We start from the raw sequence: 72,089 nt of genomic DNA, 5'->3' as shown, positions 1-72,089 counted from the left end.
AAACCCTAAACCAACTTTTTTTAGTTAATGATCTGTAAGAATGGGGCTTTATTAGTGCTGTTCACTGATTTGAGTAACTTTTTTGACATTTGGGTATAAACTGTTTTAATTTTACAATATATGGTGTAAAAACGTCTGAGTGCTGCCCTCTTCAGGTTGAACGGTGGCTACTGCAGTTGAATTTTCCTATTGGATGTTTGCGGTGGCAGGTGGCGTAAGCGGTGGCACGTGACGTAAGCAGGTTCCAGCTCACCACGCCCTTGGTATGATGAGCTAGCGTAGATTTATCTGCATTTAGTACAGTGGTCAGGAGGGTATGTAGGTGTAGTGTTGCTGGTTGCAACAGCACTGCTGGACCGCATAGCTTTCCAGCAGACTTGGAAATTAGGCGCCAGTGGTTGCATGCACTTGGCCTGGAAGACCGTGAGTGTGAAACCTGCATTTTACGCGGGATTGCTTCTCCAATGCAATAGAGGTGGAAATGGGCTTCTCCACACACCTCGCGCTGAAAAGCGACGCAGTGCAAAACGCTGCTCCTCCTGCATGGACTCCACCACCGCAGCGGCGTCTTGATGTGAGTGATCATATATATTTGAATCACAATTTATGGTTAGGCTAAAGTTAATCCTCTGGGGTCGACAAACGCGCCGGTGCATTTTGCTGGATTTTTTCACATAGCGGCAAAATATGAATATGCCTACAGAGAGCGCGCGCTATTGACATCAACTCGATAAAAATCATCAGATGCATGTACTTTACGTCGTCTTGCGACCCTGTGAGTCACTCTCCATTTTAGAGTCTGACAGCAGCTGTCAATCAGTCTGTCACTGCGGGTCTCAGGTGCATCTCCGCTGGGCTCTGCCCATGCACTTTTCTAGCATTTTTCAAATATTGCCAGTGGGTGGAGTCAGGCTCTGACCAGGGGTTTAGTTACCCTTTAAATGATGTTGAAAATATGTCCACAATGGCCACATTTTAACTAGTTTTAACCTTGTACGAATGTTCGATGAACGTCTATATCAGACGTGCAGACGTTCATTCTTGCTCCTCAGTAGACGTCTTTTCAACGTACGACTTTTGTGACAAAGACGCTGAAAAGACGTCTTTTAGACATCATTTTGCTTAGTGGGGAGGATTAAACAACTCCACAAACAGCATTACCAGCTTCACTTGTTACTTATCAGATTGACTTTATTTTGGACACGCTTCTACAGAAGTTATTGTCAGTGATAATGGCCCACAGTTTTGTGCTGAGGAGTTTTCATTTTTCCTGAAGGCAAATGGGGTGCAACAAGCTAAACGTTTTGTCTAAACACTCAAATACGCTCTAAAAGCCTCCAGAGGGTCAGCTCCAATCCAACAGAGACTTTTGGACAGGAACACTCCACAACACCCCACATGCTTTTCATCAATCGCAAACTAAGAACCCGGCTGGATATTCTAAAACATAGTCTCGCCAAAACCATGAGCCAGTCCCAGGAGGTTTAGCAGTTACAACACCAAGAACACTCTAAGTTTACAGCTTTTCGTGCTGGAGACTCCATCCTTGTTTGTGACTAGAGAAAAATACCGGGAGTGGGAGCAGGACCTGTGTCCTACATCGCCAACTTGGGTGCTACTGGAACCTAGAAACATAATGTAGATCAATTGCTGAAACAAGGGGCTAAATCCTCTAAAACCCAGATGGAACCAAAATTCCTGCTTGTTGTGGTAATTCCACATCCGCTTCAGGAGAACATCGGGGAAAAGACCGGCAATCTTGTGGATGTGATAACTAATAAACCAGGGTCAGGCAACATTGTCAAATCACCCACAGGGACTGTACAAATAATAGAGACTATTAAGCGTTGTCCTGCCTGTCTCATTAGACCACCTGATACAAGCTATGTTAAAGGAAGTAATTAATGCACAGTAGTTTGAAAAAGATGAGCTTGCTAAACTGTGGTTAAAGTTGAATTCAAGAAAATAAATACCCCTTTGTTGTGTATGACCACCTCTGATTTGAGTTTTTTGATGTTTTGATGTATTTAGTGTTAGAAACTGTGTTCTGCAATTGTTGTCTTATGCTTTAGATTGTGCTGTGTGATTGCGTATACCTTGAACATTGGCTAAGTAAAGTTTAAGTTGTAAGTGCACTCAGCCTCCATCGTGTTATTGCTATCTCTCCATAGAATATAATGATATTCTGATAAACACAACAATGTCAGAGGTGTTTGGGGCTCCCAAGAGTGACCTCTAGCATCTCTCATTCGACACAACGATTGACAAAGGAAACGCATTTACAGAACATTGATATTCTCTGTCTCTGTCTGTCTGTCTCTTAGTGGACCATGACATGGGTCTGGATAATGTAGCCAGGATGACGGGTACCTTGAAACCTCGCAAGGGAATGTTGCGCACAGTCGGAAAGCTCCATAAGGAGCAGCTGTCTAAACTCATGGCCATGCTCAGAAAAACCAACCCCAACTTCGTCCGATGCATCATTCCCAACCGCCAGAAAAAGGTATGAACTGTTGCGCATTCAATGGGAGAATGGATGTGCAGATGTAAATTAGAAATGTAGCTATAATCCAGCATGTTGACATTTCGTTTTTTATGCTGATGTTCATTAATGTGCATTGTGCCTATTAAAGGGATAGATCACCTAAAAATGAAAATTATCCCATAATTTACTTACCCTCAAGTGTGACTTTCTTCTTTCAGCTGAACACAATCGGAGTTATATTAAATAATAAAATTGACAAAAGTTTAACCTGTGAGCTGTTTGCCCTGAATTGATCTGAAGCATCTGCATCTCTGTCTATCTCAGCCTGATATGCTGGACCCTCTCCTAGTTCTAGATCAGCTCCGGTGTAACGGTGTGCTGGAGGGCATCCGTATCTGCAAACAGGGATTCCCCAACCGCATTGTCTTCAAAGAGTTCAGACAGAGGTATTGGATGAATGACAGCAATGTTTGGTGCTTCTCATGGTGTATTGGTTTTCAGGGAGTGAATAAATTAGCGAGTTCTTCACAATAAATTATATTAGCATCTGTTAAGATTTGATTGTATGTTTCAATCTGATGGTTTGCGTTTTTGCACAGGTATGAAATCCTCGCTCCCAACGCCATTCCCAAAGGCTTCATGGATGGCAGACAGGCTTGTGTGCTGATTGTAAGCTTAAATAAAGCTTCACAGTGATATCCGTTGTTTCAGCTGGAGTTTGATCATGAGCTCTTCATCTGTGTCTCAGATCAAAGCCCTAGAGCTGGATCCCGAACTGTACCAGATCGGACAGAGCAAGGTGTTTTTCCGTGCTGGAAATATGGCTCACCTTGAGGAACTGCACGATGTGAAGATGACTAAAGTCATCATCCCTTTCCAGGCCAGGTGTCGTGGATACGTCGCCCGCAAGTGAGCATTATGACACGTTACGAATGGTGCCCCTTCGCTCCGGGGTTTTTCAGTGGTTTAAATGATACAGTTTAATGACAGTTAATGAGACGTATAGTGATTTTTTTTTTTTTTACACAATACGTAAAATTGTACATTTAAACTATTCATTGACAAAATGATTTACTAATTGTAATTGCTAGTCAAAGGCAGCTGGTTTCTATGGAGGGATGTAGCTGGTTGCTCTGTACTTAGAGTGGTTGCTAGGGTATTGCTATGTGGGTCAATTTAATTCACATTTATTTCTATAGTATTTCTCACAGTAGGCTACATTTTTCTTTCAAAGCAGCTTTACAGAAAATGCTTGTTTCAGTGACACAATGTTATTTAGCCCTAATAAACAGGGACTTTAGCATTAAAGGGTTATTACTTTATTATCCAAGTGGATGCTGCACACTGGTGGTGGTTGAGGAGAGATCCCCTGATATGATTGTAAAGCGCTTTGGGTGTACAGTAGTAGCCTACATATGAAAGCGCTATATAAATGCCTCATTCTATTCTATTCTATTCTATTCTACTGTTAACTAAAGCTATCAAACTACATTTTTGTTAATGGAGAAAAATAAAAGTTAACTGAAACAAAAAATAAATAAAAAAATAAACAAAAAATTTAGGTAAAACTGATGTGCTGACTAAAACTGAAATAAAACATTAATTAAAAAATAATTAAATAATTAATTAAAACGATGTACTTAGAAATGTAGCTATAATCTGGCAAAAACAATTACTTAAACTTTAACATTGAAATGAAAATAAACAAATAACAACTAATTCAGAATATTAATAAAAACAATATTAGTATTACATTTTCATTTAATCATTTAGCAGACTTTTATCCAAAGCGACTGACAAATAAGGAGAGCAATAAGCAATCAAACCAACAATAGGGCAGCCATATGTAAGTGCTGCGACTAGTCCCAGTTAGTCCAGCACAGTACACGTAGCAAGGTTTTTTATTAAATCGATATATACACTGTTAGACCTTACCAGGCTTTTTTACAGTAACATACTGGCAACACAATGCCAGTAATTTACTGTTAATTGTACAGTCCTTTACTGCAATGTTACAGTATGTTACTGTAAAAATTCCATGCACTGAATTAAAACTCGAGTTATCTCATTTCATTTGCTGAAACTGACTTCCTTAAATGGACAAACTGTCGTTTAATTGTATTAACTAATATTTATAGTGCACTAATAATGTAAGCAAAGTATTACTGTGAACTTATTTCATTTGAGATCACTAAAAAATATTGTAAATAAGGGATTTCCACTGGACCAGCAACAACACAGTCACCGCCTGTTAAATAAAACAACATGCAGCAAATTATCAATGTTTCTAGATCTTCTCCTGGACTGAAACACAGGCTCTACTCTTCAGCACAATGGTGACAAAAAAACTACATTTTACAGTAAACTACTGGCAAAAGTTTTGCCAGTATATAACTGTTTTTTAACTTACTGTTTATTACTGTTAAAATACATTTCGTTGGTGTGTCTTTTTATCTTACACTGTTAACCCTTTCAACCCCACAGGAAAATCCAACCATCCAAGTAACATTGTTGCCGTGAGATAATTAAGTGAATATGTAAGTGATTGTTGAGCATTAGTGATGAACACCTGCTGTTAACAAGCAGATTCACTGAAGGAAAGAGGAAGAAAAACAGAAAATAGAGAAAAACAAGAACTACAACTGACTTCCAGCCATTACACATACAATTATCATTGACCAGTATGACTTTATTTCTGTCATATATCTACAGAATATGTTATTGAGATGTTTTATTGAAAATGTTTAGTTTGAAGTTACCATTATAGAGATCAGTGTTTGCTTTAGTTGGGATTCTGACCCTTGATTTTTTAACAATGGTTTTTCTCTTGCTGCTTTAACTGTGTTTGCAAGCCACACTTATACACACACGGTTTGTGAATGCAGTTTGTTATATTGATGTTGAAGACATTATCATCATATATCCTGTTCAATAACTAATCTCAATCAGAGTTTAATCCTGTATCAAAAGTGTTACATTACCATCACTGTGAAACTATAGCAATTAGTAAAAATGACATATTTTGTCCTGATACCCGGTCAAGATGGAGAGCTGTGATGGGTTTGAGATGGAACAGAACCAACCACTCAAGACATTTCATGACCACTGATGTAAGGGCCACCGGTCTGTAGTCATTTAGGCCCACGGCACTGTTTTTCTTCGGTACTGGAATAATGGTTGATGACTTAAAACAACCCGACGAAACAAACAAACATACAGCACTGAAACGCCGCAGCTGCCCTGCATAGTGGGAAATGCCACCTTGGAAGGATGTGTATTTGTTAGGATAATTTTGATATTTTGACGAGATACAATTATTTGAAAATCTGGAATCAGAAGATGCAAAAAAAATCTAAACATTGAGAAAATAGCCTTTAAAGTTGTCCATTTATGTTTGCGCGATTGTGCAGCATCCACTCACAAAAATAAATGTTTTATATATTTACAGTAGGAAATTTACAAAATATCTTCATGGAACATGATCTTTACTTAATATCCTAATGATTTTTGGCATAATAGAAAAATCGATAATTTTGACTCATACAATGTATTGTTGGCTATTGCCACAAATATACCTGTGCTACTTGTGACTGGTTTTGTGATCCAGGGTCACAAATAATAAAATAATCCAGTCTATGACCCCTTTAATGGTTTAAATTCATATTAAAATGCACACAAAGGAATCAATTAGAGGAATCAATTTTTATTGTATAACAAGTATCTGATTCCTGACCTCATGTATTCAATTCCAGAATTGGAATCGATTTTCGATTCCCAACCCTATTTACTACTCAACTTTAGCCCATGCATGGGCTAAATATATGTATGTCACAGCACAAGCACATTTTTTTTTTTTGTTAGAGCTTTCAAAGGCTTGATTGTTTTAACACAATTTTGTACCATACCATACAAATAAGCGATTTAAAAACAGCAATGTTGAATAGGGGTTGACTGAATAATTATGACACAGCTGAATTACAAAAAAAAAATCATATAACTCAAAAGCATTACATTATATATTGACATTATCACTTTTAATTTGCCACTATTTGCCACTGCCAAGGTGCAATTTAAAAAAAGTTCTGTACGCAGCAAAACCCCCAGTCAGAAAAAAAAGCAGTCAGACAAAAAAAAAGGATGTTTATAAAGTCAGGGGTCAAGAGCCCAACTAAAGCAAACACCGATCACAATATTGATGACTTTTGCAAATTAATGGTTACTTTTTCCTTTAGTGATTCTGCTTAGTAACATCAGGTGTCACCACTAATGGTAAAACATCACTTAATCACTTAATTATCTCATTAACTCTTGCTTCAGAGTTAATTTTAACACTCTTGAGTTTGGACTCCAAATAAACTCTGAGAAGTGTTAATTTAACACTGGGGTTTTTGCTGTATCTTAAGAAAAGCTTGAATTTGTAAATTATTACAGTCTAGGGGGGATGAATAATTTATATATATATATATATATATATATATATATATATATATATATATATATATATATAATTTTATTTTTTAATTTTTTTCCTCAAGGCTGAAGCGTGAAACTAAGGGGACTGAGCTGAAGAAGTCTCTGGAGGAAGAGAAGTCTATGGAGGAAGAGAAGTCTATGGAGGAAGAGAAGTCTATGGAGGAAGCGAAGTCTCTGGAGGAAGCGAAGTCTCTGGAGGAAGATAAGTCTCTGGAGTCTCTGGAGGAAGATAAGTCTCTGGAGTCTCTGGAGGAAGCGAAGTCTATGAAGGAAGCAAAGTCTATGAAGGAAGAGAAGTCTCTGGAGGAAGAGAAGTCTCTGGAGGAAGAGCACCTGGTGGCAGAGATGTTGCAGAAACAAGATCAGGGCTTTAAACAGGTTCTGGAGTCAGAGAGCAACAAACTTCAGTTCGAGCTGCAGACACCCTTGCAGGACAAAGGGGAGTTTAAAAACCACAGGGAAAAGGCTGAGATGCAGCTTCAGGAGCTGCAGGTCAAATATGCCGAGAGCGAGAGACAGCGCATCGAACTGGCTGAGACAGTTGACAAAGTGCAGGTGTGTCAACCACATAGAACAACACTGAATTTATACCCGCAAAACCCGCAAAGATGTTTCCAGATTCGTCATTCACAACATTTTACACAGTCCAACGTTTAGATTTTATTTATGTCAGTTTTTGCATTATGATTACAGTCAAACCTGAACACAGAGAAAGTTACCCGTAATCCAAACATCCGAATTTTTGATCAGAGCTTGATGCATCTGGTACTCCCACTCAAATAACTGACCGGAAACAATTATGATAATTAATTGTTTAATTTTCATTATGAATGTAATGAAGGTGTTTGTGTGATGTTGATGGTTGTTTCCTACTTCAGCTGAAGCTGGATAACATGAACAGTCTTCTGAGTGAAGCCGAAAAGAAGTCGGTCAAAGTGTCGGACTGCTCTGTTCTGGAGTCACAGCTGCAGGATGTGCAGTGCAGTGACTGCTGTGGCATTATGGGATTTCTGCAGGTGTGTTGCAGGAAGAAGGCTGAGATGCAGCTTCAGGAGTTGCAGGTCAAACACGCCGAGAGCGAGAGACAGCGCATCGAACTGGCCGAGACAGTTGCCAAAATTAAGGTGTGTCAACCGCAGAGAACAACACTGAATTTATACCCGCAAAACCCCCGCAGATATTTCGTCATTCGCAACATTTTACACAGTCCTTTGCTTGTTTGTTTATTAAATACTTCATAATAGTGAATACAGTTTTTTTTGCATAATGTTCAGATAAAATCTTTAATCTGCTATAAATTGCTCCTAGTGACAGTAATCTCTATAAAATTACTTTTAGAAGTCCACATCCAGTATCACAAGCAACTGGTAACATCATAGAAATTCAGTGGTCATGGTGTTTGATGACTGACACTAATATTTTTAACACTTTTATGATGTTTAAAACCAAATAAAATGCAGAAAAATCTCTGTTTAGTATCCTGTTTAAACTTACATTATAGTTTAAGAATCATATTTGTATTATTTATGGTCAAAATGTATTATACAATTAGTATTAGTATAATACAATATTCACCTCTAAATTATAAACCTTTTTTTATTTTATATATATTTACCCAATGCACCACGTTAAAAATGAGTAAAATATAATGCATGGGAGGCAATATATAAATTAAATTGCTACTAAATAAAAAAAAACCTTTTTGTCAATGTTTAGATTTTGAATGGAGATGTAATGAAGGTGTTTGTGTGATGTTGATGGTTGTTTCCTACTTCAGCTGGAGCTGGATAACATGAACAGTCTTCTGAGTGAAGCCGAAAAGAAGTCGGTCAAAGCGTCGGACTGCTCTGTTCTGGAGTCACAGCTGCAGGATGTGCAGGTACAGAGCAGCAACTGCATTATGGGATTTCTGCAGGTGTTTGGCTCTCGCTCACTCTCCGAACCCTGATCATATCCTCACAGGAGGTACTTGACGAGGAGACGCGGCAGAAACGGCGCCTGAGGCAGCTGGAGGACGAACAGAACAGCCTGAAGAAGCAGCTGGAAGAGAAAGAGGAGGCAAAGAGGAACCTGGAGATACAACTCAGCACCATGCAAGCACAGGTACACACACAGTAATGAGTATTGAAGAACTGGAAATGTCACGGAAATTAATAGAACCTTAAAAAAACATTGAAAAGTCATGGAAATTTCTATAGTGAGCAGGACTTTTCCTATTTATGTAAAATTTACTTTGCAAGCCATATGTTTTTCATGGAAAATCTGGAAATATCACAGAATTCTGATGTTTTCCAGAACTGGAAATGTCATGGACATTTCTATAGTGGATATACATTTTCTAGTGTTCTTCTGCTATAAAACATTGAATCAACTAAATGTTTCTGAGCTGAGACGTTTAACTTTGCAAGCCATCGTGATATTTGATTTGCGGTGTGATTTTTGTTGTTGTTGTTGTTGAGTCGGTTCTTTTCAATAAATTTGTGAACCTGCACAAAATGGTTTGCAATAATCCTTACCCAGTGAGCAGTGAGAAGAAAAAATGTAAAAGTCCATTCGATTTTCTAAACTCTCAGAAATAATGTCACAATAGCTGTCACTGTGGCGGTAACCTTTCAAAAGGTTCTAATATGTACCATTTAGGTACTAATATGTGCCTGTGTGGTACTAATATGCACTCTTTAGGTACAAATGTGTACCTTTTGAAAGGGCACTGGCCCTGCGACAACTTTTGTAGCTTTTTTTCCTGAGAGACAACATAAAAAGCTTTACAATGTAGATTGTTGTATGACAAATATTGTGCTTTTTTTTATTTGTCTATAACATACTGTTAAGTATATACTGTATAAAGCATGCTATATTATTTTATTTTATATTATTAGTACTAAACATACTACTGCTTATGTTTATCGTACCACAGGATGCAATAATTAAAAAGTAGTACGAGCATGTCATTTTCCATGAAGATGTCTAATGTTTGTCTGTCTCTTCTCCTGTAACTGGTGGACATGAAGAAGATAATGGAGCTGGAGGCCAGTTCTCTGGAGAGATTAGTGGAGATGAGGGAACGTGTTCAGTGTGATCTGGAGTCCGTGACGCAGCGTCTGGATGAGAGGAGCATGGCCTACGACAAGCTGGACAAGACCAAGACGCGCCTGCAGCAGGAGCTGGACGATCAGGTGGACCAGGACCGTCTGAGACAGACTGTCTCCGACCTGGAGAAGAAGCAGAAGAAGTTCGACCAGGTCAGGAATTAACATCTGCACTGCCGCTCTCAACCAGATTTTGAAATAAGACAAAACAAGAATTAAAACAACTCAAAATCAAGACTCTACAACAATAATAGCTGAATGTAGCATTTTTTATCTGTTTTACAGATGCTGGCTGAGGAAAAGGCCATCTCCGCCCGTTACGCAGAGGAGCGCGACCGCGCCGAGACGGAAGCTCGTGAAAAAGAGACCCGCGTGCTAGTGTTAGAGCGCAAACTAAAAACCCTGACAGACCTGAAGGAAGAGCTGGGCCGAAGCAACAAACTGCTCCAGGCTGAGATAGAGGACCTGGTGTCCTCTAAAGATGATGTGGGCAAGAGCGTAAGGCTTCACCGCCTCAGCTCCAATAATTCACTTCAAAGATTATTTATAAATAACTTTAAGATTATAAAATTAAATCATGATTTTTAAAATAAAATTTAAAACCAAAGTTTTAATCTCATGGTTTTCTCAGGTCCACGATCAGGAGAAGTCGAAGCGCTCGATGGAGCAGCAGCTGCAGGAGATGAAGACTCAGCTGAAGGAGCTGGAGGACGAGCTTCAGGCCACTAAAGACGCCAAGCTGCAACTGGAGGTCAACATGCAGGCCATGAAGGCTCAATACGAGGGCCTCGACGAGCCTGCAAAGGAGAGACGGTTGCTCAAACAGCAGGTGAGATTCAGCAATTATGAAAAAAAAAATATAGTAATTAGTTTTTTTGCCATTATTTCATACAATTTAATACACGCATTATACCTTTGGATTCCGTCGTTGTCGAGTATCGAGAGAACAACCAGCGCTGTTTTACAGTTGTTTTCCTCTGTTAACATGCACTCATGGATGTCTGATAATTTTGTTGCTTTTTTGAGTTTTCAGATTTAAAAACATCAATAGATATAGAGGTTACACTCGTTCTGCGGTACCGTTGCACTCACCGAACAGATCGACTATATATATGAAGTACCGTCAGATGAAATCCTGCAGGTGTCAGTGCTTTCTCTGTCCATGCAATACATGCAAATTCTTGAATGAGTGCAGATTTCTAGCGCATTAACTTGAACTTCTTATTCTTTGGTTTAACCCATTTGAGAGGCAGCCAAAATCAGAAATTAAAATGGACTGAATAAAGCTCTCTACGAACTTGATGTGCGATGCTGCGCTGACTGACATGTATGCGCATGAATCACTGTCACATGCACACGCTCAGAGCAATATTGCTAGTTACTGCATAATACATTTTTAACTAGCAGAATAATACAGCATCATGATAATACTCACTTTTAGCTATGTCTTTTAACTATTAAAGTATTTCTAAGGAGAACATATGAACTTTAACTATTGGCTTTATATCCTGAAGTCAGCGGTCACTTTAGCGCGAGGCCCTGTGCGGTCGCACACTTTGCACAGCAAACTCGATCACGTCAAGCTAGGTGGGCGTGTTTTCAACAACCAGGCACCTCAGCTCCACCCACGTCCCGCCTCTTTGCCCATTTTCTGTTATCCAGGAGTGATGTGTGGTGACGAGCCGCCAAGATGGTTACGGTTCCGCCCACTTTAGGCTTCAAAAATGCTCTTCAGAAACCTATGGGTGACTTCACAGACACTAAATCCATATTTTTTTTTACAGTCTATGGTTTTGACAGAGATGGTCTTATATTAGGAGATAAGAGGGTCTGTATCTATTGAAGGCCAAAAGGGCCAAAACGTGTGAGACTGTCAGTTTTTGCCCTTTTGGCCTTCCATATGTATCTCTTACCATTGGAGAAAGCGTAACGGTTAACTTGGATCACGTGACACACCTCATCGTATAATGGCAGTGATGTCAGTGCACGCAGTTCAAAGTTTTATGACCGTCAGTTACAGCTTACGTTAATCAGTTTGATGTGGATTAATAGTGCGTTGGTCTTGTGAATAAATGTTCTATATTTGGTGTATATCGCTAGTAAAGGTACAGTAGCACTGCATTGTTTGTTGAATGTGCTTTACTGCTGAACAAAACGCCAATATGTCTATTAGCTGCAAAGTACTAGTCACTGCAGGGCGCAACAAATAAATAAATTTAAGATTACACTAAAAACTTAATTGTAATTTCTACATATTTAATTCATAAAATTATATGTATTTTAACCATCATTCATTAAAAAGTGTTAAATCATCATTATGCACACAGTAATTGACACAACACTTGTATGTTTTTGTATGACATTTTATATGTTCATATGTTTTATTTTAATCAAATTTTGTCTTTATTCATTAAAGTGCATAATATCAGTGTCATATCATATGCATACATGCAGTTATAATAGTCATTACAATTCAAGTCTTATCATAACTGGTAAAACCTGAAAGCAAAAGAAAGAAAACATTGGTAATATTTACATTCTTTAGACAATATACAATATCACTCAATATTACTATTACTGTAAATTCCTACCTGTTGCGACATTCCCTTCTCTACCCCCTTATTTTATACCCTTTTTATCATAGTAAAACCTACATGTCGTTCCCAACAGATTCCCAAAGTATTGTCTGGCGTAAAACGTGTTGAAGATTAGCATACAGGCTGTCGATTATCAAAGAAAAACTAATATTAAAAAGTCAAGAGTCCTACTAAAGCAAACACTGATCCCCATAATGGTGACTTCAATTGGGAAGTTAATTCAGTTATACTGCAGTAGGCTACTTTCTCGAAAATTACAAATATTAACCTGAGAGCATTTCTTTCTATGGATTAATTCTTCTTTCTTTTGATTAATTTTAGTAAAGTGATAAAGACCTTAAGAAAGTGGCAACGCATAGGCTACTCATAAATACACACTATAAAATAAAAACAATATAAATTGTATGAAAACAATGTCTATAATAGTATCAAAGAAATGTTTAATAGGTTGTAACTTGTGACATTTGATTGTGATGTTATGTTGTATTTATTTGTGCTTTGGTCGGTAATCACTATTTGCTGAGATAGTCAGTGTAACAATATGTGTATTGTGAAGCTGTTGCATGAGACTTTTATTATGCATGTATGGGAGGCACCCGAGTTGTTGTGGGTGTGGTTGCGTGAAAAATCAGAAGTAAAGTTGAGAGTTCATGGAATTACATGCAAGCCTGTTTCTTTCATGATTATAGCACACACATTTTTTATCAAATAATGGGAACCTTGGTGAACAGAAAACATAAACAATCGGAAAAATTACAGACATTTTTGCCGTCAGACTTTTCACATTATGAATTTAAAAAACTAGTAACTAGTAGTATCTAGAAATAATCTTAATTTAAAACTCACTGTATTGGAAGGCTATTCAGATATCTTTAAGAAACAGATTTGTCCCACTAGGTTTAAAAGGGTAACTTCCCAAGTATTAGGAGCCTGATGTCACACAATCAATCAAAAATGCTCCTGAATGACGGTTTTGCTTGTCTTTCATCCCTGAATTTATCACAATCAACATGTCCAAGCTGAGATGCTGGCCTTTTCATGTCTTTTGAGTGTTATTTTGTGTCAATGTTGCGTCAATTTATTTAAATACTACTTTTTATTTAAAGTTTATGCTTTCTTGGGTATTTTTTTTTTTTTTTTTTTACTCCAGAGACCAATAATACCAATAACTTTTGACCTTATATGTCATAGATCCCTGAAGAGAAGATGGCTGCTGATATTAAAGTGCAGCTTCTGGACAAGCTGGATGATCTGGGCAATGACAAACTAAAGAGGTTCACGTGGTTTTTAAAAGAATATGGGAAAGTTTCAGTCTCTCTGCTTAAGAATACGGATAACACTGATATAGTGGATGAGATGGTGAAGAGTTGTGGACCAAACGGAGCTTTAAATCTCACAGCGGACATCCTGAAGAAGATGAATCAAAACCATCTGGCGGAACAGCTAGAGAACAACTAGAAAAAAATAATTTAATGACTAAGTTTTAATGTAATATAGCTGTATAAATCTTTGTATGTGGCACTATAACCAACGCATAGATGTTGTTGAACACAAGCTTTGATTATGCAGATTCTTAGTTTCGAGTTCTCGTCTCTCATTCTCCAGTTAATCCCTGATTACGTTGTGTTATATAGTACTATAATTTGCTCTTTTTTGTTGTATTCCAAGTTGCCGGAGTACATATGAATTATGTTTCCTTTTGAATTATTTCTACTGCAATAAGCAGTTAAATTCTTTTTTTCCCCTTCTGTTAACCCAGCAGGACGAACTGGTGCACTTAAGCGCTCTTTCTTTACATTAGGTCAACGTTACCATTAGGTTTTAATGTAAATTAATGTAATTAAATTTACATCATTAAAATAATCTAAGACTCAAGCTTCATTTTTAGGCCTGTTTTACTCTAAAAAAATCTCATGATGACAGTACTTTCTTAATTTGTGTCAGGAGTTGTGAAAAACCTTTTATATGATATATGAGGCTCACTCACATCCATTGATAAAAAAATAAAATAAAAAATAAAAACAACAATAATAATAAAAAAAAACTCTGTCTGTGGTATATGGTCTTCATGAAAGCGCTCGGCAAAACAACGTCCCTCAGAGATTTTAGTTCAAAAGTACGCACATTTTGAAAAATATTGATGGATTTGTATATGTTTATTATATTTATTTATTATATATTTTTTGTTGTTTATATGTATTGTTTATTATATATATATTTATAATTATATGTGTTTAAAAAAAACAGAGAGAGAGGGAAATCTCATGTATGATGTGTTAGTAGGCTACTACTATGTTGTATTGTAATAATGGAGTGAACACTGTGAGGCGCTATTGCATCACAACTACATATATGCTGAATATTGGATTTTTTTTTTTTTTTGCATTGCATAGAATAAAGTGATACGTGTTAGGAATTTATCAAAATTATTTTTAATGGAAATGATACACTTGGAGACAAATATCAAACACTTCTTGATCTTGCGATCAAATCTAATTAGGCTATTCGGATATGTGTGTAAGTGTCACTTGACAGTAAAAGTTTGGGTGTTTAGGTCATTTCTAGAACTGCCCCTGCGTATTACTTTCTAAAATTACCAATCAGAGAGCGTTAAAGTACCAGACAGCCAATCAGAGGACAGATACAAGTTTCGTTGCCAAGTGAAGGAGGGACGAGGCGGAGAAACAGCAGGCAGTGAATCCGAGTGGCGTCGCGGCATGTTTGTAATGCGGAAAGTTTCCAGCAGAAATCCTCCGATATTTTCAATGACATGACAGTCACAACAGCTTTTAAGGTAAGTATTTTATCACATATTCAAAATGTGCTTCCTTTCGTGAAAGAAACGACCCGTCTATGTATCCGAAAGCCGAATCAGTGCATAAACAAAACATTGTTTCCGGTCAACTCAACAAACCATCAACAACAAACGTATAAAGTGACTCTCACATCTGAAATGTGCTGTTATCCTCCTAAATACTGTACAATTGAACATGGTATGATGGCAATAGTTTTTTTTTTAACATATGCCATAGTACTACAGTGTGATGATGTACTATACTATATTATATATGTACATTCAGTACCATGGTAAATCATATCTCTCAATACCATCTTTAAAGGGCAGATAAACTGGAATAATTTATATTTACTTTAAAAAACACCTAATAGTTATCTGTAATTGCACAGGAAGATGTTACCACCTGCTAGGCATTGCTGCCTGTCGCACCTCCTCCAGTGCCCATGGGTCAGCTGCAGGGTCATCAGCCAAAAACCACCATTCACCAACGTTTCGCTCCTTTAATTCTGGAACGTCTCCTGGTGGCGGAGCAGTGACAGGGACGTCTCCCTGTCACCCCCTGCAGCTGATAGCTGTTCTCCCTGCAGCTGTTGTCTGGGGTTAGATGTTCTTCCCCCAACACCTATCTTTCCTCCTCAGCCAGAGCCAAAAGCTACCTTTCTCTGCCTCCTCTGCCAGATCCTTTGTTGCCCTCCTTAGCCTCCCTCCGGTCACTCCTGCTTCCCTCAAGAGGCGTATGGTTGACAACCCGAGGAAACCTCGGCATCCAACCTCCACTGGGTAGATGGTAGTCTTCCAGCCAGCCTCCCGGCACTCAGCAGCGAGCTCTGAGTACTTCGCCTTCTTCCGTTCGAAGGCGGCCTCAATCCCCTCCTCCAGTGGTACAGTGAGCTCAATGAGGTACACCGATCTTGCCTTGGTTGACCACACCACTATGTCTGGCCGGAGAGATGTAGTGGTTATCTCCGTGGGGAACCGGAGCTGCCTGTCCAAGTCAACCCTCATACTCCACTCCTGGTTGGGGGAGAAGGGCCTTGCTGTTTCTCTTGATCTAGTGCTTCTCCTTACCCCTCCTTCCGACACAAAGATGGTGGGGTCCTCTGCTGCTGGTAGTTGTTTGCTACCCTGTCGACACTCCTCCAGTACTTCGGCTAGCTTTCTCAGGACCTGATCGTGGCGCCATCTGTAGCGTCCCTGTGAGAGAGCGATCTTGCAGCCTGACAAGATGTGCTGGAGACTTGCGTTGGGGGCATTACAGAGTGCACAGGATTCTTCATTCCCAAACCACTGGTGGAGGTTCCGAGGGCAGGGAAGCGTATCGTAGGTTGAACGAATGAGGAAGCTAAGTCTTGCCTGTGGGATCTTCCACACGTCTGACCAACTGATGTTCCGGTTCATGATTCCCTCCCAGGTTGTCCAGCTTCCTTGTCGACCCTGCGACACGGCCTTGATTTTGTAGCGGTCTTCCTCCATCCTCGTCACCTCTGCTACCACCATCTCCTTCCTTTGCTTGTGTTTGGCCTTGGACCAAAAGCGTGGCGTCTCTCCCCATCCTAGCCCTGTTCTTCCTGCCTGAACTCTGCCCATGATCTCCCGGTGTTGTAGCCGACCGACAGCTTGATCGACCTCGGTTTGGGCATTCCACTTGCGGCCAGTAGGAACCTTGGCATTTGCGTTCCTTACTGACTCGTCTGTGGACTCCCTCAACTCGAGAACCAACCTGGTCTTTTCTTGCATGTAGCCCAGCTGTATAGACTGCAGTGGCAGCTGCAGCATGTTTTTTCCAAAGAGACCGGTTTCAGATAGGCACCGTGGCAGCCCCAACCACTTTCGGATGAATGAGTTGGCTTTTCCATCCATCTTACTTACGGTTGATGAGGGAATCTCACTCATTTTCAGGGGCCACATTACCCTCCTATAGAGTGTAAACTGGTAGCACCAGACCTTATACTTCCCAGGGAGTTGGCTTTGGTCGATCCTTTCCAATCCGTCAGAGAGCTGCTTCATGACAGTTTTCCCCATCTGTTTGTCAAATAGATCTGCAGTGTACTGCCTCCCCAGGCTTTTGATGGGTTGCTATGATAGGAGTGGGATTTTTTCCCCTCCAACGACGAAGATGGTATTGTCATTTCTGACTCCTCTCCTGAGGGACAAGCTCCGGGACTTGGAGGGCTTGATCTTCATTCTTGCCCATGACATCAATTCGTCCATCCTCTTCAGCAGTCTTGATGTGCATGCTGCTGTCTGGAGGAGGCTGGTGACATCATCCATGTAACTCCTCAGTGGAGGAAGCCTCTTACCGGTTGGGAGTTTGATCCCCCCAACCATTTGCCTTGCCCCGATGAGAATTATTTCAAAGGCTGCAACAAACAGTATTGGAGAAATAGCACACCCCATCGCGATTCCTACTTCGAGCCGCTGCCATCCGGTGGTGAAATCCTGGAGGGAAAAACACATCTGCAAGTTGCTAAAGTACTGAGCTACCAGGTTCTTGACGCAGGTGGGCATGTGGAAAAATTCCATGGCATAGTTGACCAGCTGATGCGGAACTGATCCGTACGCATTGGCAAGGTCAAGCCAGATGACATGCAGGTCGGTCTTCTCCCGCTTGGCCTTCTGGATCTGGTCCCAGATCATGGTTGAGTGCTCTACACATCCTGGGAAACCTGGAACTCCTGCCTTCTGGCAGTTGGTGTCAACATAGCCGTTCTCGAGCAGATAGTTGGTCATCCTCCTGGCTAGCGCTGAGAAGAAGATCTTTCCTTCTACATTCAGTAGTGCAATGTTTCGGAATTGGCTAATGTCTTTGGAGTTCGTTTCCTTGGGGATGAAGACTGCTACCGCTCTTTGCCACTCAGATGGAATGATTTGCTTTTTCCAGGCAGTTCTCATCAGATACCATAGCAGCTCTAAACACTTATTATCAAAGATCTTTTTGGATGTTTTTTGTTGTTGTTGTTGTTGTTGTTGAGTGATATTAATGTGGCTTAACTTTTGCTTTGTCACATTTGTAGGATTCCTTCAGGCACATGATGTGTGGCACATGTCTCAGTATTTCCCTGAGAAAGTCCTGAACAGAGCTCAGTAAGTTACTTTTGTTCTCTCACTGTCCCACAGCATCACTCGTACCCATAACCCCTCATCCCTCCTCTGATTGGACGGCTGGGATTCAGATTCTCTGGACGTCATGGCAACAGGGTCATGGATGTGAGTGATGGAGGCCGCAGATGATCTGGCGTCCTTCGAGGTGGTCCACCTGTCAAACCCGTTGAACCCGGGCTTGCTGGATCTCAGCGCTGACGTCGACGGACACGTCCTGCAGTCCAAGGAGAAGACCAAACTCAAAACCAAACTCGTTTCTGCCTGGAATAACGTCAGATATGGAGGTGTGTGGAGAAGTGAAGATGTTGTGACCCTGTGCGATGCTGCGCTGACTGACAAGTATGCGCATGAATCACTGTCACATGCACACGCTCAGAGCAATATTGCTAGTTACTGCATAATACATTTTTAACTAGCAAAATAATACAGCATCACGATATACACAGTCTCACTTTTAGCTATGTCTTTTAACTATTAAAGTATTTCTAAGGAAAAAATATATCCTCAAGTCAGCTGTCACTTCAGCGCGAGGCCCTGCGACAGCCCTTGTGATGCTGCTGTGCCAGTAGAAAGCAAACTCGATCACGTCGAGCTAGGTGGGCGTGTTTTCAACAACCAGGCACCTCAGCTCCACCCACGTCCCATCTCTTTGCCCATTTTCTGTTATCCAGGAGTGATGCACGATGACGAGCTGCCAAGATGATTATGGCTCCGCCCACTTTAGGCTTCAAAAATGCTCTTCAGAAACCTATGGGTGACGTCACGGACACTAAATCCATATTTTTTTACAGTCTATGGTTTTGACAGAGATGGTCTTATATAAGGAGATAAGAGGGTCTGTATCTATGGAAGGTCAAAAGGGCCAAAACGTGTGAGACTGTCAGTTTTTGCCCTTTTTGCCTTCCATATGTGTCTCTTACCATTGGAGAAAGCGTAACGGTTAACTTGGATCACGTGACACACCTCATCGTGTAATGGCAGTGACGTCAGTGCACGCAGTTCAAAGTTTTATGACCGTCAGTTACAGCTTACGTTAATCAGTTTTATGTGGATTAATAGTGCGTTGGTCTTGTGAATAAATGTTCTATATTTGGTGTATATCGCTAGTAAAGGTACAGTAGCACTGCATTGTTTGTTGAATGTGCTTTACTGCTGAACAAAACGCCAATATGTCTATTAGCTGCAAAGTACTAGTCACTGCAGGGCGCAAAAAAAAAAAATACATTTAAGATTACATTAAAAACTTAATTGTAATTTACTACATATTTAATTCATAAAATTATATGTATTTTTACCATCATTCATTAAAAAGTGTTAAATCATAATCATTAGGCACATGTTTTTGTATGACATTTTATGTGTTCATATGTTTTATTTTAATAAAATTTTGTCTTTATTCATTAAAGTGCATAATATCAGTGTCATATCATATGCATACATGCAGTTATAATAGTCATTACAATTCAAGTCTTATCATAACTGGTAAAACCTGAAAGCAAAAGAAAGAAAACATTGGTAATATTTACATTCTTTAGACCATATACAATATCACTCAATATTACTATTACTGTAAATTATTCCTACCTGTTGCGACATTCCCTTCTCTACCCCCTTATTTTATACCCTTTTTATCATAGTAAAATCTACATGTCGTTCCCAACAGATTCCCAAAGTATTGTTAATCGTAAAACGTGTTGAAGATTAGCCTACAGGCTGTCGATTACCAAAGAAAAACTAATATTAAAAAGTCAAGAGTCCTACTAAAGCAAACACTGATCCTCATATTGGTGACTTCAATTGGGAAGTTAATTCACAGTTATACTGCAGTAGGCTACTTTCTCGAAATTGACAAATATTACCCTGAGAGCATTTCTTTCTATGGATTAATTCGTCTTTCTTTTAATTGATTTTAATAAAGTGATAAAGACCTTAAGAAAGCAGCAACGCATAGGCTACTCATAAATACACACTGTAAAATAAAAATGATATAAATGATATGAAAAAAAAAGTCTATCATAGTATCAAATAAATGTTTAATAGGTTGTAACTTGTGACATTTGATTGTGACGTTATGTTGTATTTATTTGTGCTTTGGTCGGTAATCACTATTTGCTGAGATAGTCAGTGTAACAATATGTGTATTGTGAACAGTGATGCGCGGGTCAATGTATAAACAACCCGGACCCGACCGACGTTTTCAACTAACCCGCCCGCAACTCGGACCGCAAAAAAAAAGAAAGAAAATATTGTACCCGACCCGCTTCCTGACCCGCATTTTTTAAAAGTAGGCTAGTAAATGCATAGCAAGAAATACACATGACAAAGCCAGCACTTTGGTCATTATCTTTCATTATTTCGGCAACTTTGCTCTTTCTGTTTGTGTATTTGCGGAGCTTCCACTCCCCAGTCTTCACCTTTTCTCTTGCCGCCTCCATCTCTACCTGCAGACTGAGCTCGTGCGTCATCTTCGCGCCAGTTATTCAGCCAATAAAGTGTAGGCCTATGTATTTCATAGAAAATTGCATGTGAGCGGAGTGGAGCGGGAGCAAGCGGGCGGATCTTGGACAGAACGCAGAGCGGCATTTTTAAAAGGATGGAGCGTCGCCCTATTTCCCGCTCCAATTTCGCTCCGCGCACACCAAGATTCTGAAGCATGCTCAGTCAAGCCTGACTCAGTCTACTGTTGATGACTGCAAGATGGATTCTATTTTCAGTCAAAACTCGGCTCAATAATGGAGTTCAAAAAGTAGGCTACTTCAAAAAGGAAAATAAGAAGTCATACAGGTGTAAAACTAACTATTATGTGGTAGAAGAAAACGACATCGTTTCAGTCAGTAGGCCTAAAGATTAATTTTGGAATCTAAAAAGACACATCTCTCGAAAACATGCAGTGTGATATGTGAACACGCTGGGAAGAAAGCAAAAGGTTAGCAAATTGAATACGGTAACTTAAAGTGTAGCCTAAATTAAATACAGCGTAAAATGCAAACAATTGATACAAGCCCATTTAAATTTTAATCCTGCACGCTGCGCACAAGTTCAGTTATAAGAATGTTGTCCTAATAGTTAATTTAGCCTAGGCCTACTTTTAAAACATTTATGTATATTTATTTTATATTTTTGTTTATATAAATTTTATTTATATTATTAGGCCCATTTATTCGTTTTATTTTACAGCAGTTTGTGTGTACAATGGATATAAGCCCATTTAAATTTTAATCGTGCGCGTTGCACAAAAGTTAACTTATCAAAATTCTGGCCTAATAGTAAATTTACTTTTAAAATTTTTATGTAGGCTATATTTTTGTTTATATAATTGTTATTCATATTATTAGGCCCATTTATTCGTTTAATTTTACAGGACTTTGTGTAGGCTATATTCCTTCTTACATAGGCCTAATTTGTCATTTGAAATAAAACATTTCTATTTGAAAAATGTTGTTGTTGCTCGTTAGTTCTTTAGGAGGTAAGGCTGTGGTCTAAGCTACAGTGATATAGGCTACATGTAGATTTTTTTTCCCCTTTTTGGAGCGAGCGGGGGGCGATTTGAGTGGAGCGCGGATCAAACTGCGTTGAGCGCTGATCGAGCGATAATGAGCGGAGCGGCCTGATGAGCGGAGGGGTGGACAGTTCCGTGAGCGATGAGCGAAGATTCTCACCGCTCCACTCCGCTTATGCTCTCTATACTACTATATAAATTACAAAGGTTTAATTGCCATCTTTATTTCAAACGACCCGACCGACCGCGACCCGAATATCATTAAAAATATTTTTGGATGACTCGTAACCGCGGGTAACCGCGGGTGACCGCAGGCACCCGCTCATTTCGGATCAACCCGCGCATCACTGATTGTGAAGCTGTTGCATGAGACTTTTATTATGCATGTATGGGAGGCACCCGAGTTGTTGTGGGTGTGGTTGCGTGAAAAATCAGAAGTAAAGTTGAGAGTTCATGGAATTACATGCAAGCCTGTTTCTTTCATGATTATAGCACACACATTTTTTATCAAATAATGGGAACCTTGGTGAACAGAAAACATAAACAATCGGAAAAATTACAGACATTTTTGCCGTCAGACTTTTCACATTATGAATTTAAAAAACTAGTAACTAGTAGTATCTAGAAATAATCTTAATTTAAAACTCACTGTATTGGAAGGCTATTCAGATATCTTTAAGAAACAGATTTGTCCCACTAGGTTTAAAAGGGTAACTTCCCAAGTATTAGGAGCCTGATGTCACACAATCAATCAAAAATGGTCCTGAATGATGGTTTTGCTTGTCTTTCCTCCCTGAATTTAACACAATCAACATATATGTCCAAGCTGAGATGCTGGCCTTTCATGTCTTTGTGTTATGTTGTGTCAATGTTGCGTCAATTTATTTAAATACTACTTTTTTTTTTCTTTTTTTTTTGTTTAAGCTTTCTTGGTTGTTTTTTGTTTGTTTTTTACTCCAGAGACAAATAATACCAATAACTTTTGACCTTATATGTCATAGATCCCTGCAGAGAAGATAGCTGATATTAAAGTGCAGCTTCTGGACAAGCTGGATGATCTGGGCATTGGCAAACTAAAGAGGTTCACGTGGCTTTTAAAAGAATATGGGGATGTTTCAGCCTCTCTGCTTGAGAATACAGATAAAACTGATATAGTGGATGAGATGGTGAAGAGTTGTGGACCAAAAGGAGCTTTAAAGCTCACAGCGGACATCCTGAAGAAGATGAAACAAAACCATCTGGCGGAACAGCTAGAGAACAACTAGAAGAAAGATTCTAATGAATAAGTTTTAATGCAATATAGCTGTATAAATCTTTGTATGTGGCAATATAACCAACGCAAAGATGTTGTTGAACACAAGCTTTGATTATGCGGATTCTTAGTTTGTAGTTCTCTTACGAGAGGTCTCTCGTACTTGCGTAAGATATCTTACGCTAGGGGGAAAACCTCTTTTCCTCGAGATATTGAAGCCAAAAATTATCCTTAATTTTGCAATAATGTAAAACGCATTGCAGCAGCATGCAGACATGGGCGAGACAGCTCGCGCGCCCATTGGCTGCTCTGCGGCAACTGCACCAGCCTATCGATAGAGGCTCCTCATGACGTCAGAACCAATGAGGGCGCTTCGCGCCCATTACGTCATGTCCCGCCGAAATCGGGTGGGGCCAGGGCTATAAATACGGCCCAGAGAGGCTGGTTTGGTCAGTTTTTCATCTCTTCAGCGGGCCTTCGCATCGCTGGATCCTGAGAGGAAGCCGCGCCGTCAAGCACCCAGCGGGATTAGTGCATCTGAAGCTGCTGGTCGACATCTCGCCGCCTTCAGTCGCCGTTTCTGCTGACGCTTTCCGGCGTACATATCCTTTTCTCTTCTACTGTGTTTTGTGTATACGTGTGTGTTCGCCGCCGCGACACACACTCTCATTGCACTAAAAGAGCCGGGCGTCTTTTTCAAGACGCCCCCTTTCCCCCCCAACCCGCAAAGCTCGCCGGTGCGCCCGCTTGCCTTGCCTGCTTGGAGGATGATACCTGCTCTCACTCTGTTCGAGCCGCGCAAACCGCGCCGTTCACAGGGGATGTCAGGAGCGGACGGTCACGGGGCTAGCTTTCTCTCTCCCTCTGTTCGAGCCGCGCAAAATGCGCCGTTCACAGGGGAGGCTAGAAGCGGACGGTCGGGGTTAGTTTTTCTTTACGTACAAGAAAGCTACCCTGCCTCTGCGCCCCATTCACGCGTCAATCACCAGCGGAAGAAAACATGTTGACGCTATTATATGCTCGTGCATCTGAAAGCCTTTGTGTTCCCCCCTGTGGCTCAGTGGCGGAATCTTTTTGGTTTTTCACACGAGAGACCGGAGTTCGAATCTCGGTCTAACGGCAGATTAATTATGCCTCCAATGCTTCGCTCTGTCAGTTCCCTGAAAGGCGACTGCAGATGTGCATTTTGCAGCCAACGAGCGCGTTGTACAACCCGCTCGCCTGCACCCAAACACCGTTTCTATGGTTCCCGTGCGTCACTGGCGAAAGGAGAAAAGAGTGTTAATGCCCCGCTGCGGCCGGGCCGAATTCTATTTCTCATTCCCCTCTGAAGTTCGGGCGACTGGAAATGTCATACTGCAGTGAGCGAGCCTGTTGTAATGCACGCACCAGCATGTTGACGCTCTCTGTTTCTATGGCAACTTCTCGCTCGTTCAGTTCCAGTAAATGCGACTGTTCCAGTGTATTCTGCAGTAAACTAGTCGGCGACACAGCCCGCTTGCCTGCTCACAAACGCCGCTTTACGGCTACCCAGATAAATCCCCTACAGTGTATTTTCTGGTGTTCCGGCCACGGCCGATGGTGTTATGAGTGTAGACAAAATGCCCACTGCCTGCCCAGTGCTCATTCCTACACAGAAACACAGGTTTCTCTGATAATATTCGCGCTATATAAAAGCCTTGTGTCTTCCCCTGTGGCCCAGTGGCAGATTCTCAGATTTTCACGCGAGAGACCCGTGTTCGATCCCCGGGTCTACCGGCAAAAAAAAAAAAAAAAAAAAACATTTTTTTTTGCCGTCAATGCTCGCTCTGTCAGTTCCCTGAAAAGGCGACTGCAGATGTGTATTTTTGCAGCCAACGAGCGCGTTGTACAACCCGCTCGCCTGCACCCAAGCACCGTTTCTATGGTTTCCGTGCGTCACTACCTCCATTCTCACACATTTCTCTGGAAAATGTCAATATTGCAGTGGACGAGTCTATTGTAATACACGCACACCTGCAAACAAACGCCAGCGTGTTGACGCTCTCTGTTTCTACGGCAACTTCTCGCTCGTTCAGTTCCAGTAAATGCGACTGTTCCAGTGTATTCTGCAGTAAACACGTCGGCGACACAGCCCGCTTGCCTGCACACAAACGCTGCTTTACGGCTACCCAGATAAATCCCATAGAGTGTATTTTCTGGTGTTCCGACCACGGCCGATGGTGTTATGAGTGTAGACAAAATGCCCAGTGCTCATTCCTACACAGAAACACAGCCCGTCACACAGGGCTCGCGCACATGAAATCGACCCAGATCGATTGCGCATTAAATGTGGTAAATGTGCCCACTGCCCAGTGCCCACAAACACTACGTTCTGCATGTCTCAAGGTTTCTGTAAAACGAAACCAACATGCATTCGCTCTGCTCAGGCAGACAATGCTCTCAGTGTTGTAAATGTGCCCGCTATCCCACGCCCACATTCACACATAGATATAACAGGTCTTACGGGACTCGCCCAGCCCTCCCCCTCTCGATTGACCACCGCAGAGGAGTCGAGCGCGGGCAATCTGCCCGCTGTTATCAGCGCGCTCCATGCCTCAAATGTCATAAGCTTATGTTGCAGCACACTGAAGCCCCTCTGTCGCTGAGCGACCAGAGCGCGCTTCGCATTCAACCCCTAGCCATTCGTGCAAACGCATGGGCAAGGCTACCCGGGGTTTCGAAGTGGGTGCTAGACATTATAGAAAGAGGCTATTCGCTACAGTTCGGTCCACGCCCGCAACGCAAAGCGGCGCGAATCGATACTACGGTGAAAAAGGAAGTAGCACACCTACTTCGGGCCGAAATAGCGAAGTTACTGAGCAAAGGGGCTATAGAACCCCTATCACAAGCTCAGAGCGAAGGGGGCATGTACAGCAGATATCTTCTGGTACCAAAAAAAGAAGACGGGGGTCTCAGACCCATTTTAGATCTAAGACGACTAAACAAAGCACTTCTGAAACGACGGTTCAGAATGCTCACGACCAAGAAAATCCTCTCGCAAATTTGCCAAGGGGACTGGTTCATGTCGATAGATCTGAAAGACGCTTATTTTCAAATACAAATAGCGTCACGTCACAGGCGATTTTTGAGATTCGCCTTCGAGGGCCAGGCATATCAGTTCACAGTCCTGCCATTCGGCCTATCCCTGGCACCTCGCGTATTCACGATGTGCATGGATGCAGCGCTCGCACCCCTCAGGCTCCGAGGCATACGAGTGCTGAATTATTTGGACGATTGGCTGGTTCTAGCTCGATCACAGCGGAGCTCATAGAACACAGGACCATATTACTCGATCACCTCGAGAATTTAGGTCTCACAGTCAATTGGGCAAAGAGTTCACTGTCTCCCAGTCAGAAAATATCTTTTCTGGGCACAGATCTGGACTCGCTGTCTATGACAGCACAGCTGTCGCCGCAGCGCAGACTAAGTATTCAGCGCATGACAGAGATTTTTCGCCACGGCACTTTAGTCCCGCTCAAGAAGATTCAAAGGATGCTGGGTCTCATGGCTTCAGCATCCTCAGTGCTTCAGCTGGGTCTGCTTCGCATGCGCCCGCTGCAGTATTGGTTGAAAGCGCGCGCCGCACAGAGCTTGGACCTCCGGTCTCGCGCGCCTCAAGGTCGATCAGAAATGCGTCGCAGCTCTGAAACCTTGGACAGTGACCGACTGGTGCCGGTCAGGTGTAAGCCTGGGGACTTCCTCGAGTGTGAAGTTGGTGTCTACGGTCGCCTCAACCTCGGGATGGGGAGCGCTGCTCGAGGGCAGACCGTTATTCGGCCAGTGGTCGGAACGGGAAAAGCTTCTGCATATAAACTGCCTGGAAATGATGGCAGTCGACAACGCGCTGAGGCGTTTTTTGTCCCCAGATAAAAAGACACCACGTCTTGGTCCGTTCGGACAACATGTCAGTGGTGGCTTATATAAATCACAAAGGAGGTATCAGATCCAGAATCCTTCACAGGCTGACGGAACGCCTCCTGGTCTGGGCTCAGCACAACCTGCGCTCGCTCAGGGCAGCGCATGTGCCCGGCCATCTGAATGTGGGACCAGACAGACTGTCCAGAAACAATCTGCCGACAGGAGAATGGTCTTTTCATCCACAGACAGTCAAAATGCTATGAAGGACATTTGGCAGAGCGGAAATAGACCTATTTGCGTCTCAAGAGAACGCTCATTGTCAGGAATTCTTCTCCAAAAGCAGGGATGCGCTGGCTCACGCTGGCCCCGCTGCCCGCTCTATGCGTTTCCCCCTGTCACGCTCCTACCCCAGGTGTTAGGGCGAATCAGGGAGAGCAGATGCCCAGTGCTACTCGTCGCCCCATTTTGGACAAACCAAGTCTGGTTTCCAGTCCTGATGCAGCTGACGAGTCCCGCCCCGTGGCCGATACCGGTGAGGAGGGATCTCCTCGCCCGGAGCTTTGGTCCCTACATGTGTGGGCCATCAACGGGTACCCGTTAACCTCCCAGCGGGAGTGTTAAACACGATCACGCAGGCTAGAGCTCCATCTACGAGGCGGCTCTATTCCTCAAAATGGTCTGTGTTCACTAGCTGGTGTACAGCGAGTGGCACCTCACCCTCACGCTGTGGGGTGCCGGAGGTTCTCTCCTTTTTTTACAAGAGCTTCTGGATAAGGGCAGAACCCCATCCACGCTCAAAGTGTATGTGGCGGCCATAGCAGCGTTCGCTGAACCACCGCTTGGCCAGTCATTAGGAAGGAACAATCTGGTCATTCGCTTCCTTAGAGGAGCTAAGAGGCTGAACCCTCCCAGACCACCCTCAGTTCCCGTTTGGGACCTTTCCACGGTTCTGGAAGCCATGAAAGGTGCCCCATTCGAGCCAATACAGTCAATAGACCTGAAACCCTTGTCTTTCAAAACAGTGTTTCTTCTGGCTCTCGCTTCAGTGAAGCGCATAGGGGATTTGCAAGCGCTCTCAGTGAGCATGACGTGTATGGAGTTTGGGCCGAATGACTCTAAAGTCATACTCAAACCAAAGCACGGATATGTTCCTAAATCCCTCAACACACCGTTTAGGGCACAGGTTATCTCCCTGTCGGCCCTGCTGGTATCTGAGGAGGAAGGGGACGCAGGCTTCCTTTGCCCGGTCAGGGCGTTAAGAGCCTATGTGTCTCGCTCATCTGTTTTCAGACAGACGGAGCAGCTCTCTGTTTTGTTCAGCTGACGTTCTAAGGGACTAGCTGCGTCAAAACAGAGTCTATCCAGCTGGATAGTTGATGCTATAGCGCTAGCTTACACATCCAAGGGCCTGCAAATGCCTGATAGGTGTCAAAGCGCACTCCACAAGAGGCATGGCCTCGTCGTGGGCTTGGTCCAGTGGGATTGCCTTGCAAGATATCTGTATGGCGGCAGGCTGGGCCTCCCCGTCTACATTTATAAGGTTTTATAACCTCAAGGTTCCCGCTTTGCAAGCTAGGTTGCTCTCGGTTTAATTTTTCAGTATTGCCCGCCCGATGCTATCGGCTCGGGATGCTGAAACTGCTAGAGCGTCGATCACTGATCGCCTATATACTTCTGTGGGCAGTACGTAAGTCCCCCATATTTACCAGTCCAGGCTGAGTTCGCCCTGGCTGTGTGGAACACTTGATATAACATGCTCTTATCAGAGCTCAATATTACAGGAATGATGCTATTCTAGCCCCTCTTCCCGGATTCTCTGTGAGTCCCTTGTGATTAGGCACTGTATGAGCCCCGGGCACCTGCCCTTGGGACTTTAGTGTTATGTCTCAAGCACGCACGGCGTTTTACATTGTGTTCCCCTAGCGTAAGATATCTTACGCAAGTACGAGAGACCTCTCGTAAGAGAACGTACTCGGTTACTAACGTAACCTCGGTTCTCTCTAGAAGAGGGAACGAGTACTTGCGTATCTTGCCGTGCATGCGTCATGTTCTGATTCGCTTCAGCGATGAAAAACTGACCAAACCAGCCTCTCTGGGCCGTATTTATAGCCCTGGCCCCACCCGATTTCGGCGGGACATGACGTAATGGGCGCGAAGCGCCCTCATTGGTTCTGACGTCATGAGGAGCCTCTATCGATAGGCTGGTGCAGTTGCCGCAGAGCAGCCAATGGGCGCGCGAGCTGTCTCGCCCATGTCTGCATGCTGCTGCAATGCGTTTTACATTATTGCTAAATTAAGGATAATTTTTGGCTTCAATATCTCGAGGAAAAGAGGTTTTCCCCCTAGCGTAAGATATCTTACGCAAGTACTCGTTCCCTCTTCTAGAGAGAACAGAGGTTACGTTAGTAACCGAGTACGTTCTCGTCTCTCATTCCCTGTTTTCTCCAGTTAATCCCTGATTAAGTTGTGTTATATAGTACTATAATTTGCTCTTTTTGTTGTATTCCAAGTTGCCCGAGTACATGTGAATTTAATATGTTTCCTTTTGAATTATTTCTAGTGCAATAAGCAGTTTTATACTCTTTTTTTCTGTTAACCCAGCAGGACGACACTGGTGCACTTAAGCGCTCTTTGTTTACATTATAGGTCAACGTTACCATTAGGTTTTAATGTAAAATAATGTAATTAAATTTACAAACTGTACATCATTAAAATAATCTAAGACTCAAGCTTAAATTTTTGACCTGTTTTACTCTATAAATAAATCTCATGATGACAGTAATTTCTTAATTTTTGTCAGGAGTTGTGCAAAACCTTTTATATGATATATGAGGCTCACCCACATCCATTGATACAAAAAAAAATTTCAAAAAATGTATATGGTCTTCATGAAAGCGCTCGACAAAACAAAGTCCCTCAGAGATTTTAGTTCAAAAGTATGCACATTTTGAAAAATATTGATGGATTTTTATGTTTATTATATTTATTTATTATACATATTTTTGTTTATATTTATTGTTTATTATATATGTATAATTATATGTGTTGCATTAATTGTATTATATAGGCTAATCCATATACAATTATATAATAAATTAGGCTATTAAATAATACAATTGAATTGAATCTTAAATACATTCCATCATATAAGAAAAGCTGCGTTAGCTTCAGCTGTGAGGTTACTCTGAATAACGCCTGGTTCACACCGGACGCAGAAGCGGCGCGGAACGGAAAATCTGCCTGTTCACACCAGACGCGTATTCTTCGCGGAGGTCGACAAGCGCTTCTGCTCAGTTGTTGTTTATTCAGAGCTATTTTTTACATCATGGGTAAGTAAATAACCTCATAAAATGAATACACCATGTTTCTGTAACCGAGAAGTTTGTACACTTCTTTTATTAATCCGTTGTCGAGACACACACGCAGCCAGAGAGAGAATATGGTAGACAGTAGTAGTGTAGATATACCGTTGAAATATACATCCTCTCTTCAAATTTATTAAATCTATTTTCCTCTTCCTGTTTCCCAGTGCGAGTAGACAGGAGGAGAGCCCTTGCCCTAAGCCACCGTTATGGTGATGGGTGTTTGCTTTAGTTGGGCTCTTGACCCTTACTGTATATTTTTAACTTTAGACTTTGTTTGTCTGCTGTTATTGATTTATAATAGTCAAATGAACAAAGAAAAGTGTGATCTGATAGTGTTGGTTATGTTTTGACATAATCATGCTGTGATCTGAAAATTTAACTTATTGAGATAGTTTGGTTTAACTTGTTAGCAGCAGTTTTGTGATTCTACAGCATATGATTATCAGCATTTTTCTTATAATCCAATATATTTAATAAATGTTGTTCTGATCAAAACACTTTCAAATGTATTTATTTAGAAACACAGACATCAATAATCAGCCTGTGAATCTCAACAATGGTGACAATAATAAAGCATGTTGCAGTGGCTGCCACCAATCACAACTCATTAATGGCTCCCATCATGCATTGCGGTATGAATAAATTATGATCTGAATTGTCTATGTAATTTACTTTTCCTAATTGAATATTCTGCTCGTCACCATTGTTGAGATGCATAGACTGAATCTTTATGTCTGTGTGTGCCTAAAAGAAAGATTTAAAAGAAAAAAAAAACTTTTAAGAAATCCTTTATATTATATCTACAATTCTGGATATTTATGCAGAATCACAGTTATGCTGTAACCAACAACATAAATCAATAATATATATAACTCAGATACAGCAGCCAAACAAAAATTAAAGTTAATAATATAAGGGTCAAGAGCCCAACTAAAACAAACACTGATCGCCAAAACGGTGACTTACAATTTGAGATTTTCTCCTTCAGTGATTCTGCTTGTTAACATCAGGTGTCTTCAATAATGCTCAATCGTCACTCAATTAATCACTTAATTATCTCATTAACTTCAACAATCTTGAGTGTGGACTCATATACACTCCCAGGAGAATTCATTTAACACTGGAGTTTTTGCTGTGTATAAATGCCGCTCCATCTGAAAGCAGGTGAAGGCGATTTACTACTAATCAAGGAACCGGCTTTACTGACGAGAGGCGCATATCAATGTCATGCAATATATCGCCCAGCCCTAATAGACATATGACAGAAATAAAGTCAGTCTGGTTAGTAATAAGTGAGGCTGGTAATTCTGTTTGTGGAGTTGTTTAATCCTCCTCTGCTGAGATCTTCACAGATTTAATGTCTTTTTATCTTCATCTGATTTAATTTAAGGCTGTGGCTGAAGTCAGTTGTAGTTCTACTGTTTCTCTTTCCTTCAGTGATTCTGCTTGTTAACAACAACAGGTGTTCATCACTAATGCTCAATCATCACTCAATTGATCACTTAATTGTCTCATTAACTTTAACACTGCTTCAGTGTTACTTTAACACCATTTAGAATAGGGCTGGGCGATATATCGCATGACATTGTTATGCGCATCTCGTCAGTAAAGCCGGTTCCTCGATTAGTAGTAAATCGCCATCACCTGCTTTCAGATGGAGCGGTGTTAAATTAACACTCCTGGGGCTGGGAGTGTATATGAGTCCACACTCCAGAGTGTTAAAGTTAATGAGATAATTAAGTGATTAATTTAGTGATGATTGAGCATTATAGAAGACACCTGATGTTAAAAATGCAGAATCACTGAAGGAGAAAATCACAAATTGTAAGCCACCGTTTTGGCGATCAGTGTTTGTTTTAGTTGGGCTCTTGACCCTTATATGTTTACTTTAAATTTGTTTGTCTGCTGTTATTGATTTATAACAGTTAAATGAACAAAGTAAAGTGTGATCTGATAGTGTTGGTTATGTTTTGGCATAATCATGCTGTGATCTGAAAAATGAAACTTATTGAGATAGTTTGGTTTAACTTGTCAGCAGCAGCAGATTCTACAGCATATGATTATCAGTACTTTACTTATAATAATCAAAAGACTTTCAAATAAATTCATGTAGAAACACAGACATCAATAATCAGCCTGTGAATCTCAACAATGGTGACAATAATAAAGCATGTTGCAGTGGCTGCCACCAATTACAACTCATTAATGGCTCCCATCATGCATTGCGGAATGAATAAATTATGATCTGAATTGTCTATGTAATTTACTTTTCCTAATTGAATATTCTGCTCGTCACCATTGTTGAGATGCATAGACTGAATCTTGACATCTGTGTGTGCCTAAAAGTAAAAGTTTTTTTTTTTTTTTTTACTTTTAAGAAATCCTTTATATTATATAAAATATTCTGGCCATTTATGCAGAATCACAGTTATGCTGTAACCAACAACATAAATCAAAAACATAAAGTTCAAATGATGATTGTCATAATATAACCAACACCATCAGATCACTTTTTTTCTGTTCATCTGGCAGTTATAACTCAGATACAACAGCCAAACAAAAAAATAAAATCAGGGAAGGGTTAACTGACCCAAACTGAACTCTGGAACCTTTCACAAATCAGAATGGGACATTTAAACACTCAGGGAAGGGTTAACAGGCCCAAACTGCACCATGGAACCTTTCACAAATTAGAATGGGACATTTAAACACTCAGGGAACGGTTAACTGATCCAAACTGACCTGTGGAACCTTTCACAAATCAGAATGGGACATTTAAACACTCAGGGAACGGTTAACTGATCCAAACTGAACTGAGGAACCTTTCACAAATCAGAATGGGACATTTAAACACTCAGGGAACGGTTAACTGATCCAAACTGACCTGTGGAACCTTTCACAAATCAGAATGGGACATTTAAACACTCAAGGAAGGGTTAACTGGCCCAAACTGAACTGTGGAACCTTTCACAAATTAGAATGGGACATTTAAACACTCAGGGAAGGGTTAACTGATCCAAACTGACCTGTGGAACCTTTCACAAATCAGAATGGGACATTTAAACACTTAGGGAAGGGTTAACTGGCCCAAACTGCACCGTGGAACCTTTCACAAATTAGAATGGGACATTTAAACACTCAGGGAAGGGTTAACTGGCCCAAACTGAACTGTGGAACCTTTCACTAATCAGAATGGTTAATTTAAACACTCAGGGAAGGGTTAACTGGCCCAAACTGCACAGTGGAACCTTTCACAAATCAGAATGGGACATTTAAACACTTAGGGAAGGGTTAACTGGCCCAAACTGCACCGTGGAACCTTTCACAAATTAGAATGGGACATTTAAACACTCAGGGAAGGGTTAACTGGCCCAAACTGAACTGTGGAACCTTTCACTAATCAGAATGGTTAATTTAAACACTCAGGGAAGGGTTAACTGACCCAAACTGAACTGTGGAACCTTTCACAAATCAGAAAGGGACATTTAAACACTCAGGGAAGGGTTAACTGGCCCAAACTGAACTGTGGAACCTTTCACTAATCAGAATGGTTAATTTAAACACTCAGGGAAGGGTTAACTGGCCCAAACTGCACAGTGGAACCTTTCACAAATCAGAATGGTTAATTTAAACACTCAGGGAAGGGTTAACTGGCCCAAACTGAACTGTGGAACCTTTCACGAATCAGAATCTGTCATTTAAACCCTCAGGGAAGGGTTAATTGACCCAAACTGATCTGTGGAACCTTTCACAAATCAGAATGGGACATTTAAACACTCAGGGAAGGGTTAACTGACCCAAACTGAACTTTTGAACCTTTCACAAAGCAGAATGGGACATTTAAACACTCAGGGAAGGGTTAACTGACCCAAACTGAACCGTGGAACCTTTCACAATTGAGAATGGTTATTTTAAACACTCAGGGAAGGGTTAACTGACCCAAACTGAACCGTGGAACCTTTCACAAATCAGAATGGTTATTTTAAACAGTCAGGGAAGGGTTAACTGGCCCAAACTGCCCTGTGGAACCGTTCACAAAACAGAATGGTTAATTTAAACACTCAGGGAAGGGTTAACTGTGCCAAACTGCACTGTGAAAGTTTTCACAAATCAAGCTCAATATAAAACAAGTGTTTTTGTAATCCAGCGGTCTGTGTGTTTATTATAAATTGATGTTAAATGTGAAGAACGGCTATTTACCAAATTCCTGTCTAGCGGACTTACCAAACGGTTTATGGACATGAGCTTTGCTGTGAAAAAATTCACAAATCAAGCAGTCAAGATGAAGCTGGGTTCAGTCTTCTAAGTGACCGACTTTTGGAGCTATACGCAATTTAAAAATAAAAGTCAGTATAAAAAAATACACGTTTTTCGGACCGGAGGACCGCGTCACACGAATTCACAAATCATGAATAACGAAATGAGATATTATTTGCATGTCTACGTCACCGCACGGCGGGACCGTAGCCAAAATAATAAAGAATATCAAACCGCAAAACTATCTTTTGGATCACCAGAGTTTATCGCGGACAGTTTGTCCAAATAACGTTTTTGGAAGTGGCATTTAGTTTCTCCCGACAGGGTCCCTTCTCTTTTTCTTTCAATTTCTTCCGTTCTTCTTCAATTTTACCTCGTTTTAGCCAAACACATCCACTATTACATGTCATAGCAATGGGCGGCGAAAAGGCAAACAGAGATCGTGCCTGCAAACATGGCGCCCACATCCCATAATGCAACACTGCGTGACGTACCTTCACATTCCCTATTCACCTTATTCCACCCCGCCCACTTTTAATACTTCGCACTTCCGCATTTTGTCATCCGACTTCCGCTAAACTAACACGGCACATCCGGTAGCTAGTTCAGTAGTTAAAAGATTGTTTATAGTTAGCCAAAACTTTATCAAAATGACAAATAACGTTAATACTGTAAATGTTTAAAATTGGGAGCACGGAGAAAACTTCGTACGACGATCAGTTGGTCTCACATTGTCTCATCCATCGTCATTGTTAACGTGGCCAGAGGTAACGTTAACCTATGGGAATATTTAACTACGTCCTGTCAGAAGGAGTTGATGGAGCAGCAATTAAAAATTATTTGTAAATAAGAAGGAATGAGAATATTTAGGGTTAAGGATAGGAGATTAGGTAGGCTAATTGGTTAAATATGAATGATTAAATAAGTTGTATAAAATCAGTTGTAAGAAGTGTTTGATGTTTTCAGGAAGCTAGAGACACCTTCTGCTGACCTTCATGTAGATACATTTCACCATTTAAATTTCATAAGTAATAAACCAAGATGGTATTCATTTGCAAACTTGACGTGACTTATTTCTTCTAACTAGAAGACTTAATTCATTTAAGTTTTAAGGGGAATCTACAGAGCTCACATTATATTGTTTTATAATAAATGACTGACAGATAACATCTGCTCTCACTGTAAAGGTTTATACAAATAACTATTCATAACAGGTAACATCTGTTTTACAAGATTCACAAGAAGGACAAGTTTCACCATCCTTTCATAGAGGAGATCGGTAATGGTGAAGCCTCTGTCTGCCATTACTTCATTGCCTGGAGGAAGTTATTAAGTGCACGATATTGAAGAAAAATGCGATATGCGATAATAACTCATTAAACAATGCGATATTCGATATGCGATACGATAATGCTTAACGTATATAAAATTAACTTAAATTAGATTTAAAATTGTATAACCTACATATGTGTTTCACATTCTTTTTGTAACAAGAAAACATCCCTTCAACTTGTGAAAGTGAACATCAGTGTTTTACTGTATATAAGAAGTGTTATTTTAACATCAGTGTAAACCACAGGGTTCAGGTTATCCTACATTAGGTCTATTTAACAACAGAAACTGAATAATCAAATGTAAAAGTAAAACACTGCTTAGTTTTTCACTGTATGAATTATATAAACTGATTAAAGTTTCTTAAAGCTAAAAAAAATTATGCATATTGCGATATATACATTTGTGATATTTTGATATATTGTGCTCTACATGTTGTGTTTGGAAACTGCTCTCTGAAACAATTCTCCATGATGTCAAGCCAACGCAAAATCACCTTGCTTACAATGGACTGAGAAACACCAAACCTTTCAGCAAGATCACCCTGCAATAAATTAAAGGGTTAGTTCACCCAAAAAATTTTAATTCTGTCAGTAATTACTCACCCTCATGTTGTTCCAACCCCGTAAGACCTTCGTTCATCTTCGGAACACAAATTGAGAAAAAAAATAAATGGAGGAGTGAGACACCTCTCAGTTTAATAAAAAATATCTTAATTTGTGTTCCGAAAATGAACAAAGGTCTTACGGGGTTGGAACAACATGAGGGTGAGTAATTACTGACAGAATTTTCATTTTTGGGTGAACTAACCCTTTAAGACGCAGCTTCATCAGAGTCATCAGGAGCTGACCCCAAGTGTGTAGCTGAAAGCTGTTGGTGTATGAATTGATAAGGTGCTCGGCAACTGAATGGAAGGCATCCAATGTCGACCCTGTGTAGAGCTGACAAAGGTGGTCTTTCTCAGCAGAGTTATGTACTATGGCACTGGCTCAACGCATTGTGTTCCCATTTCAGATGTAGGTGGCTTCAGGTTGAGTTGAGATTTTGGAGCGTAGTTGTGGTCAGAGACAGATGGATCCTCCCATTGTGTTTCTGCATCACAGGTCTGGGGCATGTGGTTGTGATCATCCTCACAGTTGTCCACTGCAACACTGTCACTCATCGATGCATCTATGGAAATAATATAACCATAAACATTTTTACATTAGTACTTAAAATAGATCATGAGAATTAATTTATAATGGCACTCATACTTAGAACAGTGTGAAAAGGAGAGATACATTAAAAACGAGACAGTACACACAATCTCCTAACTCTACGTAGGTCAATATCAATATCTGAATGAGAGATGTAGCTAGCTGGCCTCCTTACAGGAATAATGTGAGCTATTGTAAGACTGTAATGTACCATAATATATTGTACTATCGTGAATATTCATTCATTCTTTATTTCAGACCCTTAGGTCCATCACAAAGTAAACGAAATATAAGAAATTACATATAGGTTGCCAATGGTAATCCTGCAAGGTTCGTTATTTTGTGAACGGCTCGTTACTAATCTTAAAGGGATAGTTCACTTTGAAATTAATTTTTGGTATGTTTTAGCTTACCTCAAGGGCATCCAAGATGTAGTCCTACCTGTGTCTTTTTTTCTGCAGTAGTTTCAATTTTGATATTTTTAGATCAAACCGTTCTTGTCTGTCGGTCATATAATGCAGGTCTATGGTCATTATCTCAAAGAGCATGCACAGAGTCCAAATTAAAACAATTCCCCGTCGTCCAAATTAAAACAATTCCCCGTCGTCCAAATTAAACAATTCCCCATCGTAAGTACACATTGATGGCCTAAGACACGAAACGAGCGGTTTGTGTGAGAAAACGAACAGTATTTATATCGTTTTTACCACTTATACACAGCCATGTCCGAGTGATCTGATGTGTGCGCAGACTGGTGCATAGATACACACTAGATGTCGCCTTGTCTACGGCAGTTCATTGGAACGAATGTCTTTAAGGCGACATCTAGTGTATATATCTATGCACCAGTCTGCGTACACGTCAGATCAGATTACTTCGACATGCTGCGTATAAGAGGTAAAAACGATATAAATACTGTTCGTTTTCTCACACAAACCGCTCGTTTCGTGTCTTAGGCCATCAATGTGTACTTACGATGGGGAATTGTTTAATTTGGACGACGGGGAATTGTTTTAATTTGGACTCTGTGCTTGTGTTTTGAGACAGTGACCATCGACCTGCATTATATGACTGACAGACAAGAACGGTTTGACCTAAAAATATAAAAATTGAAACTACTGCGGAAAAAAAGACACCTACATCTTGGATGCCCTTGAGGTAAGCTAAAACATACCAAAAATTAATTTCAAAGTGAACTATCCCTTTAAATGTATTCATAGAACGGACTTCATCTAACGTTAGGCTAACAAGCACATATATAGGTAAGTTAGGAAACAACAGTTAGGTAAGTTAGCTTAACTTAAGTTACCTGAATCTGACAACCTGTTCAGCACCCGTCGGGACTTCTTTACCAGAACATCGTAGCCGAGCCTTTACTCTGGGTAAGGGTGTTCGTTCGTCAGTCTGCTCCCCGTCCATAAAATGGTACGAACACACATAAGAGCGCTTGGGTGAGCACTTCAAGTTTAGCGCCTTCCGCCACTGCCTCAGGTGCTCCTCCTCGTCGTCTTGAGGTGGTGGTGGTGGGTGTAAATCGTAAAGTACACCACAACATTCCGATCGCTTTAGCCTACATTGTGTTCGTAACACCGTTGGTTAAATTGTTCTATCCTCTTAATCCAATTGTTATGGCAGCCCCTAACTGAGCATATAATACTTTACATATTTTACCGTTACAACTATAGAATTAGAAACTAGCGTAGGTCCTTTCAGCCGGAAGTTGAAGTCCCACTCAGCCGGAAGTAAGATGACAAAATTGTTGTCATGGAAAATAAGGTGAATACAATATAAAATACAAATTTACAAGGTAAAAACACTTTGATAATAAAACGACTGAAGATCAGTGGGGAAGAAAATAAAAAAATGAATAAGGTATTATTCATTCCTTGTGAGCTGATATATATATATATCCACCCCGCCCACTGAATCAGTTGCTAAGCACCCAAAGACGCCGCCGCTCACAACACTAAGCGTAAACAGAGCAAACAAGCAAACCACCAAAGCAAACAGCCGATAACGTGCGATTTGCTGAAGACCGTGTCAACAGACAAAAGCTTGCAGGATCTGATGGATCTCTCCATTATATATAATGTCGGAACTGTCGATTTCAGGGCCCTGCGCCCTTTGCTAGACTTGTTAATCCTGGAACACCTGCAGATCAGAGCCTCCCAGCCGGAGCCGTCGAGCCCGCATCAGGTGATGGAGGAGAGGTTGCGGGCGCTGATGGCTCTTCCCATCGCCCAGGGGAACGAGGTAAGAGAAAGGAGGAAACTTACAAAAACTATAGTACTGTGAACTAGAAGTGTATGCTTTACAAAACCATGGTACCTCCACTACACTGTAGGTCTATCACCACAGAACACAGTTAATAACTTGCTGGTAACGTTAACACTTTACAGGTCGTTAGTTAACAGTAGTTAAAGGGGTGGTATAATGCCCTTTTCACAAGATGTAAAATAAGTATTTGATGTCCCCAGAGTGTATTTCAACAGAGAGGACAACAAATCCTCTCAACATTGATAATAAAAATAATGATATCTTAAGGATCATGTGACACTGAAGACTGGAGTAACGTTACTGTACAAACTCAGCTTTGATCACAGGAATAAATTACACTTTAATATATATATATATATATATATATATATATATATATATATATTTTACAATAGAAACGTTAAAATTTTACTAATATTTCACAATATAACTGTTTTTATTGTAATTTTGATGAAATATATGGTAAGTATTAGAGATTTTCAAAACACACACACACACACACACACACACACACACACACACAAATTGTACCGACCCCAAACTTTTGAACAGTAGAGTATATGTAATGGAAAGTTGCATAAATGTACATCTTGATCACACTTGGAAACAGCATAAAATAATCTGAATATTTTTGCAATAAATATGCAAATTAAGCCACATAATTTTGCTGTATGATTTACTTTTCAATAAATATTTTTGTCATCTACACATGATCTACACTTCCTCCACAGAATAAAACAATTCAAAAGATAATTGCGACTTTTTATATCTTTCCCCTCACAATTGTGAGAAATAAACTCGCAATTGCAAGTTATAAAGTCAGAACTGCGAGACAAAGTCAGTATTCCCGCAATTGAGAGTTTATATCTCGCAATTCTGACTTTTTTTCTTGCATATAAACTCGCAATTGAGAGGTCAATTCTGATGAAAAAAAAAAGATATATACATTTCTGACTTTATAACTCACAATTCTGACAATTCTGACGTCTTATTCTGTGGTGGAATCAAGCTTCCATACTCTGTACGCTAGTCATCCTTTCAGTTTAATAAAGTTACATCCAAGATAAACTTGTCCATCTAACAGAGCCTCACAGGGAAGCAAACAGCACTAAGAGTAACACAGGTTAGACATCAGGGGTTACACAAACATATCAGAAAGTGGGCGGACAGCGATGCCACATCCTGTTAGACATCAAGGGTGATTCCCAGGGCTGTGTGCCGTCATGGCAACCCCTGGTGGGGTTAAAGGTCAAAAGTTCAGAAAGTATATTACTTGCCTTTTCAAAGAAAGAGACACGGAGGATGTGCTTAACTGATTCAGCAGTGCTCTCATAGAGTTTGATCCCTCTTCAAAGTTCAGGCAAAGGGGCATTATGGGCTTTTTCTCTGAAGAGCGTGTTGGTTTCCTAGTTACTGTATGAGAGGTATGAAATTAAACCAAGTAAATCTTCAAAAACTGTTTCCTCCTCAGTGTATTGACTTAATCCTAGACCTGCTGAGGGAAGTCCAGGCGGCCATAGAGTCCAGAGATGATCTGAGACAGAAAGTTGGAGTGCTCATAGAGTCCAGAGATGTTATGATACAGGAAGTTCAGTCGCTCTCAGAGTCCAGAGATGATCTGAGAGACGAAATTCTGGTGCTCATAGACTTCAGACATGTTCTGAAACTGGAAGATCTGGAGCTCAAACGTTTCAGACATGCTCTGAGACAGGAAGCTGATGTGGCGAATGGTCACCTCATCCAGGTGAACGCACACACACACACACACACACACACACACACCAGTATCACTCACATTTCTGCTCATTTATATTCAGCACTTGATAACATGTTGTCATTCTAGCTGAACATGAATGAGCTGGCTGACCGTCTTGTGCACGTATTGGAGCGGTATTGCAACCGACTGCAATTTCTGGACAACACCCTGGTGAGTAAGGAATAGTTCAACCAAAAATAACTTTTCAAATTCACCCTCATGAAATTTCACAAACAAAGAAAGTCCACTGTCAAAAGTGTGCCAATGTATGAAGCCTCTTGTACACAGAAGTCACTTCACATTCCTCACGCGATCTCCAGATCACGCCGATTCCTGTTGAAAGTCCTTTTGAAATAAAAGTATTAAAGCGGTCCGATAATGTCCTTTTCACAAGATGTAAAATAAGTCTCTGATGTCCCCAGAGTGCACAAAATACCCCACAGATATTTTTTATAGAATATTAGACTTGTCACTTTTTGAGGTTGAGCAAAAACGCATTTCTGAATGGTTAGTTGATGAATTTATGTAGTTTATGTGTAGTAGTTATCTTCTAATCTAGTCATTGATTAGCATATTCTGTCATGATAATCTATAAATCGCGTTCCCGGGGGCGGGGTTCATGTAAATGTTAGGGTTAGTGTTGTCAGAGTTTTCCACTTGAGGGTAACTGTTCCTGATGATCGATATTTGTGCTGAAACAATAACAAGGACTTTATGTAATCGGAGAATTATTGCGTCATGTTTATTAAGAGAATGCCAAATTAGATTTTTCCTCTCTCTCAGAAAGAGCTGAAGGACAGGATTGCCCACCACCCTGTTCCAGACGAGCTCACACAGCGTCTCATGGGACGAGTCGCAGACGGCGATCATCAGCGAGAGGCAGAAGATCCAAGAGGCACGTCCAGCCGTAATCACTCAACACACAGCGCAAAGTCAATTTAGTGCAGAAACTGAGGCCAAAAACGAAGACATTCATCTCAGCCTCAGGTGGCATGAACTCAGCTTTTGTAAATGACATTCCCTCTTGCGTTCCCAGGGGTTGCAGTACACAGTCTCAGCCGCTAAAGACACCGTACCCGTCCTCCCTTTGAACCTTGGTAGCCCGATCAAGGATGACAGAGCAGGTACAGGTGGGACACCTGGTGTAGATCTCTATTCCACATCAGTCTCTGTCTGACGAGGCTCTGTGCGCTGCGACAGGCCGGGTCAGCGTTGGGGCCGAGCTCTACCCGGAGACCTTAGAGGCTCTGAAGGAGGTGGACAGACTGAGAGACAGGCACGAGAGTCTGGAGACCCGTGTGGGACAGCTGGAAGCAAACAAGGCTGATTGGACCCAGATTCAACATCTGCAGAATCTCCTCACTGCAATGGGTATGACATACACTGCAGGGTCTCAACCGACAACATCCTGCGTTATTTCTATTATTCAATAATAATTCTAATCACATTTATAATTCAGAGGCATTTATAGAAAGAGGCTTATTGCTTGAAAAGATGCCGATGTTAAAACAAGTTTTATCACGGACAGCAACATAATGTTGGCCCAGATCCGGCCCACATTGAATCCACATGTACCAGATGTGGCCCGGATCTGGGCCGACACTACGTAGCTGTCTGGGATTAAAAGGATAGTTCTGTCATTATTTACTCACCATCATGCCATTCCAAACCTGTATGGCTTTCTTTATCTATGGAAAACAAGATATTTTGAAGACAGTTTTTTCCATTCAGTGGAAGTCAATGGGGTCCAAAACAACAATAATAAAAACAATTGACTTTTCACTTAAAAGCCAGCGGTGTCGCTAATGACAAGAGTTTCTGAACTCTATATAAAGCCCCTTTAATATAAAATCTGCATTTTACAACTGCAAATCAATCAAATATCCATCGGTCCCACTTTATATTAACTACTATGTACTTGTATCAAAAAATATTTGTTAGGTACAATGTAATTACAGCATTGATGTTGTATTGCAAAACACTTGTGCTGCTATTGAGGTGGATACGGGTAAAGTTAGGGACAGGTTTGGTGGTAAGGGTAGGTTTAAGTTAGCCTGGTCCCACCAGACTCTCGTACATTTCATTTGTACAGAGAGTCCACTCCATTGACAAGCGTTAACTTCCTTGAAGGCGGGTACTCTGTTGAAGTTTAAAACTATTGGATCTGCCCAGAGCCACTCTGGATCTGTCATAACCAATCACCAACGTTTGGTCGTGACGTAACCCTACAACTCAAACTAGCGCACGACCTTAACGTCATCGTTCTCAGCAACTCCCTCTGTTCGCTGATTGGACCGGTAAAAATTTGGCCGGAGAAAACCCACAAATATACCGCAAACCCAGACAGAGTACTGAAGGAAAATGAAAATTGAGCGGAAGTACGTAGGAAGGTGGAGCCAGGCTAGGTTTAAATGTGGGTTAAGGTGTAAGCGAAGGTTAACAGTGTAATTATAGATGTGATTACAGAAATTAACTACAGCTGTAATTACATGCAGGTATTTTTATAAAAATTCAAGGTCAATATAAAAATGTACACAATAAGTGCATAGTTAGTTAAATACACTTAATATGAAGTGGGTCCCAATTTTTATTCACAGGCAAGTTACTTTTTGTTAATATGCTTGTATAAGTAGGCTATGTTTCTGACATTTTGTTTGTGACGTCTGCAGGAGAGCGGCAGATTCCTGATTCATCTGAGGACTCTTGTGGACAGTCTTCTAGAAGATAAAGAGAAGGTATGAGAGAAAATAATCCAACCTAACCTTTCCTCTAACCCTCTCTTTAAAAACACAGTTTAGAGTTTTCAGATTATATGATAGTCAAGATCCTCTAAAGCAGTGATCTCAAACTCAAATTGGCTGGGGGCCACTGGTGTGAACGAAAGCTCATAGGAGGGCCATTTTAACATTCAAGCACAACAAGAAAGCGCAATATTTTTCAGGAAATTTACTTCACTTGCTGAAATATTAGCTCTCATTTACTTCAGATTATGTAACTAACATATTTGTGTCATACTTAACAAAAAAATGTAAACATCAGTATATTAAACATATATTTAACAATATATAATATAATTTTAACAGTTAGTGCAACCTTTTTTCCCTTACTTTACTTTAACTTAAATAACTTGTCAAAACATTGCACTGAACTAACAACATTGCAGTGAACTCATGCAATCCCTATTTGCACACTATTCTATTTCTTGCCAGACACCTGGCAGCGCTTCTGCTCACACAACTGAGCCACGTTTGCCCTGATGGAGGTCACAGTTGAAACCCTGAGTACAGCTTCAAGATGGGCATCACTAAGCCTGGACCTGTACTTGCATTTATTGAAGTTCATAGTTGAGAACAATTTCTCACACAGATATGTGCTTCCAAAAAGGCACATTACCCGACTGAACACTTTGGACAGCTCTGGGTAGCATGGAGGTAACTAGTGTTGTTTTTGGCGGCCTGTTTTACTTTTAGTTTTAGTCTAGTCTTTGTGTCAAGCTGTCGTTTTAGTTTTTATTAGTTTTAGTCACGTTCATACTCTTTTTAGTCTAGTCTAGTTTTAGTCGACGAAAACTGATGACATTTTAGTCTAGTTTTAGTCAATGAAAATTGTATTTTATTTAGTAATGCAATTCTATTTAACCCAGTCAATATAGTATTTCAAACAAGGTTATCTTATTATATTTAGGGCTGTGTCGGTGGCAGTTTGTTGGTAATGGAATAACTACCAGCGGTGGTTGGGGGGGTTGTTTAAAAAAATAAAAAATAAAAACTCGTTTTATATTTCCACACAAAGACGCGTGATATACAGTGGCGTATCCAGGACATTTTTACTGGGGTGGCCAAGATGGGACACAAAACTAGAGTGGGGTGGCCATATATACTATAAAGTAATGTTATGTAAACCTTTAAACTCTAATGAACAATAAAGGATTTTAATAATAGTAACAAAGTGCAAACTTTATTTTTAAATAATGGTACTATTTCATAAAATGTAAGATACAGTCACAGGCCTATTTAGGAAATGTGTTTACTATAGTCTGTTATTAATTGCCCTAGTGGGGGATATGATTTACTCAATTACCTTAGCCATTAACTTGTCCGAAAATGCATTTGTGTTTATCAGCAAAAAGGTTTACATACACTAGATTGCAGCCTAGGCTACTGTTAATGTAAATATAATGTTAGTGGTTTGTTTTTAAAGTCTACATTAGAGACCTGCGTGGGACGGATTTCTCACTTAATAATTCCTAATGACATCTCAGTTCATCGCCATCTCACAAATCTCTGTTATTATCAATGAAACTGGCTGCATAATTAATCTTTCATATTGTCTACACTTTGTTTGATATAATAGATGATTTGCCAGTATGCAGAATTCAGCACTGAACAAAAAGTCCATTTTGAGTGGTGAGGGGATTCTATCTTAAATGCATCTGATTGGCCATTGCGTTCAAGAAATCAACACATATGTCTGTGATTGGTTACATTGTTCAACGCTGCAAACATGTTATAAATAGAGACTCTGGCCTGTAAATCGTTTCTATTTTGTTTTAGTTGTTCTTGTTGCTTTTGTGCAACAGATGAATGAAAATTTATTCGTTTTTATTTGTTCAATTTATAGATAATTCTATTTTGCGGGAGTCCCGACTCCCGCGAATCGACACACGAGTGCATTACCGCCCGCGCCCGCACTCGGCCATCAGATCTATATTCCCGTGCCGCACTCTGTTGCGTTGGGTCCCGACCATACCTCTCAATCGACTGATTCCAGCGTTTTTATCGTTGTTGTATTGTTGCAACTGTGTGACCGTCCTCTTGTTTCACGGACCAGCAGCAGCAGGTGCACCGTGCAGCGCGCATGCTCTTATCTCATGGGTCATCTGACCTGCATGGCCAAACGTCCGCTGAGCAGAAATCAGCTCTCACAGTCTCAGTACGACCGTTACTGTGTTAGTTAAAAATGTGAAACTGGCCCTAAATCAGTTGATCAGCTGTCATCACTGATTGATAACATTTCTCGTTTCTCGTTTCTTGACGAACTTGACCTACCTATCAGATCTGGGGTGGCCACAGGGGTGGCCAATGAGCTTTCAGGGGTGGCCCCGGCCACCCCAGTCCACCCCTAGAATCGCCATTGGTGATATAGCCTACCACAATGCGCTTTGAGAGGGATGTGGGACACGAGCAGGAAAGAGTCCATCGATCTCTTTTCTGATATCTTCATGTTTTCAACTTGATGTAAAATGGTCTGAAGAGCGAATTTTATCCTCCACAAGGGCGAGATATTTAAGCTATGTTTGAGATTGCGCTGCCAGAGAAAGTGAAACAAAAAATCACCCGCGCGTGTGAAACGCGCTTTACAACTAAACTTGACGCGCCTTACCATGTCTATAACAAGCACAAACTGTAGAATTTGACATGCAAGTACAAATGTAGGCTATCTGTCCTACAGCATTTTCTACTTTACCACAGTAAAGAATACGAATATAATAGGCCTTATTAAAAGCGAACCAATGAAGAAACGTTTATAATCCCCTTAGAAAATGGGTGAGACGTGAGTGAAGATTTGGGAAAAGAAAGAGATTCCATGCAGGGATGAGTCACGTTTTTTGAATATTCGATTAGTTTATTTAATTATAGAATATCGAATAGGTTGTGCGATTATTCTTTAAAATAAACTCCATGTTTTCTGTGCTGATGCGGTGGTGACGCGTTCATGTAACCAGAGGGTGACGATTATGAATGTGTCAAATATATCAATGAGACATTTTAATGGAATAACTAATGGAATAATATTGTTAAATTTGCTGATAATCGGGTGACCAGATCGCAAACCAGAATTTAAAGCCGACAAAGCTATGGGTTCACGCCATAGACAGTAGCTATATAAACGGGTTCACGCACAACTCTCTCATTCGTCGTGACGTTATAACATTTCGTCTAGTCTCGTTTTGGTCAACGAAAATGAAGAGACATTTTAGCATAGTTTTTATTTTGTTAAACCACATTTAGTCTCGTTTTTATTCGTCAACGATATTGCATTATACATTTATTTTAGTCATCGTCACATGACCAGCATTTACGTTGCGTCTCGTCTCGTTTTCGTCAGGTGATAAAGGTTCGTTGACGACAATATTTCGTCATAATTTTCGTTGACGAAAGCAACACTAGAGGTAACTCTCTCAAAAACTGTCCAGTCTTGTCTGCTTTTCCCTGTGCCTCTCTGAATTTAGTTTTTAGCTCACTGTTGCACTGCAAGTCAATAAGCTCCATTTGCAACACACTTGGGACACTCTCCACGTCAGTTGAGAAGGGATCTGCGAACAGCTGGAAAGTGTCACGGTGTGACTTGAAGTCAGCAAAACGCTGATCAAATTCCTCCAGTAGGTTGTCAATAGCAGAAGCATATTCATCACCACTGAATGCTGTGCCCTCCTCCACAAGAGATCTGCATGTAGTGAAATGACTGAGGTTTTTTGCAGAAAGCTGAGTTTTCCACAATCTCAACTTTGTGGAGAAAGCTTTCACACTTTCATATGCTGCTGTGATGAGCTGACCAGGACCCTGGAGCTTCAAGTTAAGGATGTTCAGCTCCTGTGTTATGTCCACTAAGAATGCAAGGTCCATGACCCATTTAGGATCATCAAATTCAGGAACATCCATTCTGCCATCTTCCATGAATCTCTTCACCTCTGCTCTTAAGTCAAAAAATCTCTTCAGGACATTCCCCCTGCTGAGCCAGCGCACCTCAGTAAAGTAAATTACATCGCCATATGTTGACTCAATTTCTTCTAAAAAGGCCCGAAACTGGCGGTGCTGTAAACTTCTCGACCTGATGTAATTGACACATTTCAGGACAACAGACATGACATGTTCATATTTCAGGCATTTGCTGCACAGAGCCTGTTGGTGTATAATGCAGTGCAGAACAACTGCTGGATCTGCATTTTCCTCTTCTAACTTTCTTTGTACCAGCGCTACCAGTCCGTTTTTTTTGCCTGTCATAGATGGGGCGCCATCAGTGGTAATGCCCACCAGTCTGTTCCACGGCAAACCAGCGCGCTCAATCGTGTCGCACAGCTGCTGAAATATATCGTTGGCTGTAGTACGGCCATGCATTGGACACAAACTTAACAACTCCTCCGTCACTTCAAATTGTTCATTAATACCCCTGATGAAAATGGCTAGCTGCGCAATGTCTGTTTTGTCTGTGCTTTCGTCGAGCGCCAAAGAGTACGCAGTGAAAACTCTAGCTTTGCCGCGCAATTGATCATAAATGTCACTCGACAACTCGCTAATCCGCTCGGCCACTGTGTTTGCAGAAAGAGAGAGATTGTTGAACAAGCCCTTCTTTTCTGGACATAGAATCTCAGCGACTTTTAACATACAATCCTTCATAAACTGCCCTTCAGTGAATGGCTTTCCTGCTTTAGCGATCAACTCACTCACCACATAACTTGCTTCAACTGCAGCATCAGCATCCTTTTTGGCTTTGTGGAAAAAGCTTTGCTGGGACGTTAGCTCTCTCTTCAACTTCATGGCTGTTTTTTCTCTCTCGTCTGCCTGGTACTTCTCATATTGTTCTCCATGTTTAGTTGTGTAATGACGCTGGAGATTATACTCCTTTAGGACTGCGACTTTTTCTTTGCATATCAGACAGGTAGCATTTCCATTAAACTCCACAAAAAAATACTGCAATGTCCATCTTTCTTGAAACTGTCTGTGTTCATCATCCACTTTCCTTTTCAGTTTGGAAAGAGACATATTTTCAATTTCTTTAGCAGCCACACAAATAAACTCCTAGGACCAAAATCAGCTCTCTTATCAAATATGCCGGGTTTGCGCGGGTTTTTTTATTTTATTTTTTTTTTTATTACGCATTCACGTTTTTTTTATTTTTATTATTTTTTGTTTTATTTTATAGAATCGTGTTCTTGTTTCAAATTAATATGAAGTGGAATTTTAAATTGGCATGAACCCCCAAAAAATGTATAATAATAAAAAAAATTGTTTTGCGGGCCGGATTATGTTATATTTTTTTACATCAGTTGCGGGCCGGAGGGAGGGGGAGGGAGGGCCGTAAATGGCCCGCGGGCCGGCAGTTTGAGACCCCTGCTCTAAAGGCTGTTTTCATCGGTACAGTTTATGTAATTATCTAAACAGAACTTCCCCTAGACTTCTATTGTTGTAAAAGGTGAAGTGTCATTTGTGTCAGGACCCACTCATTGTCGTAATCACACTCTAGATCTAATATTATCACATGGAATAGATGTTGATGCCATTGAAATTCTGCAGCAGAGCGATGACATCTCAGATCATTATCTAGTCTCGTGTAAACTTAATTTAGCCAAGGCTGCAAAGTCGACTCTGTGTTACAAATATGTTAGACCTATCACTTCTACCACTAAAGATTGCTTTATTAATAATCTTCCTAATCAGTTTCATCATCTCAGCATCGCAGATAGCTTAGAAAAACTCGATATTGCAACAGAAACTTTTAACTCTCTCTTTTCCAGAGACAGTTGCTCCGTTGCGCTTAAAGAAGATTAAAGAAAATAGTCCAACGCCGTGGTACAACGAGCACACTCGGGCCCTTAAGAGAGCAGCCAGAAAAATGGAGCGCAACTGGAAGAAAAAAAAAAATTCGATGACCTCGATAGCATACAAAGAGGCCTTAAAAGCTGCTAGATCTGCTTATTTTTCAACCCTATTAGAAGAAAATAAACAAAACCCTGGGTATTTATTTGAAACAGTGGCTAAACTAACAAAAAATAAAGCTTCAAGCTCAGAAGTTTCCAAGTAGCACAGCAGTAATGACTTTATGAACTTCTTCACTTATAAGATTGATAATATCAGGGAGAAAATTATAACTATGCAACCGTCTACTACAGCATCACATCAGGCAGTGCGTTGTTGTCTCCCTAAGGAAACATTTTATTCATTCGTTGCTATAGAAGAGGAAGAATTTGTTAAACTCGTTAAATCATCTAAATCGACAACATGTATGTTAGACCCTATACCGAATAAGCTACTGAAAGAGATGCTTCCAGAGGTCATAGATCCTCTTCTTAATATCATTAATTCATCCTTGTCATTAGGATACGTACCAAAAACCTTTAAGCTGGCTATGATTAAACCGCTTGTTAAAAAAAGGCAACTTGATCGTACAGAATTAGTCAATTACAGGCCGATCTCGATTCTACCTTTTCTGTCAAAGATACTAGAAAAGGCGGTATCCTCACAACTATGTTCCTTTTTAGAAAAAAATTATATCTGCGAGGATTTTCAGTCAGGATTTAGACCGTACCATAGTACTGAGACTGCTCTCATCAGAGTCACAATTGATTTGCTCTTATCATCCGATCGTGGTTGTATCTCTCTATTAGTGTTACTCGATCTTAGTGCTGCATTTGATACTATTGACCACAACATCTATATATCTATAAATTACAGAAACGTCTGTCTGTCTGTGTGTGTGTATGTCTGTTAACCACATATCTCTCGAACCGTTAGTCCGATGGCTTTCAAACTTGACAGGTGTCTCGCTACGGTCACGAGTAAGTGCAGCGCCAAGTTTGACGTTATTTGGATGAGAAATGCTAAAGATATTGTTAAATATATCATTTTTTAAAGGTTGTGGTTTAAAAATAAACATTCTGACATTAGAGGGTTGTATCGGTCAAAGAAGCCCCAAGAAGGTTGTGGTTTAAAAATAAACATTCTGACATCTGCCAGCTACACTGTTTACTTCTGAATATTTATAGTTTGGTTCCTTCTGAATATTATAGTTTGGTTCCTTCTGAATATTATAGTTTGGTTCCAGAATGTGATAAATCCATTTTGATTAATTTGAGTAAAAATGTGTTTTCTTTACCAAGAAAGTGGCAAGATGAAAAACACTATTTTCTGTTTAAAACTTTCACATAGTATCTTTAGGTTATAATATCATAAAAAATTCAAATCCAGATTTGGATTTTCAAAGATCTATTATAAAAATGGATTATTTTCCCCCAAAAATGCAATAAATTCATGACACTTTTTTTTTCCAAATGCTATCATATTGAAACTGTTGAAATCAGCCATCACTAAGAAATATCTCCTGAACTTTTTTGACGGCGATCAGGAGCAGTTTGCACTGCTCCCTGAATCGACGCGCTTATTCATTTGTGGATGTTAACAGAATCTGTAAGTCAGCTATGCTGTTTACTTCTGAATATTATATTTCATTCTGGTGCGCTTAAAGTTATCGCTACTGTGTAACGATAGCCTATGCTATTCACCAACTAAACATATCCTATTCAATGTGTTCACAGTCTCTTTCACGGGCATCATTTGTAGTAGCCTATTCACAAGCTTCCTCAAGCATAGTGTTTTCTCGGAGTTCACTGTGTGCTTTCTACCATGCACAAATATGTGTGTAATTGTAACAATGAGCACTCAAACACACCAAACCAACAATTACTAAAAACACACTCAAAAACTGATTTTGCACGGGCATTTTGCACTAGCACTTAGAAGGTTGTGGTATTCATAAACACTCAGTCAGCTACACTGTTTACTTCGGAATATTATAGTTTATTCACAGCCATCATTTGTAGTAACCTAGCCTGCTCCCTGAATTCAATGCGTTCACAGTCTCTTTCATGGGCACCAAACCAACAATTACTAAAAACACACACAAAAACTGATTTTGCACGGGCATTTTGCACTAGTTCTTTTAAATACAAAATACAAAAAAATTATCGGTTTGTAGCAGTAAATGAAGAGATGTCTCATCGATCACAAGTTCAGTATGGCATACCACAAGGCACAGAACTAGGGCCGTTGCTTTTCACTCTGTACATGCTACCCTTGGGAGATATCATTAGGAAGCATGGGATTAGTTTTCACTGTTATGCTGATGATACTCAGCTCTATATTTCTTCACGCCCTGACAAACTTACCAATTCACAAAATTAACGGAATGCATAGCTGATATAAAAAATTGGATGACTAGTAATTTCCTACTACTTAATTCTGAAAAAACAGAGATTCTAATTATTGAACAAAAAAATTCCTCATGTAATAATCTAGAATACTGTCTAACACTTGATGGCTGCTCTGTCAAGTCTTCGTCGTCAGTTAGGAACCTGGATGTGCTCTTTGATACCAATCTTTCATTTAAAAGTCACGTGTCTAATATCTGTAAAACCGCATTTTTCCATCTTAAAAATATATCTAAATTATGTCATATGCTCTCATTGACAAATGCGGAACAATTAGTCCATGTGTTCATGACATCAAGGCTAGATTATTGTAATGCTCTACTGGGTGGTTGCCCTGCATGCTTAATAAACAAATTACAGCTGGTCCAAAACGCAGCAGCTAGAGTTCTTACCAGAACCAAGAAGTATGACCATATTAGCTCAGTTCTGTCAACACTGCACTGGCTCCCTATTAAACGTCATATGCATTTTAAAATATTGCTGATTACTTACAAAGCACTAAATGGTTTAGCTCTGCAGTACTTGAGCGAGCTCTTAACGGATTATAGTCCTTTACGTCTATTGCGATCTCAAAATTCCAGCCAGTTGATAATACCTAGAATATCAAAATCGACTGCTGGTGGTAGATCATTTTCCTATTTAGCACCAAAACTTTGGAACAGGCTTCCTAACATTGTCCGGGAAGCAGACACACTCTGTCAGTTCAAAGCTAGACTAAAAACACATCTCTTTGACCTAGCATACACATAACACATTATAGACTTTATATAATTCAATGTTAGGCTGCATAGATTAGGTCAGCCGGAATCGGGAACACTTCCCATAAATCCTGAAGTACTCGTTACATCATAAGAAGAATGGCATCTATGCTAATATTAGTCTCTCTGTTTATCCCAAGGTTTACCGCAGTCCGCCGGATCCAGGCCGTATCCAGATCTGATGAAGGACCTGCGCCTGGACGCGACGACAGCGCAGTCCTGAAATGTCAACTAGGCTCCCTCCCCTCCCTTTACCTATCTACAGATAAAGCATTGTGGGGATAATTCCGGTTCGCGTGGCTACATGGAAGCGATAAAAATTCTGTATTATTAATTTTAAGGCCAGACAAGTACTATGTTGAGGGTTTTGTAGGGAAGGACTACACGACTGCGCACATATATTAAAACGTGCATAGACTGAACTCGTAATACGCACGTGCACGCCATCGGCGTTCTCACTGGTTCGCGTTTTTGAAGTTTGCGCAGAAAGAACGTAATACGCATGTGCACGTCATCGGCATTCCCACTGGTTCGCGTTTTTTAAAAGTTTGCGCTGAAAGAACTTAAGAGTTTTCTGTTAAAACGTTGTCGTGTTAGCGGCCCAAAAGTTAATAACTAAGGATCGTTGTGACGGAAGTGAATCAATCAAACTAACTTAAGCTGGACAATAATTTTATTCTAGAGCTGCTATAAAGCCAAAAACACTTTACTTTAATTTCCTATTATCAATGTAAAGCTGCTTTGGAACAATCTACATTGTTAAAAGCGCTATATAAATGAAGATGACTTGACAAGTCATTTCACTCGGCGGCCATCTTTGAGACCCATCTTGGGCATGCAAGTTCAGCTCCTATCTTTTAGAATGGGGAAAAATCCAATTCTCCAAAACTGTTCGCCAAGCTTACGATTAAATTTCATACCTTAACCTTAAATCACCTATGAAACCTGACAACAACTGTCTCATAAATTTTGTTTGTAAACGCTCGAATCATGACAGAAAACTACTTGGTTACTAACAACTCGCCGCCGTCGAAACGCCTCTCAGGTAAAGCTACTGAAGACGCCGGCTTCATTCGCCACCTTCAGCACGCTGTGTCGCTGTGCCATCCAGTGTGCGTATCCTTTTACTGCTTATTCTCGTGTGTTCACCGCTGCGTTCACACTCTAAACGAGTAATATTTCGAAGGCGTTGTTTCAAATGCCTCACACCACCTGCGCCTCGTGTAGAGGCCCACTCGTCGGTGGAAACCGCCACATTCTGTGCGCTTCCTGCCTGGGCCGCCCCCATGCCGAAGCTGCACTCGCTAAGGGCGGCTGCCCTGAATGTGATGCCATGGACCTTACCACTCTGCGGGCTCGACTCGCCTTCTTCACCGACGACGACCCGATCCCCGCCCCTTTGCTCGAGCCGCGCAAGAAGAAGCACCGCTCACAAAGGGAGCCTGAGCGAGCTGAGACAAGCGAGCTCACGCCGGCCCAGTCCCTGCATGCCTCGGTCTCTCTCCAGCAATCTGCCTCGCCAGTCCTGTTTACACAGGCAGACCAGCGCCCCTCTCTGCGAGCGGTGGACCTTGTGTTGTTCGGGCTTCGGACGAGGAGGAAGAGGAAAAGGATGACAGCCTTTCCTTTGCGGCTTCGGACTGCGATGACTAGGTGGGGTCCGTTTCCGGCCCCCCACCATCCACACAAGACAGCATGAGAGCCGACATTGACTCAGAGCTTCTCCGTGTGCTCACTAAGGCCGTGGCAGACCTCGGGCTCGACTGGTCTCCATCCAAGCAACCATCACGCAGCAGGCTCGACGATTGGTTCCTGCAAGGGCGCCGGCAGACCCCTCAGCAGAGGCCCGCCCCCTTCTTCCCCGAAGTTCGCGATGAACTCACTAAATCGTGGAAGGCGCCACACTCAGCTCACATCAAGCCCTCCATTTTCTTCAGCTCTCTCCAATGTCAACGGCGCTGAAGAGAAAGGCTACGAGGCGATCCCCCACCCTCGAAGAGCCGGTGGGCACTCAACTTTGCCCAACTACCGCCGCGGGATGGAAGACTAAGGCTTCAAATCCCTCCAAGCCTTGCCGCGCTACATCCACCCTCGCTGGCTGTGCCGGCGCTCCATACGATGGCTGTACTACAAGTCTTCCAGGCCAAACTTCTCCGTTCCCTAGAAGTCTGGACCTGAATCTGAGGCTTTCAAGGACTTGCGCAGCGCCACCGACCTGGCCCTGCGAGCTACAAAGTCTACAGCCCAGGCCATCGGCGGGAGCATGGCCAACCTAACGGTGCTCAAGCGGCACCTATGGTTGAACTTAACGGACATGAAAGAGGCAGATGGGGCGGCTTTCCTGGACTCTCCCATCTCCACTTCCGGTCTTTTCGGCCCGGCTGTTAAGAGCTTCTCCGAGCGCTACACGGAGGTGCAGAAAGCATCACAGGCGATGCGCCACTTCCTCCCCAAGCGCTCCAGCTCGGCTTCGAGTCGCCAGAACAGGAGGAAGCCTCCTCCTCAGCAGCCCAAGCCAGCGCCGCCGGTCACCCAGCCCCGCCCAGCGGCTGATGTCCGTCGCCGCTCCCGCTCTGCTAGACGCGCTCCGTTCCCTGATAGGCGGGGACCCCGACCCAAGATTGAGTTGGACCCCGAACCTCGTAAGCCGTCCTAGCCACGGGGAGAAAAAGAGAGAATTCGAGTCCTGCCGAGGCCGGACCGATCTCTCAAAAATCCCTCAGACATTTTCCAGTTCCCTCTGGAAAATGTCTGAGGGATTTTTGAGAGATCGGTCGGGGTCGGGGTCCCCGCTTCTTGGGTCGGGGTCCCCGCCTCTCAGGGAACGGAGCGTGTCAAGTAGAGCGGGAGCGGCGACGGACTTCAGCCGCTGGGCGGGGCTGGGTGACCGGCGGCGCTGGCTTGGGCTGCTGAGGAGGAGGCTTCCTCCTGTTCTGGTGACTCGAAGCCGAGCTGGATCACTTGGGGAGGAAGTGGCGCATCGCCTGTGATGCTTTCTGCACCTCCGTGTAGCGCTCGGAGAAGCTCTTAACAGCCGGGCCGAAGAGACCGGAAATGGTGATGGGAGAGTCCAGGAAAGCCGCCCTATCTGCCTCTTTCATGTCCGTTAAGTTCAACCATAGGTGCCGCTCAAGCACCGTTAGGTTGGCCATGCTCCTGACGATGGCCTGGGCTGTAGACTTAGTACCTCGCAGGGCCAGGTCGGTGGCGCTGCGCAAGTCCTTGAAAGCCTCTGATTCAGGTCCAGACTCGTCCAGGGAATGGAGAAGTTTGGCCTGGAAGACTTGTAGTACAGTCATCGAATGGAGCACCGGCACAGCCAGCGAGGGCGGATGTAGCGTGGCAAGGCTTGGAGGGATGTGAAGCCTTAGCCTTCCATCCCGCAGCGATAGTTGGGCAAAGGTGAGCGCCCACCGCCTCTTCGAGGGGTGCTTGATGTGAGCGGAGTGTGGCACCTTCCACGATTTAGTGAGTTCATCGTGAACTTCGGAGAAGAAGGGGGCGGGCCTCTGCTGGGGGGGTCTGCCGGCGCCCTTGTAGGAACCACTCGTCGATCCTGCTGCGTGATGTTTGTTTGGGTGGAGACCAGTCGAGCCCGAGGTCTGCCACGGCCTTAGTGAGCATGCGGAGAAGCTCTGAGTCAATGTTGGCTCTCACGCTGTCTTGTGTGGATGGCGGGGGGCCGGAAACGGACCCCACCTAGTCATCACAGTACGAAGCCGCAAGGGAAAGGCTGTCATCCTTTTCCTCTTCCTCCTCGTCTGAAGCCTGACTCAAGGTCCACCGCTCGCAGAGAGGGGCGCTGGTCGGCCTGTGTAAACAGGACTGGCGAGGGAGATTGCTGGAGAGAGACCGAGGCACGCGGGGACTGGGCCGGCGTGAGCTCGCTCGTCTCAGCTCGCTCAGTCTCCCTTTTGAGCAGCGCTTCTTCTTGCGCGGCTCGAGCAAAGGGGCGGGGATCGGGTCGTCGTCGGCGAAGCAGGCGAGTTGAGCCCGCAGAGTGGTAAGGTCCATGGCATCACATTCAGGGCAGCCGCCCTTAGCGAGTGCAGCTTCGGCATGGTCGCGGCCCATGCAGGAAGCGCACAGAATGTGGCGGTTTCCACCGACGAGTGGGCCTCTACACGAGGTGCAGGTGGTGCGAGGCATTTGAAACAACACCTTCGAAATATTACTCTTTTAGAGTGTGAACGCAGCGGTGAACACACGAGAATAAGCAGTAAAAGGATACGCGCGCCGGATGGCACAGCGACACAGCGTGCTGAAGGTGGCAAATGAAGCTGCCGTTCTCAGTAGCTTTATCCCACTGAGAGGCGTTTTGAACGTCGGCACTAATGATGTTAGACTCCACCAGTCGGAGATCACCAAAATTAACATTAAAGAGGTGTGTGAACTTGCAAGTAGTCAGGCACTGTAATTTCCTCTGGCCCCCTTCCTGTTCGCTGGAGTGATTAGATAGTTAGCAGATTGTCCTCACTCAATGGCTGGCTATCTGATTGGTGTCCGCGTAATAATATAGAATTCATAGACAATTGGAAAAGTTTTTTGGGCAGACCTGACCTGTTGAAAAGAGATGGTTTTCATCCCTCCTGGGATGGTGCTGCTCTTCTCTCTAGTAATATGGCACATAGTCTTAGAGCTCAAACATGACAATCTGGGGCTCAGGTCAGGAAGCAGACAGACTGGCTTAACCGACCGTCTGCTAGCTGTGTCAAGTCACCAATGTCAGATAAATCCCATCACATAGAGCCTCTTTCACCTAGCTATCATCATATAGAGACTGTGTCTGTTCCCCGAATTAGGACATACAAAAAACTCCTGAACCCATTCAAGGGTAAACATTTAATTTATGTTCAACAAATAAAAACAGATATAATACGGATGAACAAATGATAAAGCTCAGGTTACTGAATATTCGATCCCTTACTTCAAAAGCAATCATTGTTAATGATATGATTACAGACTATAATCTAGATATTGCATTAGTTTTCTGTCATGATTCGAGCGTTTACAAACTAAATTTATGAGACAGTTGTTGTCAGGTTTCATAGGTGATTTAAGGTATGAAATTTAATCGTAAGCTTGGCGAACAGTTTTGGAGAATTGGATGTTTCCCCATTCAAAAAGATAGGAGCTGAACTTGCATGCCCAAGATGGGTCTCAAAGATGGCCGCCGAGTGAAATGACTTGTCAAGTCAAGTCAAGTCAAGTCAAGTCAAGTCATCTTCATTTATATAGCGCTTTTAACAATGTAGATTGTTCCAAAGTAGACAATTTTGATAATTGATAATAGGAAATTAAAATAAAGTGTTTTGGGCTTTATAGCAGCTCTAGAATAAAGTTATTGTCCAGCTTAAGTTAGTTTGATTGATTCACTTCCGTCACAACGATCATTAGTTATTAACTTTGGGGCCGTTAACACGACAACGTTTTAACAGAAAACTCTTAAGTTCTTTCAGCGCAAACTTCAAAAAACGCGAACCAGTGAGAATGCCAATGACGTGCACATGCGTATTACGTTCTTTCTGCGCAAACTTCACAAAATTCACAAAATTAACGGAATGCATAGCTGATATAAAAAATTGGATGACTAGTAATTTCCTACTACTTAATTCTGAAAAAACAGAGATTCTAATTATTGAACAAAAAAATTCCTCATGTAATAATCTAGAATACTGTCTAACACTTGATGGCTGCTCTGTCAAGTCTTCGTCGTCAGTTAGGAACCTGGGTGTGCTCTTTGATACCAATCTTTCATTTAAAAGTCACGTGTCTAATATCTGTAAAACTGCATTTTTCCATCTTAAAAATATATCTAAATTATGTCATATGCTCTCATTGACAAATGCGGAACAATTAGTCCATGTGTTCATGACATCAAGGCTAGATTATTGTAATGCTCTACTGGGTGGTTGCCCTGCATGCTTAATAAACAAATTACAGCTGGTCCAAAACGCAGCAGCTAGAGTTCTTACCAGAACCAGGAAGTATGACCATATTAGCTCAGTTCTGTCAACACTGCACTGGCTCCCTATTAAACGTCGTATGCATTTTAAAATATTGCTGATTACTTACAAAGCACTAAATGGTTTATCTCTGCAGTACTTGAGCGAGCTCTTAACGGATTATAGTCCTTTACGTCTATTGCGATCTCAAAATTCCAGCCAGTTGATAATACCTAGAATATCAAAATCGACTGCTGGTGGTAGATCCTTTTCCTATTTAGCACCAAAACTTTGGAACAGGCTTCCTAACATTGTCCGGGAAGCAGACACACTCTGTCAGTTCAAAGCTAGACTAAAAACACATCTCTTTGACCTAGCATACACATAACACATTATAGATTTTTTATAATTCAATGTTAGGCTGCATAGAGTAGGTCAGCCGGAATCGGGAACACTTCCCATAAATCCTGAAGTACTCGTTACATCATAAGAAGAATGGCATCTATGCTAATATTAGTCTCTCTGTTTATCCCAAGGTTTACCGCAGTCCGCCGGATCCAGGCCGTATCCAGATCTGATGAAGGACCTGCGCCTGGACGCGACGACAGCGCAGTCCTGAAATGTCAACTAGGCTCCCTCCCCTCCCTTTACCTATCTACAGATAAAGCATTGTCGGGATAATTCCGGTTCGCGTGGCTACATGGAAGCGATAAAAATTCTGTATTATTAATTTTAAGGCCAGACAAGTACTATGTTGAGGGTTTTGTAGGGAAGGACTACACGACTGCGCACATTTATTAAAACGCGCATAGACTGAACTCGTAATACGCACGTGCACGCCATCGGCGTTCTCACTGGTTCGCGTTTTTGAAGTTTGCGCAGAAAGAACGTAATACGCATGTGCACGTCATCGGCATTCCCACTGGTTCGCGTTTTTTAAAAGTTTGCGCTGAAAGAACTTAAGAGTTTTCTGTTAAAACGTTGTCGTGTTAGCGGCCCCAAAGTTAATAACTAAGGATCGTTGTGACGGAAGTGAATCAATCAAACTAACTTAAGCTGGACAGTAATTTTATTCTAGAGCTGCTATAAAGCCAAAAACACTTTACTTTAATTTCCTATTATCAATGTAAAGCTGCTTTGGAACAATCTACATTGTTAAAAGCGCTATATAAATGAAGATGACTTGACAAGTCATTTCACTCGGCGGCCATCTTGGGCATGCAAGTTCAGCTCCTATCTTTTAGAATGGGGAAAAATCCAATTCTCCAAAACTGTTCGCCAAGCTTATGATTAAATTTCATACCTTAACCTTAAATCACCTATGAAACCTGACAACAACTGTCTCATAAATTTTGTTTGTAAACGCTCGAATCATGACAGAAAACTACTTGGTTACTAACAACTCGCCGCCGTAAAAACGCCTCTCAGGTAAAGCTACTGAAGACGCCGGCTTCATTCGCCACCTTCAGCACGCTGTGCCATCCAGTGCGCGTATCCTTTTACTGCTTTTTCTCGTGTGTTCACCGCTGCGTTCATACTCTAAACGAGTAATATTTCGAAGGCGTTGTTTCAAATGCCTTACACCACCTGCGCCTCGTGTAGAGGCCCACTCGTCGGTGGAAACCGCCACATTCTGTGCGCTTCCTGCCTGGGCCGCCCCCATGCCGAAGCTGCACTCGCTAAGGGCGGCTTCCCTGAATGTGATGCCACGGACCTTACCACTCTGCGGGCTCGACTCGCCTTCTTCACCGACGACGACCCGATCCCCGCCCCTTTGCTCGAGCCGCGCAAGAAGAAGCACCGCTCACAAAGGGAGCCTGAGCGAGCTGAGACAAGCGAGCTCACGCCGGCCCAGTCCCTGCATGCCTCGGTCTCTCTCCAGCAATCTGCCTCGCCAGTCCTGTTTACACAGGCAGACCAGCGCCCCTCTCTGCGAGCGGTGGACCTTGTGTTGTTCGGGCTTCGGACGAGGAGGAAGAGGAAAAGGATGACAGCCTTTCCTTTGCGGCTTCGGACTGCGATGACTAGGTGGGGTCCGTTTCCGGCCCCCCACCATCCACACAAGACAGCATGAGAGCCGACATTGACTCAGAGCTTCTCCGTGTGCTCACTAAGGCCGTGGCAGACCTCGGGCTCGACTGGTCTCCATCCAAGCAACCATCACGCAGCAGGCTCGACGATTGGTTCCTGCAAGGGCGCAGGCAGACCCCTCAGCAGAGGCCCGCCCCCTTCTTCCCCGAAGTTCGCGATGAACTCACTAAATCGTGGAAGGCGCCACACTCAGCTCACATCAAGCCCTCCTTTTCTTCAGCTCTCTCCAATGTCAACGGCACTGAAGAGAAAGGCTACGAGGCGATCCCCCACCCTCGAAGAGCCGGTGGGCGCTCAACTTTGCCCAACTACCGCCGCGGGATGGAAGACTAAGGCTTCACATCCCTCCAAGCCTTGCCGCGCTACATCCACCCTCGCTGGCTGTGCCGGCGCTCCATACGATGGCTGTACTACAAGTCTTCCAGGCCAAACTTCTCCGTTCCCTAGACGAGTCTGGACCTGAATCTGAGGCTTTCAAGGACTTGCGCAGCGCCACCGACCTGGCCCTGCGAGCTACAAAGTCTACAGCCCAGGCCATCGGCGGGAGCATGGCCAACCTAACAGTGCTCAAGCGGCACCTATGGTTGAACTTAACGGACATGAAAGAGGCAGATGGGGCGGCTTTCCTGGACTCTCCCATCTCCACTTCCGGTCTTTTCGGCCCGGCTGTTAAGAGCTTCTCCGAGCGCTACACGGAGGTGCAGAAAGCATCACAGGCGATGCGCCACTTCCTCCCCAAGCGCTCCAGCTCGGCTTCGAGTCGCCAGAACAGGAGGAAGCCTCCTCCTCAGCAGCCCAAGCCAGCGCCGCCGGTCACCCAGCCCCGCCCAGCGGCTGATGTCCGTCGCCGCTCCCGCTCTGCTAGACGCGCTCCGTTCCCTGATAGGCGGGGACCCCGACCCAAGATTGAGTTGGACCCCGAACCTCGTAAGCCGTCCTAGCCACGGGGAGAAAAAGAGAGAATTCGAGTCCTGCCGAGGCCGGACCGATCTCTCAAAAATCCCTCAGACATTTTCCAGTTCCCTCTGGAAAATGTCTGAGGGATTTTTGAGAGATCGGTCGGGGTCGGGGTCCCCGCTTCTTGGGTCGGGGTCCCCGCCTCTCAGGGAACGGAGCGCGTCAAGTAGAGCGGGAGCGGCGACGGACTTCAGCCGCTGGGCGGGGCTGGGTGACCGGCGGCGCTGGCTTGGGCTGCTGAGGAGGAGGCTTCCTCCTGTTCTGGTGACTCGAAGCCGAGCTGGATCACTTGGGGAGGAAGTGGCGCATCGCCTGTGATGCTTTCTGCACCTCCGTGTAGCGCTCGGAGAAGCTCTTAACAGCCGGGCCGAAAAGACCGGAAATGGTGATGGGAGAGTCCAGGAAAGCCGCCCTATCTGCCTCTTTCATGTCCGTTAAGTTCAACCATAGGTGCCGCTCAAGCACCGTTAGGTTGGCCATGCTCCTGACGATGGCCTGGGCTGTAGACTTAGTACCTCACAGGGCCAGGTCGGTGGCGCTGCGCAAGTCCTTGAAAGCCTCTGATTCAGGTCCAGACTCGTCCAGGGAATGGAGAAGTTTGGCCTGGAAGACTTGTAGTACAGTCATCGAATGGAGCACCGGCACAGCCAGCGAGGGCGGATGTAGCGTGGCAAGGCTTGGAGGGATGTGAAGCCTTAGCCTTCCATCCCGCAGCGATAGTTGGGCAAAGGTGAGCGCCCACCGCCTCTTCGAGGGGTGCTTGATGTGAGCGGAGTGTGGCACCTTCCACGATTTAGTGAGTTCATCGTGAACTTCGGAGAAGAAGGGAGCGGGCCTCTGCTGGGGGGTCTGCCGGCGCCCTTGTAGGAACCTCTCGTCGATCCTGCTGCGTGATGTTTGTTTGGGTGGAGACCAGTCGAGCCCGAGGTCTGCCACGGCCTTAGTGAGCATGCGGAGAAGCTCTGAGTCAATGTTGGCTCTCACGCTGTCTTGTGTGGATGGCGGGGGGCCGGAAACGGACCCCACCTAGTCATCACAGTACGAAGCCGCAAGGGAAAGGCTGTCATCCTTTTCCTCTTCCTCCTCGTCTGAAGCCTGACACAAGGTCCACCGCTCGCAGAGAGGGGCGCTGGTTGGCCTGTGTAAACAGGACTGGCGAGGGAGATTGCTGGAGAGAGACCGAGGCACGCGGGGACTGGGCCGGCGTGAGCTCGCTCGTCTCAGCTCGCTCAGTCTCCCTTTTGAGCAGCGCTTCTTCTTGCGCGGCTCGAGCAAAGGGGCGGGGATCGGGTCGTCGTCGGCGAAGCAGGCGAGTCGAGCCCGCAGAGTGGTAAGGTCCATGGCATCACATTCAGGGCAGCCGCCCTTAGCGAGTGCAGCTTCGGCATGGTCGCGGCCCATGCAGGAAGCGCACAGAATGTGGCGGTTTCCACCGACGAGTGGGCCTCTACACGAGGTGCAGGTGGTGCGAGGCATTTGAAACAACGCCTTCGAAATATTACTCTTTTAGAGTGTGAACGCAGCGGTGAACACACGAGAATAAGCAGTAAAAGGATACGCGCGCCGGATGGCACAGCGACACAGCGTGCTGAAGGTGGCAAATGAAGCTGCCGTTCTCAGTAGCTTTATCCCACTGAGAGGCGTTTTGAACGTCGGCACTAATGATGTTAGACTCCGCCAGTCGGAGATCACCAAAATTAACATTAAAGAGGTGTGTGACCTTGCAAGTAGTCAGGCACTGTAATTTCCTCTGGCCCCCTTCCTGTTCGCTGGAGTGATTAGATAGTTAGTAGATTGTCCTCACTCAATGGCTGGCTGTCTGATTGGTGTCCGCGTAATAATATAGAATTCATAGACAATTGGAAAAGTTTTTTGGGCAGACCTGACCTGTTGAAAAGAGATGGTTTTCATCCCTCCTGGGATGGTGCTGCTCTTCTCTCTAGTAATATGGCACATAGTCTTAGAGCTCAAACATGACAATCTGGGGCTCAGGTCAGGAAGCAGACAGACTGGCTTAACCGACCGTCTGCTAGCTGTGTCAAGTCACCAATGTCAGATAAATCCCATCACATAGAGCCTCTTTCACCTAGCTATCATCATATAGAGACTGTGTCTGTTCCCCGAATTAGGACATACAAAAAACTCCTGAACCCATTCAAGGGTAAACATTTAATTTATGTTCAACAAATAAAAACAGATATAATACGGATGAACAAATGATAAAGCTCAGGTTACTGAATATTCGATCCCTTACTTCAAAAGCAATCATTGTTAATGATATGATTACAGACTATAATCTAGATATTGCATTAGTTTTCTGTCATGATTCGAGCGTTTACAAACTAAATTTATGAGACAGTTGTTGTCAGGTTTCATAGGTGATTTAAGGTATGAAATTTAATCGTAAGCTTGGCGAACAGTTTTGGAGAATTGGATGTTTCCCCATTCAAAAAGATAGGAGCTGAACTTGCATGCCCAAGATGGGTCTCAAAGATGGCCGCCGAGTGAAATGACTTGTCAAGTCAAGTCAAGTCAAGTCAAGTCATCTTCATTTATATAGCGCTTTTAACAATGTAGATTGTTCCAAAGTAGACAATATTGATAATTGATAATAGGAAATTAAAATAAAGTGTTTTGGGCTTTATAGCAGCTCTAGAATAAAGTTATTGTCCAGCTTAAGTTAGTTTGATTGATTCACTTCCGTCACAACGATCATTAGTTATTAACTTTGGGGCCGCTAACACGACAACGTTTTAACAGAAAACTCTTAAGTTCTTTCAGCGCAAACTTCAAAAAACGCGAACCAGTGAGAATGCCAATGACGTGCACATGCGTATTACGTTCTTTCTGCGCAAACTTCAAAAACGCGAACCAGTGAAAACGCAGATGGCGTGCACGTGCGTATTACGAGTTCAGTCTATAGGTATGCGCGTTTTAATATATGTGCGCAGGCGTGTAGTCCTTCCCTACAAATCAACCCTCAACATAGTACTTGTCTGGCCTTAAAATTAATAATACAGAATTTTTATCGCTTCTATGTAGCCACGCGAACCGGAATTATCCCGACAACGCTTTATCTGTAGATAGGTAAAGGGAGGGGAGGGAGGCCTTCACAGGAAAGAGCCTAGTTGACATTTCAGGACTGCGCTGTCGTCGCGTCCAGGCGCAGGTCCTTCATCAGATCTGGATACGGCCTGGATCCGGCGGACTGCGGTAAACCTCGGGATAAACGGAGAGCGTAGATGCCATTAGCGTAGATGCCATTCTTCTTATGATGTAACGCGTACATCAGGATTTATGGGAAGTGTTCCCGATTCCGGCTGACCTAATCTCTGCAGCCTAACATTGAATTATATAAAAGTCTATTATGTGTTATGTGTATGCTAGGTCAAAGAGATGTGTTTTTAGTCTAGCTTTGAACTGACAGAGTGTGTCTGCTTCCCGGACAATGTTAGGAAGCCTGTTCCAAAGTTTTGGTGCTAAATAGGAAAAGGATCTACCACCAGCAGTCGATTTTGATATTCTAGGTATTATTAACTGGCCGGAATTTTGAGATCGCAATAGACGTGAAGGACTATAATGCGTTAAGAGCTTGCTCAAGTACTGCGGAGCTAAACCATTTAGTGCTTTGTAAGTAATCAGCAATATTTTTAAATGTATACGATGTTTAATAGGGAGCCAGTGCAGTGTTGACAGAACTGAGCTAATATGGTCATATTTCCTGGTTCTGGTAAGAACTCTAGCTGCTGCGTTTTGGACCAGCTGTAATTTGTTTATTAAGCATGCAGGGCAACCACCCAGTAGAGCATTACAATAATCTAGCCTTGATGTCATGAACACATGGACTAATTGTTCCGCATTTGTCAATGAGAGCATATGACGTAATTTAGATATATTTTTAAGATGGAAAAATGCGGTTTTACAGATATTAGACACGTGACTTTTAAATGAAAGATTGGTATCAAAGAGCACACCCAGGTTCCTAACCGACGACGAAGACTTGACAGAGCAGCCATCAAGTGTTAGACAGTATTCTAGATTATTACGTGAGGAATTTTTTTGTTCAATAATTAGAATCTCTGTTTTTTCAGAATTAAGTAGTAGGAAATTACTAGTCATCCAATTTTTTATATCAGCTATGCATTCCGTTAATTTAGTGAATTGGTAAGTTTCTTCTGGGCGTGAAGACATATAGAGCTGAGTATCATCAGCATAACAGTGAAAACTACTTGGTTACTAACGTAACCTCAGTTCCCTGAAATGAGGGAACGAGTATTGCCTAAGGCTAGCTTCGCTGACCTCTGGAATAGGAAGCAACTCGCCGCCGTCGAAACGCCTCTTAGGTAAAGCTACTGAAGATGCCGGCTTCATTCGCTACCTTCAGCACGCTGTGTCGCTGTGCCATCCAGTGCGCTTATCCTTTTACTGCTTATTCTCGTGTGTTCGCCGCTGCGTTCACACTCTAAACGAGTAATATTTCAAAGGCGTTGTTTCAAATGCCTCACACCACCTGCGCCTCGTGTAGAGGCCCACTCGTCGGTGGAAACCGCCACATTCTGTGCGCTTCCTGCCTGGGCCGCGACCATGCCGAAGCTGCACTCGCTAAGGGCGGCTGCCCTGAATGTGATGCCATGGACCTTACCACTCTGCGGGCTCGACTTGCCTGCTTCGCCGACGACGACCCGATCCCCGCCCCTTTGCTCGAGCCGTGCAAGAAGAAGCGCCGCTCACAAAGGGAGCCTGAGCGAGCTGAGACAAGCGAGCTCACGCCGGCCCAGTCCCTGCATGCCTCGGTCTCTCTCAAGCAATCTGCCTCGCCAGTCCTGTTTACACAGGCAGACCAGCACCCCTCTCTGCGAGCGGTGGACCTTGTGTCGTTCGGGCTTTGGACGAGGAGGAAGAGGAAAAGGATGACAGCTTTTCCCTTGCGGCTTCGGACTGCGATAACTAGGTGGGGTCCGTTTCCGGCCCCCCACCATCCACACAAGACAGCGTGAGAGCCAACATTGACTCAGAGCTTCTCCGCGTGCTCACTAAGGCCGTGGCACACCTCGGGCTCGACTGGTCTCCATCCAAGCAACCATCACGCAGCAGGCTCGACGAGGTTCCTACAAGGGCGCCGGCAGAACCCCAGCAGAGGCCTGCTCCCTTCTTCCCCGAAGTTCACGATGAACTCACTAAATCATGGAAGGCGCCAGTCAATTGCTCTGAGTCAATGTTGGCTCTCACGCTGTCTTGTGTGGATGGCGGGGGGCCGGAAATGGACCCCACCTAGTCATCACAGTCCGAAGCCGCAAGGGAAAGGCTGTCATCCTTTTCCTTTTCCTCCTCATCTGAAGCCCGAACGACACAAGGTCCCCCGCTCACAGAGAGGGGCGCTGGTCTGCCTGTGTAAACAGGACTGGCGAGGGAGATTGCTGGAGAGAGACCGAGGCACGCGGGGACTGGGCCGGCGTGAGCTCGCTCGTCTCAGCTCGCTCAAGCTCCCTTGTAAGCGGCGCTTCTTCTTGCGCGGCTTCGAGCAAAGGGGCGGGGAGCGGGTCGTCGTCGGCGAAGCAGGCGAGTCGAGCCCGCAGAGTGGTAAGGTCCATGGCATCACATTCAGGGCAGCCGCCCTTAGCGAGTGCAGCTTCGGCATGCTCGCGTCCCAGGCAGGAAGCGCACAGAATGTGGCGGTTTACACCGACGAGTGGGCCTCTACACGAGGCACAGGTGGTGCGAGGCATTTGAAACAACGCCTTCAAAATATTACTCTTTTAGAGTGTGAACGCAGCGATGAACACACGAGATAAGCAGTAAAGGATACGCGTGCCGGATGGCACAGCGACACAGCGTGCTGAAGGTGGCAAATGAAGCTGGCGTCCTCAGTAGCTTTATCCCGCTGAGAGGTGTTTTTACGGCGGAGAGTTGCTTCCTATTCCGGAGGTCAGCGAAGCTAGCCTTACGCAATACGAGAGACCTCTCGAAAGGGAACAACATTTTTCAGGCTGGATCAAGCTAATGTACATGCACAGTGGAAGCGCATCTGATTGTTTCTATTGGAACCGGAGCTTCTAACAGCAGCTGCAGTGACACGATAACTTTACCAATCTCCTATTGGCTCTTATTTAGAAGGCGGGACTTATTCGCCATATTGAGCATTGCATTTTCTTCCATTCAAAACAATACGAGTGACGTGTTTTGTGTTATTCTAGTGTTATTCTAAATCTTTGCTAACATTACAGTATTGATGTAGTGTTTACTTTAGCTATTGTAAGCTCTTGCTTTTGTAAAACTGTTCACCACCCCTTAAGCAGGGGACACGCTTAACAACTGTAAGGTAGATTATGAATGTAATTTGATACTTACGACTGATAATGCCCAAACGCGACGAGTCAGAGACAACTAGTTGTATTCAGTCGGTGTTCAAAATCTGCTCCAGTCATTGGAAATAGGTCTGTGTGTTATCCATGATTTTGTGATCGATTACTTTTTGTATTACCATAGTTTTCCAACATATATGATTAAATGGTGGATAACATCATATCTATAAGAAAAAAAACATACCACTCTGAAACGCACTCGTGAAAGTCCTTGCTTGGTCGGTACTTGTGAAAGTCCTTGTAACGATGGTCAGATGTTATGGGAAGAAGGAGGCGGGAACCGGCGAACATTCAAACATATTTTAATGATAAAAATAAAACAAATACAAAACGAAAGTAAAAGACAGCAGCCCCTCACGGACGACTGCTGTCACAATAAAATAAAACAAACACAACACAAATTCAGGCCTGTCCTCTCTCGCTCTTCACTGTCGTCGCTCCTCCTTTATGCTTCCGCTCCTCCGTGAGAGATACGAGACCGGTGCGTCTCGCAGGTGTCGCTAATCAGAGTAATCACGCCACTGGCCTCGTGCCGCTCTCCCCCGGCCCTCGGCCTCGTCCTGCTCACCACAGTCCTGTTGATTGTGCCCTAGTTATTGGCGATTCTATTACACGGAACGTGAAAATAGAGACTCCAGCCACCATAGTCACATGTTTGCCGGGAGCCAGAGCGCCTGACATCAGAGCAAATTTAAAAGTGCTGGCTAATGCTAATCGTAAATTCTCTAAAATTATTATTCACGTCGGCACTAATGATGTTAGACTCCGCCAGTCGGAGATCACCAAAATTAACATTAAAGAGGTGTGTGAACTTGCAAGTACGATGTCAGGCACTGTAATTTTGATGAGTGATGAGATAGTTAGCAGATTGTCCTCACTCAATGTCTGATTGGTGTCCGCGTAATAATATAGCATTCATAGACAATTGGAAACGTTTTTGGGGCAGACCTGACCTGTTGAAAAGAGATGGTATTCATCCCTCCTGGGATGGTGCTGCTCTTTTCTCTAGTAATATGGCACATAGTCTTAGAGCTCAAACATGACAATCTGGGGCTCAGGTCAGGAAGCAGACAGACTGGCTTAACCGACCGTCTGCTAGCTGTGTCACGTCACCAATGTCAGATAAATCCCATCACATAGAGCCTCTTTCACCTAGCTATCATCATATAGAGAGTGTGTCTGTTCCCCGAATTAGGACATACAAAAAACTCCTAAACCCATTCAAGGGTAAAAATGTATTTACGTTCAACAAATAAAAAACAGATATAATACGGATGAACAAATGATAAAGCTCAGGTTATTGAATATTCGATCCCTTACTTCAAAAGCAATCATTGTTAATGATATGATTACAGACTATAATCTAGATATGGCATTAGTTTTTACTGTTATGCTGATGATACTCAGCTCTATATTTCTTCACGCCCAGACGAAACTTACCAATTCACAAAATTAACGGAATGCATAGCTGATATAAAAAATTGGATGACTAGTAATTTCCTACTACTTAATTCTGAAAAAAGAGAGATTCTAATTATTGGACAAAAAACGTCCTCACGACATAATCTAGAATACTGTCTAACACTTCATGGCTGCTCTGTTAAGTCTTCATCGTTGGTTAGGAACCTGGGTGTGCTCTTTGATACCAATCTTTCATTTGAAAGTCACGTGTCTAGTATCTGTAAAACTGCATTTTTCCATCTTAAAAATATATCTAAATTACGTCATATATTCTCATTGACAAATGCGGAACAATTAGTCCATGTGTTCATGACATCAAGGCTAGATTATTGTAATGCTATTATGGGTGGTTGCCCTGCACGCTTAATAAACAAACTACAGCTAGTTCAAAACGCAGCAGCTAGAGTTCTTACGAGAACCAGGAAGTCCATATTAGCTCAGTTCTGTCAACACTGCACTGGCTCCCTATTAAACATCGTATACATTTAAAAATATTGCTGATTACTTACAAAGCACTAAATTGTGTAGCTTCGCAGTACTTGAGCAAGCTCTTAACGCATTATAGTCTTTCACGTCTATTGCGATCTCAAAATTCCGGCCAGTTGATAATACCTAGAATATCAAAATCGACTGCTGGTGGTAGATCCTTTCCCTATTTAGCACTAAAACTTTGGAACAGGCTTCCTAACATTGTCCGGGAAGCAGACACACTCTGTCAGTTCAAAGCTAGACTAAAAACACATCTCTTTGACCTAGCATACACATAACACATTATAGACTTTAATAATTCAAGGTTAGGCTGCATAGATTAGGTCAGCCGGAATCAGGGACACTTCCTATAAATCCTGATGTACTCGTTACATCATAAGAAGAATGTCATCTACGCTAATATTAGCCTCTCTGTTTATCCCGAGGTTTACCGCAGTCCGCCGGATCCAGGCCAGTATCCAGATCTAATGAAGGACCTGCGCCTGGACGCGACGACAGCGCAGTCCTGAAATGTCAACTAGGCTCTGTAATGGGAAAATTTGATTTCCATTGATCTTCAACATATATTGCAACATAATGTCACATGTCTATATTGTGGAATGTGAACAGGATATATGTATGTTTGTACACCTGGCGTAAGCAAGACATGCACAGTAAGACAAATGGTTAAGAACCTTTAACTCTTTAGGTATGGAAGATAATTTGGCCAAGGGGGGTTAGAGGGGTCATTCTATTCTAAATGTGATGTAGCCATGCTGGGTGAGTGGAAAACTACAGAGAAAAGACCTTGAAGAAGGAGTATAAGAAGGGAATTTCCTGGGCTGGGTGTCAGGTCTTGCTCACGTCACGGGGTAGCTGCTGTGATTTTGTGACTAAGCCTCATGGAGGAGAATAAATATCTTTTAAATACAATTTGATTCTTGGTGTCTCTTATGCAGTGATGATGATTGTTTAATTATTGTTTTTGCCACAACAATTGGTGTCAGAAGTTGGGATTCCATGGCAGTTTCTTCTGGCCCTGAGTAAAGCGGATTGACGATTGATCATCCTGAAGCACCAGGCTTTAGTCTTACCTCCCAGAATTGAGAGAGAAGAGCAAACTGCTATCAGGGCCAGGAGGGACTCCACTGGAATCAGAAAGAACCCTGTGGCAATAGAAGCATCTCTGGTAAGAGACAGTCAAATTTGTTTTGTGTGGTGGTGTAATTTTGGTATGACTGTGAGTGAACCATGGTGGCTGAGACTATTTCTTTGGTGCAGGCATAGAAAGCTACCGGTGGAAGGCCGGTAACTAGCTCGTAAAAGTGGACGGAAGAGCCACACCTGATTAATTAGGTGTACCAGAATCAATCGAGTGCTGGAAAGCGCTCACGGAAAGATTTTGAGTAAGCCGTAATTACAGGGCACTGGAAAGTGCAGACCTGGCCGATTTTGGGTTAAAAAGTCGGATCTATTGAAGACATTTGACAGATTATTAGACGCGCGTCGAAGGAAAATCCAGGGGAGATAGAATCATCTCACAGTAAGCTCTATATTACACTAATTTTCTGTCAAATGAAAAAGAATTACGGACATAAATGTATGTAGTAGTAGTTTATTTCTTCGGTCATTATGAACATTTAAATCTTTAGTCACATGTAATTCAAAGATCCTGTACACTGTTAGACCTTACCGGGTTTTTTTACA

At 42.6% G+C, this 72,089-nt stretch overlaps 3 protein-coding genes across 4 annotated transcripts in view; 2 read left to right on the top strand and 1 right to left on the bottom strand.

The window, feature by feature from the left end:
- LOC309474684 (myosin-9-like) overlaps positions 1 to 14,102 on the top strand; it is a gene marked incomplete at its 3' end in the record, with an annotated part of 55,282 nt that extends 41,180 nt beyond the window's left edge. Inside the window, exons 15-26 of the mRNA XM_082137250.1 lie at positions 2,325 to 2,503; positions 2,810 to 2,931; positions 3,085 to 3,154; positions 3,234 to 3,394; positions 7,021 to 7,513; positions 7,837 to 8,082; positions 8,736 to 8,837; positions 8,921 to 9,061; positions 9,955 to 10,200; positions 10,333 to 10,545; positions 10,679 to 10,876; positions 13,836 to 14,102. Coding sequence (XP_081993376.1) covers positions 2,325 to 2,503; positions 2,810 to 2,931; positions 3,085 to 3,154; positions 3,234 to 3,394; positions 7,021 to 7,513; positions 7,837 to 8,082; positions 8,736 to 8,837; positions 8,921 to 9,061; positions 9,955 to 10,200; positions 10,333 to 10,545; positions 10,679 to 10,876; positions 13,836 to 14,102 — 2,438 coding nt within the window. The remainder of the gene's footprint in view (positions 1 to 2,324; positions 2,504 to 2,809; positions 2,932 to 3,084; positions 3,155 to 3,233; positions 3,395 to 7,020; positions 7,514 to 7,836; positions 8,083 to 8,735; positions 8,838 to 8,920; positions 9,062 to 9,954; positions 10,201 to 10,332; positions 10,546 to 10,678; positions 10,877 to 13,835) is intronic.
- Positions 14,103 to 39,081: 24,979 nt separating this feature from the next.
- Positions 39,082 to 54,985, top strand: LOC309495291 (uncharacterized protein). 2 transcript variants are annotated; one of them, XM_082164962.1, is made up of 8 exons: positions 39,082 to 39,576; positions 41,072 to 41,344; positions 41,444 to 41,527; positions 42,140 to 42,251; positions 42,393 to 42,480; positions 42,557 to 42,727; positions 44,026 to 44,091; positions 53,239 to 54,985. In XM_082164962.1, exons 1-5 carry the CDS (start codon positions 39,391 to 39,393, stop codon positions 42,419 to 42,421), a joined length of 684 nt encoding a protein of 227 aa, XP_082021088.1. In that variant the 5' UTR covers positions 39,082 to 39,390; the 3' UTR covers positions 42,422 to 42,480; positions 42,557 to 42,727; positions 44,026 to 44,091; positions 53,239 to 54,985. The 2 variants fall into 2 exon arrangements, with proteins under 2 accessions (XP_082021088.1, XP_082021087.1); XM_082164961.1 differs by having other exon boundaries at positions 42,393 to 42,727.
- On the bottom strand, positions 44,552 to 49,119 carry LOC309495826 (general transcription factor II-I repeat domain-containing protein 2-like; the record flags this gene model as incomplete). The annotated part of the gene is made up of 2 exons (XM_082165701.1): positions 44,552 to 44,609; positions 47,534 to 49,119. 2 exons carry the CDS (start codon positions 49,117 to 49,119, stop codon positions 44,552 to 44,554), a joined length of 1,644 nt encoding a protein of 547 aa, XP_082021827.1.
- Positions 54,986 to 72,089: the final 17,104 nt, after the last annotated feature.

This window comes from Leuciscus leuciscus, assembly GCF_965113295.1.
Source record: "Leuciscus leuciscus genome assembly, chromosome: 1".
NCBI classification, from domain to species: domain Eukaryota; kingdom Metazoa; phylum Chordata; class Actinopteri; order Cypriniformes; family Leuciscidae; genus Leuciscus; species Leuciscus leuciscus.
This window is presented reverse-complemented; position numbering and strand designations above follow the sequence as displayed.

What these genes read in the sequence shown, in the direction of transcription:
- LOC309495291 (XM_082164962.1), top strand. Translation starts at nt 39,391, where the DNA reads ATGGATCTCTCCATTATATATAATGTCGGAACTGTCGATTTCAGGGCC. An exon ending in AATTTCTGGACAACACCCTG is followed by an intron (nt 41,528 to 42,139) that starts GTGAGTAAGGAA and finishes CCTCTCTCTCAG; the next exon opens with AAAGAGCTGAAGGACAGGAT. An exon ending in AGAGGCAGAAGATCCAAGAG is followed by an intron (nt 42,252 to 42,392) that starts GCACGTCCAGCC and finishes TTGCGTTCCCAG; the next exon opens with GGGTTGCAGTACACAGTCTC.